At 36.0% G+C, this 72,089-nt stretch overlaps 3 protein-coding genes across 3 annotated transcripts; 1 reads left to right on the forward strand and 2 right to left on the reverse strand.

Annotated features, from left to right (window-relative positions):
- Positions 1–3,706: 3,706 nt before the first annotated feature.
- Positions 3,707–47,583, reverse strand: Cyt-c1 (Cytochrome c1). Its single transcript, XM_081745874.1, has 8 exons — positions 47,440–47,583; positions 29,632–29,679; positions 22,812–22,960; positions 16,548–16,680; positions 13,983–14,147; positions 11,289–11,420; positions 8,272–8,391; positions 3,707–4,674 (listed from the first exon to the last, which is right to left on the reverse strand). The coding sequence occupies exons 1-8, from the start codon at positions 47,512–47,514 to the stop codon at positions 4,567–4,569; spliced, it is 930 nt and encodes a 309-aa protein (XP_081602000.1). The 5' UTR covers positions 47,515–47,583; the 3' UTR covers positions 3,707–4,566.
- Positions 47,584–56,122: 8,539 nt separating this feature from the next.
- LOC145675754 (uncharacterized) lies at positions 56,123–58,192 on the forward strand. Its single transcript, XM_081746407.1, has one exon. The coding sequence runs from the start codon at positions 56,284–56,286 to the stop codon at positions 57,775–57,777; it is 1,494 nt and encodes a 497-aa protein (XP_081602533.1). The 5' UTR covers positions 56,123–56,283; the 3' UTR covers positions 57,778–58,192.
- Positions 58,193–63,070: 4,878 nt separating this feature from the next.
- LOC145675100 (uncharacterized) lies at positions 63,071–64,468 on the reverse strand. The gene has a single exon (XM_081745470.1). It carries the CDS (start codon positions 64,466–64,468, stop codon positions 63,071–63,073), a length of 1,398 nt encoding a protein of 465 aa, XP_081601596.1.
- Positions 64,469–72,089: the final 7,621 nt, after the last annotated feature.

Below are 72,089 nucleotides of genomic sequence, written 5' to 3' on the forward strand. Positions count from 1 at the left end.
CTGACGATAATTTCGGCTTTCTAAAATGAGGTCATGACTTTGAATGTTAATATCTTATTTACATGACTTCCTTTTTGAGTTCTGAATGTTCCACTTCATTCTTACATCTGTTCTGAACAAACTGATATCTTTTTACACACTAACAATATTATATAATACACATGCGACATTAAAAGGAAAAACATAATTAAAAACTCTCAACTTCCCCACTCCACAAATGACAAGCTTGGCAGGTGGTAACACCTATGTGAAAAACAGGCAGGTCGCCCAGCAGAAAACAGTCACAAGGGATGTAAATACAATACAAATTTCAACTTATTTACACTCATCCCTGCTTAGACATGTATTATAGTTACTGTTTAAACATTGGAACATTTACAAAATATATTTAACAAGAGAATTATAGTATAAAAATCTATTTACATTCTCATGTGGAGGGGTACTGTACTTTTCAAAAATATTGGTGCATAGACGAAAGAGGGATGTCATCCATTTTGCAGACGAACATCGCTCGAGTGGGCTCAAGAACCGCCTGTAAATAGTACAATTACGGGATATAAGACGTTCGGACATTGGACATACCGTTCTGAGAAAACATAATTGATATTTCGATGCATCCAAGAACCTTTGTAGTTTGATTAAATTTAATAAACAACTCAGCCAACTCATATTTTCAAATTTTGTATCACTACGCCTATGGCTAGTCTAGGTCCGTCCAGAGAGGTAGCGAAGCAAGACGAAGAAGGTGAGATAAAACGTCATCAGCAAAGAATATCACGAGATATTGTTCCCAGTAAAATAACACTTGAATGTTACTAAAATACAAAAGAAACGTTTTCGTCTTCTTGGCGCTGTATACGTGTATCTAACTTGTAGTTAACCACCTAGGAGTTAAAGTAGTAGTAGAGTCCTATCATAGGTAGCTTTAAAATAATAATATCTCTGGTTCTGAGTGCTATGTTTAGATGGGAACAGTTGTACTCTCCCCTCTGCTGTCCTGGAGTATTTCGCTGGAGGCTAAGAGTTTGGATAGGAGCTGGAAGATGATTTTGAAACTTTCAAAGAAAGAAAAAAAAAAAAATCGGTTGCGTTTGTGAATACTTCCAATATCTTTCCAATGAAACTGATATGTTCGGCGCTTATAATATGAGTAATGTTGGCTTTAATACTCTAATTTACATGAATAACATACTTAACTGACGTAGTATTAATAATATTAGGTTATAAATAATATATAATTTCCATTTTGATATGCAAATTTTTTGATAGCTAATTTCCCTATCAAAATTTAAATTAAGTACACACAGAGTGTATACACTACCCAGGCCAGTTTGATTACGACTATTACCCACTCTTTTTTACTATCATGGTTACTGATTCTTCTGCTACAATTTCAATTTCCGTATATCCTGTTCTTACTCATGTTTATGACCCTCTCCCAAGCACGTAGCCAGGATTTCGTGAAGGGGGGGGGGTTCGTGACATGAAATACTGTGGTCATCAGAACAGGGGCTTGATTATTCTAAACTATTTTACTGAAACATATATTGGTTCGTTCAGCCAGGATTTCGTAACATGCGGGGGGGGGGGGGGACATGAAATTCTGAAGGCCCAGGAGCTCTCGATCAATCTAAACTACTTTACTATCAACATATGTTGGTTTGTTAGGACAATAAAATGAGGATATGTTGGTAAGTGTTTTAATAACAAACTATGAAAAATCTCGAGTAAAATAATAATAATAAAAACTGCTGAAAAAGATTTTACAATATTTACATCCTTCCTCTGTTCATTCAAATATAACAATTTTCCTTTCATTATGACTCCAACTATTATAAAAAGTACATATTCACTATTATAAAAAGTACATACTCAATAATGTCTTGTAAAATATTTTACAATATCTGCGTTCCTTTTCCTGTTTAATCAAATGTTAACAGAACTTTCTTTCCATATAATTTTTTGTTTTTATTATTCCGTCAACTACTGTCTGTTTCAATCAAAGATTAAAGGATCAGTAGAAAATTGTTTTTGAAATAACATGTTTGATACTGCAAGGATGCGATGACGAAAACTTATGATAAAAAATGTCCACGTTGTTACACAACGGTACTATACTTTCGGAAGCTTGAAATCTTCCTGTGAAATCTCCCTGACTAGTAGCAGAAATTCTGAGAGTTCCGTAACTTTTCTAGAAATTTCAAATTCCCTGACTTTTCCAGGATATCTCGCTCACCTCGCCACCATGTATTTCAAGTAATACAAATCTCCTCATAAGAAAGAGTAACCAAAAGCTTTCTGATTTTAAAAAAAAAAAAAAATTAACGCGATCCTTCTTTTTCTCATTTCATTTTTTCACCCTTCCTTATTTTTTCATTTCTGGTCTCGAAGGGGAGGGGTCCGGACCCACCCCTTGGCTACGTGTCTGCCCCTCCCCTCATTTAGTTCATATATTAGTCACGTTATTGATTCAGACCCATGGAATTAGGCCGTTTACTTCACATTCATCGTATTGCAAATATTACGGACATAAAACAAGTTAGTCGCGGTTTGATAAAAGTTTACTTTCGTACAGGTTCCGCTGGGAACTAGTTCCTTACTAATCTATTATTCTAGGAAAATCATCAGAAAGCCTATGTGCCCAATTATCAAGTTTCTCGTAAAAGTGTTATTCGTAATGTGGATCCACCCCTTACTGACGAAGAACTTTTGTCGTGTATCACGAGCTGTATCAAAATAATGCATGTCCGACATATCTTTCGCATTATTTCTTCACCCACTTCTATTTCTCAACTTTCCACTGTAGCAGGCGAGCCGGTTCATTCATTCGCCCCTTCTTCCTCTTCCTCCCTCCCTTCCCCTGAAAACAATTTCTGGCACTATAGTTCTGACCTTTAATACAAACATTCTGCCTGAATATTGTGCCCTTATCAACAAATAAGCAAAATTTCATTTCCTAAGCACAATCCCCAATTTTCTTTGACATTTCTCTCGCTTTTTCATATCATTTCATTTTCTCTGATTTCCAGATTTGTAAGAACCCTGTTGCTAATCGTCCAATGTATGAGATAAAAATTGTGCTTGCAATCTTTCCAGATTTTTCGGAACACTTATATTAAGAATACTCTCTCTCCAAGGGTCACAGAGTCCTAATTGAAACTCAGCCTACCGTTAAATTAATTCACTGCATGAGACAGGGCTTAGTGATTAAATCAATCACCTCGGATTCAGTTGGTTGATTTGCATCCATTTCAGCACTGCAGCTATATGAGAAGCCATACTGACCTACAACTTAGCCTGGGATCCAAACCACATTAGCTCCCATCGGGATTTGAACTCGACTCTCTTCTACAGAAGGCCTCTGATACAGAGTCACTTCAAGAACGTTTGTGGAGACAACATCTTGTCCGCGGGTTTTCCGAGGAATTTCCCGTTTCCCACGACTATCTTCGCTTCACGACTTTTTCATCACTATTAATCATAGCTCTCCTCCAATCGCCGGACACTAATATGAAGATTCCTGCTTACCGTGTGAGGGACGCTTTATGCGTTTTTCGCATGTGCCGTGGTATCAGTCTCATAAATCAGACACTAAATACATATATAAATACAATATCAAGAAAGAAATTCTGATTAGAAACCTTTATTTCTTTGTATACGGAGTTTATACAATGAACCAACAGGGGATAGAAAAGAAAACTACATAAACATTTCAAGAATTTATTCCAACATACGGGCTTACCACGTTTCAGCTCACCTGATTTTACTAATTAGTTTATTCTTCTGTTAACAAGAAAAAAATTTTCATTTAAAAAAGCGATGAACTGTACATGCACCTATTCACAGCTGACATTCCCATCACGTATAGAGTATAACGTAACGTAACAACGACCGGAACAAGTACATCTGTAGTATAAAATGGCAGTACATCAAACAGCCATACATTAGAACAAATTTCAAAATAACTTAAAGGCCATTATTCTACTCAAGGACGAAGTAATTTTATACTACATCAGATATTTGCTTCAGTTTTGACACATGTACACATACAAATATTTGGGATTTTTTTTTGTTTGTTTGTTTGTTTGTTCAGGTCCTGAATATTAAAGTAATACTTAGAAACCAAACGCGTGATTACTTCATGAAAAATATCTAATACAAGTATGTAATTATAAACTACATACTTCATTTTAACCTTTACCTTATAAATTCATATTTCTGAAAGTAATAAGATCATTTCTACATGCATATAACTATGTATGTAGGTGTACATATGTTCACAAGTATTTTACGTGCCGATTGGGTTTAGTTTCTTTTTTTGCTATCATTCTTAATAGCTCTCTCATTTTTCGCGTTATGTGAAAGTTTCTCACAGCTCATCACACTTGATTCTGATTTCTCTTCAAACACACACTCTCGGATGTCAATTGAGAATGTAAACTACAGGTAATGCATTGTCACTTATATACATGTTTTCACATTAAAAACCTTTTTGCTTAGTTAAATGATTTCTTGTCACTGAAACACCACATAACTACGTAATACATTTCTACAAATAATTACTGCTTACTTCGATGGTGGTTTGAATGCTAATTTTCGACTCTTTAGCACAGCCCACTTGTGTTTCTTGTAATAGTATGAAATTGCTATCAAAAATGAGAATATTATTATGCCCTGGAAGAAAGAAAAAAAAAATATTTAGCAAATGTAATTAACGATCTACAAAATCAAACAGGACATATTATTATCCTATTTATTAACCTCAAAAGTCTCGCAATTTAATCTCTCCTTAATACCCCACAACAGTCAGAAAATTGTATACATATCAGAACATAATACTTGTAAAGTAGATTTTCTAAATTACTTGTGTTCTATTACAGATTTTAAGAAATGACTAAGGCAGGTTCAAATACAGAAAGATACCTTTCAAGATTAGCCAAACTTCAATCAATAATATTCTTCTTACAGAACAATCACCTACATCCAGACCTGTTGCTCATAATGGTTTTTCTCTCAAGATAACACAATCAACACGAAATACTCTTGAAGGAAAGCAAAGTTCTCACGTGACCACTTAAAAATATCAAAACTTATCCACTGATAATAACAACCTCTTGATTTATTTACTTCCAAATTAATGGCTTCATATTTGTATTAACATTAAATCCCATGAATGGAAACTGGTATCAATTTTAACAGTAGTAAAAAAAAAAATTCCTTTCAGTATTTTTTAACAGTTCTTTTGCAAAGTTTCTACCTAGTAAAACACAAGTTGGATAACGACTAGCTACTGTCTGATTTTTCATTATCACAGATCCACGTCATGTACAGACATATATAAGGACAGCATTATTATACAATACTAACGTTACGTATTCAAACAGTGATGAGTAGTGTCCAAAACTTCAACAATATTTCAGATATAAATTTCGATTTCCTCATCGGAAAGTTTTAAGTTAAGTTCTAACAACGTAGGTTATTCACATCTTACACTTCGATGGTATTCACTAATTTTAATCTACCACAGTTCTCCATACGGGGAGTAAATATCTATTTCCTGTATTCCATATATGAAAACAATTTAACGTTCTAGAAACCATAGGAAAAATATCGAAAGAAAAGCAAGAATTCAATAAATTGATAGAAGATATATGGAATAAGGAGTGGATAACATCAAATACTCGAAAGGGATCTAACTTAAGAACATACGTATCTACATTAGGCATCAGAAAATAGAGCATATGGAAAAATAAATGATGGAAATTTTGTCAGGACACGGACTATTTACAACAAAGAAATCATGGAAACACGAATAGAGAGAAAAGCACGATTACAGAGAAACCACATACAGATGAGAGGAGATATCAGAGGAAAAAGACAAAAGATAAAGAAGAGATTAAATAATTAAGTGAAAAGTAGGACAATAGCAAATAACAAGACTAAGGTCTATACAGACTTAAGTACACCATTGTTACTAAACTGTGTTCTTAGGTACGAGGTTTAATCTCAAAATCTTACCTTAGATATTGAGTTTTAAGACAATTGGCTCGTTTTAAAGTGAATGAAATGAAGTGCCTCGACCCTGCTGAGGGGAGTAAATCAATTAAAATGATAAAAAGAAAAGAAAGAAAAAAAAAACAGAGAGAAAGGCAATAGCGCCTGCTCTATAGTAAGTCCTGAAGATACAGGCAACAGCAGGGGGAAGTAGAAGCCTAAGAAATGGCATATAAAAATAATACATACATAACGGAAATTAATATGAAATGAAAACTGAATTTCATTCAGTTTAATGATGCCCAGGTTCAGGAACCTGTCGAAAATTCTTTGGAACACGTGTCGTCTTATCCAACCTTCAGCATCAAATTTATTTACGTTTAAACGCAATGTAATCTTGGAAAGTCAAAGCTGTAGTAACAATTCTGAATCTAGTTTGGGGATTCTTTTTTATGTTCCTTAACGTATAAAAAACATAATGTAAGATTTCGTTGTCCTAAATAGATTAAAATTTCCAACTTAGTACATTAAATTGTTTTTTGTTAAATCACCAAACTGGATACAGAATACTTATGGCAACGTTGACTTTTAAGACTATATCGCATTTAAATACAAATAAGCTTCTGGTACTGGAAGTTCGATAAGACACACGTATTTGAACGAACTGGCGACGGGTTTCTGAAGCTTGGTATCTTTAAACTTGAAATATGAAGATTTAATTTCACATTAATTCATAACGTGCACTTTCACGTCATATGATACAAAGGAAATAGATACTTTACATTGTCATAAATTGTCTTGTTACCAAATAAAGAACTGTGATAGATTAAAATTAATAAATGCTAGAGAAGTGCTGTTGGCTATATAAAATATGAACAACCAACATCGCTAGAATTTAGCTTAAAAGATTCCAATTTAGAGCGTTTGAGATTTACGCTTGAAATGTTATTAAATAAATTATTAACTGTTTTTCAAGCCTTTTCTTCTAGACCAGAAATTTGGATGTGTAGTTTATAACGTCATAATTGTTGGGCACAAAAATTTATAAGCTATACTGAGGGTGCTGAAAACAATTATTAGTTCATGTATCATTTTGTAGATACTATATGGGTCACTTTCTACATTTTTAGTATTTTTTATTGCCTCCAAGTTATTCACTAAAATAGGGAAAAGCCTTTACGTCTCACGATACGCCCTTCAGGCTAGAGACGGATGATTAATGAAAGTAATAATTAGGAGAGGGCGAAATCAGAAGCTGGTAGGAGACGGGTGAACCCAAGAAAACCCACAGACCATACAGTATCTCTACAAACATTTACCTCAACTATATTCACTTTAACTTAAGGTTCTTACTTCTGTATAATTCAAATTAGGATTAGGAATTAAATTTCTGGGCATTACCGGCATATGACGTCTGTCGGCGATAACACTACTCGGGAGAGCGGGAAAGGAGGTGGCCTGATCTTAACGTTAGTACCATCCCGGAATTTGCCTAGTGTGAACGTGAAAAACCCAGGAAAACTTCATTCAGAATGGCTGACTGGAAAAAGCTTTTGAACCTTTTCAACCGAGTGTTCCCACGGGAATCGAACACGGGACTGCTCACACCAAAGGGGAGAGTTACCCACTATGGTACACGGGGCCACTGTAACTTCAATGTAGGAATCCACAATAACTTATTATTTCACAACTATATTCAGCCATTTGTATACATTTTTTTTTTTTTTTTTTTTAATCCAGCAACTATATATTAGTAAAACATTTATTGTTCACTCACAATTTATATAATCACTGATAAAGCCCACCCCTGATGACCGGCTCAAATATTGTGTTTAATTTTAAAAGTGTGGTAAAGTACAGGCCTATTATGTTGATCTGATTTAATTCGAAAGAAAAACACTAAATCAATTTCTGTATATGACCACTGACCGTTTCTCCAGTACAAAAAGCATTAAGGATCTAGTGAAATGTAACTGATTTAAATATTATATATATATATATATATATATATATATATATATATATATATATATATATATATATATATATATATATATATATATATATATATATAAAAGAGAAACTTCTCAGGATTAAAACTGAGTTATTCGTTGACAAAATTTATGAAGTTAATTACATAGTTTTGTATTGATAAACTGAATTATCATTCATGAATACTGGTGATTCAAGTAGTTTCCTAAAATTTAAACAATATGGTTATAAAAGAAAATTAAAGCTGTATATTTCACCTCAAATGTTATAATTAATATACAATACCTTCATCATCATCTTTTTACGTTCGTCGTGCTCCGGTTCAGCACACCACTTCAGAAACGTAACAACATCTTTCGCCAATTGGCTGGCAGTAGCAGGAGTTCCATCTGAATACTCAATTACCTATAAAACACAAAGATATGTAAGTATATGGTCACTAAATAAAATTAAGAATATTTACGTGCACTCTAAAGGTAGATAGTTTCCACCCTTTTGTGTATCATAGACACTATTTACCGTATCAACATTTAATTTACGGGGTATTCTCTAATATCTACATTCTGCATATTATCATCAACAGACTTAGCTAAGGTATATGGCAGTAAATATTACTTATAGTTAAGTACATATTTTTAGTACACTTTATTTATTCTTTAATCAATATTTCAACTTTCAATGGTACTGAAGTCTTCGTCTGGGCTAATTGTTTTGAAAAAACTCGTCATTGCTTTCTAGATCACATAGCTTAATGTTTTCCGTCTACGGTTTATCCTAAATCTACAGGATTTAAAAGATAGTAAGAAACACTATTCTCAGTCTTTAAGAAGGTCTACCATATTAGTAGCAGTGGTTTTAAGTAAAGGACGTGAAGAAATTCTCTGTATTGAATCTTGTGGTGAATTAGAACCCTATAAATATTTTATCATCATCGTTTTGTAAAATACTTTATAATATAATCCTATTATTTGTCCAGAGTTCCTTTATCTTAGTTTTATCTGAATTCCTTAGTTCCAATCAAACACGATTTATAAGTAGATCTTTCAGTGAAGAGATCTTTCGTACGATTTTTATCTTATTTATAGTGTACTTAGTTTGCACTAAGTGTTTAAATAATCATGACACAGCTAATTTATTATCCTTGGAATCTCTTAAATGTTTTTTTTTTTTTTTTTATTCTAGTTATGACACGACTCTTCACGCTAGTTATTAATTTCTACACATTTAGGTAAAAATCGCAATGTAAGAAAAACATTAAGCTATGTGATTCAGAAAACAGTTGGAATTTTCTTCTAAAACAATCAACTAAGATGAAGACTTCAAAAGACTGGAAGTTGAAACACTGGTTAAGGTATAAATAAATAAAATACATTAAAGGTATACACAAGGTGGACTATTTGCCTTGACACGCCATTGTAAATTGTTTTAAAATTTAAAAACTTAAATATTACACCATAACAATATCGCCAGAGGGATATTGTTTGATATATTCTATGATACAACCAGGTTAACAGGTTAGGTTAGCCAACCTAACGAAGTTATATTTTCTCAAATTGAACTAAGGTTTTCGCAATTTCAAATCTACATCTTAAAGGGAAACTTACTATATCAGATTTATTATTCAGTGATGCAAACTACACTGAATCTACAGTATCACAGACAGTCAAATTTTGATGACCTCTATGGCAGTAATAACGCAAGTGAGACGCATACACAACAAGAGCTACAACAAAATCCCGGGAACTTTTTGACTGTCCCTCTGCAATTAACTTGACTTAGTAATATTTGAAAAAATACAACTTTAGGTTGGGTTGGCAACACTGTTAATCTAGCGGTGTGAGGAATTTGTCAATGTCCCCCTGTTGATATTTGCATGGTACGAAGTTTCAGTGTTTTGTGTCTTATTAGTTTAAAGCTTACAAGGGCGTACCAAGATAAATGGTCCATCATATATATATATACACATATGTATCATTTGCCGCAACTTGAGAAGCTTCCATGCTCCACGGTCTTACGTTAATCTCTTCGTTTTCACGTACGATTTTTGTTCTGATATCGTCCATTAATTGTCTTCTTCGCCCTCTTTCCTGCAACCATACCCTCTACCACGTGTCCCTTATGACACAGTTCCTTCTTAGCCAATGACCCAACCAGTTTCTCTTCCTCGTCTTAATATATAAAATTGTTCTTTTTTCCCCGCCATTTCTAACATCCTCTCATTCGTTTTCCGCTCGATACAACCAATTCTCTCCATTCTTCTCTACAGCCCCATTTCGAAAGCTTCCAGTCGTTTTTCATCATTTTTGCATAATGTCCATGTTTTTGCCCCATCCAGTAGAACACTCCATACGAAGCATTTTGAGTTTTTCTCAACTCTTTACTTTTCTTCCTCCTACTTCTTCCGCCATTCCTATCCTTGCTTTTATTTCACCCCGTTCGCACTTCATATCATCAATAATATTACCTAGGTATCGAAAACTATTCACCTATTCTATTTTCTCCCATCCTACTTCTCTATTTGACAATGACCGCTTCGTTCCAATTCACCATAGCTTTTGTCTTTCTAGCATTTATTTTCATCCCATATTCCTCACAGTCCTTCAAGTTTTCTAACATCTTACTGATTTTCTTTTCAGATTCCGCAACAATAAATATGCCATCTGTAAACTGTATACACCTAATCATTCTACCGAAATGCCGTTTATTGCTCATAGTTATTGTGTAACCAAACACTTGAATAATAAAAATGGTTAAAAATAAAACTCGTCAAATTTAAATTTTCATTGCACTTGTACTTTTTTGGCACAAGATATAACTACTGGATAAACATATTTCGGCATATCACCTAAATTATTAGGCATTTTACTCTCTGCAGTAGTGTTTGCCCCATCACAATACACAGATATTAGGGAAAATTCTTTTTGTAGTTTGTGATTATCACTGGTACAACATTTCACTGATATTGGAGTAGAGTTTAGTGCCCTTTTTCAGGATCGAGGGTATGAAACATGAGCCTACAGCTTAACATGGGGTCCGAACCACGTGAGATCCCGTCGGGAATCGAACTCGGGCCTCCTGCGCCGACAACACATATGCTAACAATATATCCATAAGGAGGCACACAATGTTCCTAGTGTACATGAACGAATAAGGCTTTGGAAACATAACAAGCGACCATTTAAATCAATCTATATATTGAGTGAATAATACGTTTTTTTTTTTTTTTTTTTTTGTTTTTTTTTTTTTGTTGGTGAAAATATATATATATAAAAAAATATGAACTGTCACCGAACTTGACTTACTTCATTATATAAAATTTTTCCCATGCTTATGGCTCCACCTGGGAAGTACGGATTGTAGTACTGTCCATCTCGTAATACTACACCAGCAGGTGGCTCATCACAATAACCCGTCAATATAGAAAATATGTAATCCTAGAAAGAAAAATAAACATTTAAAAATCTGAATAGATTCTTACCATCAAATTCTGAAACTTTTATCAAATTTGGATATTTCTTTTCCAAAACGTACGCACATTTCTAACAAGTAGCAATATCAAGTATTGAAGTATCTGTTCAATAAATTCATTTCTAGATACAGGTTTCTTGTAAACTATGTACAGTAGACATACTGCTTACTATACTTCGTTAAGCAATATTATACTTTTCTAATTGGGAAGTTTATGATTGAATTACATGTAACAGTCTTCTTAATTTGGCTTATCATACTTAGCAAACGTCATGTTTAATTGACAAAACTGATTTCTATTCTCAACACAATGACTCGACTACAGTTGCTACTACTACCACTAAAATTGCAAGAAACAAGTTATTATGTAAGTGACACATTTAAATCGTGTGGTAAGAATTATTTTGAAAATGAAGTTTATTTTATTTATTTATTTATTTTTAGTTTAACGTCCCATAGTTATGCCCTTTAGGCTAAAGGAGACGGATGAATAATAAAAGTCAATGATTGTTGAATTAAATTTTAGTGCTCTACTATCGTGAATCAAACCATACTACGTCCATTAAAGGCATAAGCGCTTGCTAGTCCAATGGGGAGGATTAAGAACTATTTTGAAGATGGAATCATTTTAGGTACAGTGAAAGAGTGGACCTCAAAGCCTTGGAAATCCACCTCGGAGCAGGGTATCTACTAAAATTCCAAAATGAAATTTCGTGACTTTTTCGTGACCTTTTCTTTCCATTTAGTAATATTCTCAAGAGCGAATTTGGGTGCGAATTGGACCGAATTTTCATGTATGCGATAGAAGTATGCTTTGATTGCGATTTGGTACTGTCTAAAGCTGAACATGTACATTTTTGGTGGTTTTTGACGTTTTATAGAACAAAGTTTTCCAGTCCATACCTATATTTGTACAGAAAAAAAAGCTAAATTTCTTGACTTTCATGACCGTTTACTGATTTCATGACTTTTTCATGACTCGTGACTGCTAGACACCCTGCGGACGAGACAAGGATTCTATTTTCGTGTGCTTTCAAACCTTTAAACTTAAACCTAGGAACTTTCTTTGTTGCGGAAACCACAAGACTTAAAAGCTTCTGTAGGATTTGGTAGGAACATAAGTCTGTAATATCTCAAACTTCCTAACAGTGTGTGTGGATGCCCTAACAAAGGCGATAGTGTAAAAGTTGCTGAAATTAAAAGCTTCCAAAATCACAACACAACTTTCATGAGTTCGTAGACTGACAAGAGAGTTGCTAATTCGAAAATTCGCATTACCAAATAAGAAATATTAGATCGATAAGCCAAAGAAAAAAAAACTTTCAATTACCTGGGCTAAGAAGTAACAGCAAATGGTCTAAAAGAGAAATTAATGGGAGAGAACATCTGCTATAGGAAAGGAATATAGCGATGAAAAACTAAAATGTTTTTATTTTTATAAAAAACTTTATGCTCATTGTCTCCGCTGCGGAAACAGAATGACCAAAAGAAAAGAAAACAGTATCCAAGTAACGAAGATGAAAAGAAAAATAGGTTAAGTATAGGTTATGCTTGTATGAATACATGAAAAGAAAGAAAATGGTAATATACGAAGTTTTTACATAAAAAAGAACAGGAAAAACAGTCATGATGAAGGCCTAGGAATGGATTGCAACCGGTAGGACGACGAAACCAGGTAATAATAATAATAATAATAATAAATACAAAAACGTGCCAATAACGTTAATTCTTAATAGAATACATTCATGCTAATAGGTGTTGCCATCTGTCTATTTGATACCAATAGATGCCACTAGCGTGCGGGCAATTTGTAGATTTAAAACTATTATAATGACTGGATTTCAACTTAAAAATTGTATTGTTTCAATTATTTCAAAATAGGACAATATCTGTACATATATTTAGATTTTCGTATACAGTAATATATAGTGACTATTTAATTGCAACCTAAACTGTATTCCTTGAAAATGAATAATGATAATACTGAACATAAATGTACTTCGCTGATTATTATTAGGCCAAATAAAGAATTAAAGCTTCCAATTAAACAAAATTTTAACCTGTAGTGTACAAAGGTCCGAAGATCTGGCGTAACCACTAATTATTATTATTATTATTATTATTATTATTATTATAACGATTATGTTAAAAATCAATAAGTCAGATGTCACTAGCATGGGAAATACATGTGAGATACAAAGCCTCAAGAGGAAAAAAGGTCTTGAAAAAAGTCAAAAAAAGATGAAAGTGCAATATAAAGGAACTGAGAAAGAAAATAATAAAAGTCCTGACTGAATAAATTGCCAATGACTGATAACATTCCACGGGTGGGATTTTCGTCTGTACTATTTAACCTTATGTTCCTTAAGCACAGAGCTAGCACGTAATAATATACATTCACAACACTCTAAACATACACATATTATATATATATATATATATATATATATATATATATATATATATATATATATATATACATACGTACTATTTTGACAATGATGAAAAAAAAAGTAATTTCAACTTACCTCGGCACCATGCCGAGCAAGTGTTATGTACGTCAAATCTGGTGGATAAGCACCGTTATTGGCAGCTCTGGCAGCTTCCTCATTCGGATACGGTTTTGGAAAGGTATCCGACAATTTTCCAGGTCTCATGAACATATTTCCTTGCTCATCAGGGCCATCTTCTATCTGGAGAGAAGAAAAAAGTTACCCGGAACACATTATTCAAGTTAAATAATATATTCATAGAACAATTATACTACTTTTTTTTTTTCTATTGCTATGAGTTATGAATGTGAAACTTTGAAGTACAGACTTAAATACTTGTATAAATGTTAGGTTAAAATGTTATGTTAATGACTGTCCTCTGCAAGTAATTTAAACCAACATACATTATAAAAAGAAATAAATAATAGCATGCACAGATTTTACTGTCCCATTTATATTGTATATAAATAACCATCCATAAAGTCCTATATGAAATGAACTCTAATTTGACAACTATTTATTTTATTAACACGAAATTTTGTGTGTACTTTAGAAGCTTTAGCTGTTTGTTACGGTCCATCGCCGAACAAGGTATCAAGCCATCCCTGCTGGTCTAGTAACTAGCGTGCGCCTTCTGTGCACAGAGTCCTTGGTTAGCCGGTGGGTTTTGAACGCATTACGGTGATTGGAATTCTGCCTTAAACTGTAGGTTCATGGAGGCTCGGTACTGAAAAGGGACATTAACACCAAACAAGGAACTAAGTTTGGTCAACTTGTAGTTCAAGTTATGGGTCCTCTTGGGCCAATTCATCTCCCCCGAAACTCTCGAATCTCAAGGGCAAAATGTGTTGCTCGATCTTCTTGCATATGAACTTCATTAATGAAGCCTAACTTCTCGAGTTCTGTATCATATGTGTCTGTAAGCTACTGCAACTTAATGTGTTCTTCTCTAAGAAAAATGAATCAAAAATGTGATGCAATGAAACAATCACGCATTGACTTTGGGACTGCCCAGCGTACGCACCTCGAACTCACGTGGATTTTCAACCACTAATTTCGGCAGTTATATCTGATCACTTTTATCAAAACACAAAATGAAGCCTTCACCTGAGAACAGAATTCAAGACAGAAGGTCACAATCACCTTGAAAAGAGTAAGCATTGATTTACAAAATCTCCTTCTCATCACAGTCTTCTTTTGTACAAATTTAACCTGAAGAGCCGCGTCTTCATCTTTTTGCGCCTTGTGTAACATTGATCTTGACATTTCCAGTTCCAAGAATCTTCGTTTAAGTTTCATTTGGCTCCATTTCACGTTTTCCTGCACTTCTGAATCACACCAATCGTTCCTGGCCTTTCAGTACGTGGTTAATTTAAAACACTTCCCGCAGCCTTCAACTTTTTTTCCATCTCTTGATACTTACCTCTGCTGAGCGTGGTTTCCCATAACTTCCTCCGGACTGAAATGCAAGATATTAATTCCGAAAACCGCAGCACATCTTTCTCCTCTTCTTCTTTGGTTTGGTCAGTATATCGTGTAATTTTCACTTCTTAACCCTTATCTTTGTAAGGTTTTCCTCTACTGCTTGGTGTCATCTTCTTCGATCTTCCTCATTATCTTGTGTTGGTATTGCTTTATTAGTTTGGTCAATTTTCTCCATATGCCCTTAACCATCTTATTCGCTGAGACTTGACAAACGTGACAATACCTCACTACCAATTAGTTCTTCTAAATTGTAACGTATTCTACAGGGAGCATCATTATTTCTAACTGGGCCGTATATTTTTCGATTTTTTTTCTTCTCTCAAATGCGAGAAGGTTTTCGTGGTCGTCCTCAGATGGTCTCCGTGTTTCTTCGCCATATGGCACAAGTAAACCAAGCACATACTATACCTTCTTCTGCATGGACGTCATTATGAGTCACGTAATTGCCAATGCAAGTGTCATTGCGTAATTGCCAATGCAAGTGTCATTGCGTAGTGTCCTCAGTCAAAACTTTAAAAGTTACTCCTCCTCACCCAAAATTTTAATATTCATAAACATAAGAGTTAAAACGTTAACAAGTTGTAGTTCCCTGCAGAACCCTATGTACTCTCTGCATTTCTTTAAGATTTCCTACACTAGATCTTAGCAGCATCCTTTAACTAATTACTTTTCTATATCGTTGCTTGAGAACCGGAGGAACGTAACTCCATTTTCATAGGTTTACAGGCGAGAGGACAAAAATATTTTCTTAGAAAGATGTGTTTTTAATAAGATGGTAATTGAGCAACATTATTACAACAGATGATCGACAAGGAGAACAGATAGCGTTACGTTCCATTTACACCAAGTGGGACCTTCAAAATTATGTCCAAACATGAATAAAACAAAAACCACATTTTTCGAGTTACGTTCCTCTGGGTTCTCATGCGACGATATGAACAAAGGTCATTCCGACCAACTCCGGAAACAAAACCGGTTTCACATAAATATTTTAAGAAGTCAACAATTATTAACCATTACTAAATCAACAATTATTAAATTACCTTAAGTGTTAGTTCCACGACGCGGCACGCAGCGGTTGAAGAACATCAATGTAAGATTATTCTTATTACTTACTTGGACTTCCTCGGCTTCGGCTTTCGCTTCTGCTTCTGTATGACTCACGCCCACCAGGTTTCTATAGCACACAAACCTCAGACTGTGGCAAGCTGAACACACTTGTTTGTAAACTTCATAGCCTCGTCGAATACTAAGAAAGAAGAAGTATAATGTATAACGTAAGAATGCGTTTGTCATTCAGGTAAGATAACACTAAAATAGCACAAAACTAAGTTTAGAAATAACTATAAATCCCTTTCTTTTCTAGACGATCGAATTTTGAAAGTACTATTTTATATCTTGATATCATTGTGTAAGAAAATAATAATAATACGCATTTATAAAGGAAGTATACGTTTATGATCATGATAAATGCAAGTAAACAACGAAAGAACTACACAGAAAAAAAAATTGAAATAACACAAAATGACTACCACTTCAGCGTGTTATTTGTGTGCTAATATCACCTTCCGAGCATATCAGAAATAACTCGTTACTGGCTGCGAGTATTTGCATTATGTTTTTATTGTTTGATATGAGCAAAGCTTTACGCATTATATATTTGACATTTATACCAAGTAACAAATAACGTTCTATGTTGTCTGTAAATGGTCACAATAATAGTTTTGTAAACCTGTAAATTGTCTGATAACAGTTACATGAATAACAGTGCTCCCATCTGTTTTTCTTATCTCTTACTCTTGTCTTAGCACGTAAGAACAGAAGATGGCAGAACTGCTACTCTCCAACTGTTGTCAGACAATTCATAAATTTACAAAATTATTATTATGGTCGATTACAGACAACATAGAATGTTATTCGTCACTTGATATAAATACCAAATATACTGCGTAAAGCTTTGCTTATACAAAACAATAAAAACTAATCCAAACTCTCACAGCCAGTAACTATTTATTTCTGATATGCTCGGAAGGTGATAGCCTTGGTGTTGAATTGAAGGGGTAATTTGGATAAGGATGTATCGACCTATTTCCGGTAAAATGAGATATACATACTTTCTGCAAGTTTGAGCATGTCCGTGTGTGTCTAGGTGGTGTCAAGGTAATATCTCTGCTTCATTTCGAACGCCTGTCTCCAAAAATAGTGTGTGAATACGTTGGTTAATTGGATAAGAGCGTTTGTTTTTCTACTCCTGAAAAATTGAAGAATTGCTAGTTACGCCCTTATTCAAATTTACCCCTCAATTGACACACAAATAACATGTTAAAGTGGTAGTAATTTTGTGTTGTTTTAACTTTTTTTTTCTGTGCAGTGAAATAAAGATAGCCGGGATAAGCGGTAAGAGTCCGAGGAAACCCACACAATATTGTTCATCACAACAGCCAACACGGCCTCGGCTCAAACTATAACCCTAAATCCCAGAGGTTGAGCTCTTTTAGTTTCAGTCTATTTTAATGTATTTTTAAGAGATTTCCTATATTTTAGCAATTTAATCTAAACCGATTGTTATTGTTTTTCAAAGTTTAGCGGCCCTTTTCTGCGCTGAGGCGATAACAGGGTGTCTACTGGAATACCAGAAAGTAAATTCATGACTTTTTCATGACTTTTCATGACCTTTTTGTTCAAATTTTCATGACTATGAAATGCATAATATTAATTCTTAATCAATCTTATGCCATTTGAATTTCTTAAATATTTACTCTTATCATTGTAATAGTAAAATATGGAATAAAAAAAAAAGAAAAAACAGGCAGTGTTTTTGACATTGTTTATTTTGAACTTATCACATAATTAAAGATCATAGTGAGTTTAGTAAAAAACATTTCATAAAGCTTTATATGTAAAAAATTATATTAGTTTACATAGTCTGGATACTTTCATATACTTTTAAGCTCTTTCCGAAGTTTTCATAATTTCAGGGGTCGCTGAGATAAATAGTGACATTTTAATCCAATTCAACTTCAAGGTCATACTCCACTCTCTAGGAGTGAGGTTGGGAGGGGGGCGAGATTTTAAAAGTAATCAAAAACGACCCATATTAGTATTAAATTCATAATTTTCGAGGTCTCTGAGTTTAACGATATCAGTTTTCATGATGTTCAAATTCATCGTCACCCCTTGGGGTGGGGGTAGGAGAGAATGCCTTTTTCAGATAAGATAGCTAATTAGTAACTACTGTAATTAGAGCGAATTAAGAACATTAACATATTTTCGCGTGCTTGCACGGAACTATGCGGGTTGCTAGTCTTAAATATCACTTATTGTGAATCTTAAAGAAAGAATCTTAAATTCTGCCGCCTTGTGCTCGAGCACAGAATAGCACTTACCTAAATACGGGCCTGCTCTTACCAGTGAATCACTCTATACTGTATTTGAAATTTTAATTATCCATCTAGCAGAAATTTGTCTGAAATTAAGCACTCAGAGAACTGCCCAAAGACAAAACAAATTATAAAAGAAATTCGTTTTAAAAAAATAGATCATCAAATTTCAAATTTGCAAACTCAAACGAATAATATTATTTGCATAAGTCTAAAGGCCCAAAAATACACAATTTACATTTCTTAGAAGTAAAGAAATAGCAGATCAGAAAGTTGGACAGTAAAAAGTTGTTACTATATTACAGAGACTAGAAGATGAAATGGGGAGCAGCTAAGAAGACAGTAAAGTACCAGTTAGCCAGCACTAACTGGTGGGGAAAATTCTCACAATTACTGACCTGATACAACTGTTTCAGTACATGCAGTATGAGGTATAAAAGTATGAAGTATAAAAATATACTCTGAGATTTCAGATTTTCATGACCAGTTGGATAAATAAAGGACTTTTTTATGGCTTTCATGACCCCTAAGCAAAATATATGACTTTTTCATGACTTTCATGACCAGTAGACACCCTGTATAAGAGACGTGAACCTACAGTTTAAGGTTGAATTTGAATCACCCTAATGCGTTCAAATTTCAATAATCTCCACCGGAAATCGAACCCAGGAACCAAAAGCGTGCGCGCTAGTCACTATACCACCGGGCCAAGACTCTATAAGCCGATTAGTTGGTTATTTGGCGTTTAGCGTCCCGTTCAGTACCGTGGCTATGTGAGACGTAAACCTACAAGGTAAGATCCGATCCATATAAGTTTTCGCTGGGATTGAACCCCGGTCTCCTGCCCTGAACTAGTACAAAGTTTTGCTTTATATAAGTATAAACTTTAGTATTAGAACTTTAATTCAGGACAGATGACAAAGAAGATCCCTATATCACAGACAAACTCTTCGAATGCTTTAGATATGAGCAAATCGGTCATCCGTAGATTATTTGATTTATTAATGTCTCTTTGGTGCCAATGTTTCTAATAAGGGAGTTAGCGCAAGTTGTAATCACAATTACAACGATGTTTTGGTTTGCATGTAAGAGGGTTACATGTACATTACAAATATGCGCACAATATTTGCCATGGACAATTATACTACACTTTACAATCATGCGCATGTTCAGTCACCGAGTCACCCAGAATCCTGGAATGCAATTGTCTAACTTGCTTTTTCAAAAGATATATCAGCCCTCTTCGGTGGGTTTGGCAGATAAGCAGACGACTGGTTTTCATCACTTCGTAACAACTCTTTGTCACTATCAGGTTCTGGATCATCTATACGTTCTTCATACTCAGACAAGTCTTCTTCTGCATATTCATATTCTTTAATATAGTCTATTGTATTTTCCTTATGTATATTACCATTAGTTGCCACCGTTTTATCTATCACATTGATTCTGAATGCAGCTGCATTTCTCGCCTTTACTGTAATTTCTGTGTATCTTCTCTTGTGTTTGTAATGGCTAACAATAATACTCACTATATTTGTAAGATTCATCATCACACGATTGCGTCAACAGTAAGAGTAACGTGACGCACTACGAAACCGTTAACACCACACACGGACGGATTAACAGCCGACGTTGATGTAACACAGAGGGGGGGTCACTCTTATACTGGGTTCCTTGCTCTTATGCGTTCATTTGTCTGGTTCTCCTAGATGTCGCCTCGGACGTTTTGTCAGGTGACCTTCGGTACAGCGCGGCGAATGTCTACCATAGCATACACTGCACATACCTATATTAGCTAGAGAAACACTGCTTACGATGAATACACTTACTAACGTCACGATATTCTGTTCGGTATGGTCCACTGTGAGCGTAATATTGCATTTTCGTAGCTTACAGTGTAACTGACGATGGCACTTAATTTATACATGTTTGGAATCAAAACCCCAAACATATTCATACAAACCAAATCTCCACTGCAATTGCGATCGCAACTTGCGCTAACTCCCCTGTAAGAAAAAAATCAAGATCTTACTGGAACTATGTGTTAATTCACATTTTGTGTAATTGACAAAATCTATTTTATAGCTAGTTATGGGGAAAATACATTTATTTGCACAGTTACCACGCGTTTCCTATGGGGAAGGAACTTAAATTTTTTGACAAAATTACAGATCTCACCAGTTCTTCATATTACCAAGATGAAACTCTGTATATAAACCTCTCATTAAAAGTAAGTCATCTCGTGTCCTACCGTTTTTGATAATTCCAATTCCATAGAGGACATTTTTAAATTTTTTTCACCCTACACAACAATGAAATGGACTTCGTCTATTACATCACGTATAAAATGAACGTTTGAATGAAGTTAGCGTGTGGCTCAGGCCGAGGTTCTATACATCACTTTGATTAAAATGTGTGATATAGGGGAAGTTTACACTTTGTTTATAAATAAATAAATAAATAAAGTCTCATGTGGGGAGTTGAAACTCTGTATATAAATCTTTCATTGAAAGTAGGTAGACACATGTCCCGCGTTTTCGCAAATTCTGCTTCTAGAAGGGGAAGGAGGCAATTTCTAAGACATTTTCAACGTTGCCTGTTACGGTATCACGGAATAACTGCTTCTGACCGTTTGAAATGAATCTCTGAACACAGTCAGCACTTGGTTTTGGCTGAAAAAAACAAACCCTACAGGAAAGAGTTCAAACAAGTCTTATCCTCTCCATGCGACGAACGTGAATTTCAGCTACAGCATATATAATCTTGGTCTTATGGACACCCTAGACTGGATCAATTCCTACTTCCTACAATACCTAACCAGTAAATCCTTAATAATTTAACCTTTTCCTCTTCTGGCCACACCGTTACCTTCCTAGATGTGACAGACTCAAGAAGGGACGCCTGAAGACTGATGTAGATGTAAAGCTCACCAACTGAATGAGATATATTCACTTCAAAAGCTCCCTACCTTACGCTTTCGATAGTCGTAGCCTTGAAAATTCTTATAATCATTCTAATATTTATATATTTTTATTAATACAATAATTATTTGTAAAATTTGAACAAATCAACAAAGCCTCATTCGAATAAAAAATTCGAAGCCTCAATTTTCACCCTCTAGCAAATAGTCTTATACGGGGGAGTCGAGTAGAAAAATCTCCCTTTTAAATCTTATTTAAATCGTAAGCTTAATATCTAGGCTCGGTGAAGTTGAACGCTATGACCTCTAGATCTCTGCACGGATGAAATTTTTAAAAAATAAATAAATAAATAAAAATTCGGATGATGGAGTCAAAATGTTTAAAACCATTGACATTTCAACTTTATTTTTTCTTCACGATTATTGTACACTCATGTCCAAAATGATTGTCGCACGTCTATAACTATCTTCTTGTAAGAATATAAGTTGATAATGATTTTGCAGGGTACTTTTAATACTGATACTATGTGTATAACCGGGAAATGTATATTTGTGGTAAATTTCATAGGAAAAGAATTATAAATACGAAAATTAAAGTAAGTAAAACAACATGTTGCTAAATGGACAAGAAAGTTTTATTTTCGTCTTATTGTTCTTATTCACTGCTCTTTTGACATGAAATTTGCACATATATGTATTTGCCGATTATATACATACTAACATTATAAGAAATACCGGGCGAATTCGTTATCAAATTATATTCCTAGAGCAACATATTTATAGACATGCGACAATAATTTTGGACATGAGTGTACTTTCATTAGTTCTATCATTTCCTTTTATTTATTTATTCAAAATTCTAAGAAAGATATTATTCTAATAATTTTCGTAAAGCCTTGTAAGAATTGGCTGAAGGTAGTAATTAGTACCCAAGAGTAGTAAGTGATAACAGTTATATCAAGAATTAAAAATAAAGGAAAAAGAAAAAAAGAAAATGTCATCGCTGCCTACATTTATGAAACAAGAATACACAAGTCACGTACACGTAGCTATCTCTGATGTACAGAATGATGAACTTACCTTGCATGATCCAAAGCCGAAAAGAAGCCTTGATGATCCCAAGGATACTTAGGAGGATGAAGCTCCAAATCGGACGCTTTTACCGACTGATTTAAAGCTATTGCGATACCCGCAACACCACCAGAAAGAACACCAATTGTCGCCAAGAACTGGAAAAAATAAAGAGTTTTAAAAATAATTTTTGTAGTTACAGCTGCACACTCGCCAGCAAGATAATATAACCCACCTTTACACATGTGTTTTTGGTAAATTCAAAGTGAATATAGGGAACACGATGTCTCAGTAGTAGAACGCTCATATCTGGTGCAAGCGATTCCTGGTTCAATCCTAGGACATGACAGTGAGGTGGACATCAATACCCGTTGATTTTCTCAGGATTTTCCCACATTCTCATTTCACCATTTTTTCATATTAATTCGCCTCCATTAACCATCAGTCTCCTTTAGACTAAATGATATAACCATGAGATGTTAAACTGAACGTAGTTTTAAGCCACTGAATTGTGTTGCTTCTCTCCCCAATCCAGTAACAGTTTTCTTTCCCTAACAGAGAGATATTTGTACATTTGTATAATAACGAGCCATCGGATTTTTATACACTTAAAATTCATGAAATATGAACGCAAATATGCAGTTAAATATGTTAAATATGCATTTAATATCCACTAGCAAAGCAACAAAAGAGCATTTTTAAACATGCAGCAAAGTTGGGACAAAGTTTTGTAGGTGAAATACATGTGCTTGACCTTTCAGGGAGTGACAGTTACAGTTTATATACTCCTATTTTTTTAAAATTTAAATACACAAAAATTATGAGATCCATAATATATATATAGTTTTCGTTTTTAAGGATTTATACATTCCCTAACTAGCCTTACAGTATATCACAAGATGTTTCTCTTAATTTTTTGGCGTCAGTTTGTCACATTTGTAGCCTGTAAAGGACCCATTAACATCAATTGATATTACTGGACAATTATTTTTAGACAGGAGTAGGTTTAGTATCTATAGTTTCTGGCAAGTTGAAATCTCCCATCCCTTCAATTGTTTTGTAGTCGGAATTTCTGGCAGTAACATCTATCAATTTCTTTTCCACAGAGCGCCCAAAGTTACCAGGAACTGACAAACTCGTGCTGAATATCATTAACTAGAGCTGAGCATTCACTGAGGAGCATTCCTCGCGTTTCTTGTTTCTGAATTGTTGTTGACACGATATCACAATGTCTTTATCATTATCAGATTTCTCTTAACGTCTTGACAGTTTTAAACGTCTTTGCTCTGATGATCGGTCGCTAACAATACTGGTCCTTCATAAAGTAGGCATTCTCGCATTCTCTCATGCAAGAAGTCGTTCTGTTACATAGGCATACAAATGCATTGAAAATAAAAATTAAAACTGGATATATTCCATGCTGTAAGCACACGTCTGAAATTAGAACTTCTAGTATATGCCGAATATGCTCTTAAGCACTAATATATGATCTAACCTTTTGAAATATGCAATTATATGCGCTATAATACTTCAAATTAGAGTTGGATTATTGTTAGAAAGTCCTACCAAGTTTTACAAAGATGCATATAAGGAAACAAAATAAGCATTTGCATAAAAATCCGGTAACTAATAATAACATAATATTCAAAGCAGCTAACTAAAATAAAAGATTTGTCTTGAGTTCAATAATTAAATTCTTATATCCCCCAATCTCCGCTCTATGAAAAAAGGTCTCTACAAGCATTTAGGAAATATGACGAAAGATTAGAAATTCATCCTTTCCTTTCTTCTCTCTTGTGTGGGTGCTGTACGCTCTGTATAGTTGGACAACAAAACTTCTAGGAGTGCTCAAGGACTAAAGCACTCGCGAAATCTACGCCCCTGAATGATGTGTTTTGCTTGTATTTAAGAACTATTTCGTACATCTCTCCTAATATTACTTTAACTCCAGTTCATTAATAACTTTACTTGGCATGTTGGATGATTAAAGTATTCCTCTTTTATTTAATGATTTCTTTTCATTTGGTTATTTAATTTCTAGTTTCGAGCATTATCTCAATTTGGATGAATAAAGCACGTGCTATTTATTCTGTTCGAAGTCGAGAAATTATGGTATGATCTTCTGACATGTGCACTTATATAGTTTTACCTCAGTAGTTTCCAAGTAAATGAAATCTTTCAGTTGTACGTCCCATGGTTATGCCGGCTACGCTAAAGGAGACGGTGATGATGAGAAATGAATGAAAATGGTAGAATGAATAAAGTGAGAGGACTGGGAGAACCCCGAGAAAACCCACGAACATGGTGTTTGTCCAAATAGTTTCCGAGGGACTTATTGACTTATCAGTGACATTTCATCAGGGGGTTTAAGCTCAAGTTACAAAAATCTTTTCAGTATTTTGTATTTATATTTTAATATACTAAATATATATTTTTTAAATCATAATATCTTATTAAAGACGGGCTACAACCTGGAAATCTCCATTTGTTTACGTTACTGATTGTTATATTGAGTTTTCATATGTAAATATTTGTGTTCTGCCTACAAGTTAGTTCTAACCGTGCTTAACGTGTGCAAAATGAATTTATAAACACAATTAGGCTCTGTTCCAGAAAATTTTATCCGGGTTGGAAAATGAAAAGGAGAGATGGCTGCAATGGAATATTATTTGATAAAGGGCGTGCAACATCGACCCATTGGCATTGTCTATGAATGCAGAAAACATTAACATTTTCTTTATTATTTGACACAGTGCATTGTCAACCCTAAGTGTCGAAAACGGGTTGTTCCCAAGAGTCAGTAGAAGCGGGAAGTTAACAAAAAGAGTTCGTAGTAAGAGGAGTTAGCAAAAGTTCGTCGTAAAGAGAGCCAGTGCAAGACATCGTAAGAAGTGATAGTGTGAAGAACGTTGTGTTGCCATCGTCGTAAAGAGAGCCAGTGCAAGACATCGTAGGAAGTGATAGTGTGAAGAACGTTGTGTTGCCACATTAATATATAGGATGTAAAGCAAAAGGACAAACAAATACCTTCTGGATATGTAGTGTCCTTTAGGAGTCAAGATACTTCATTGATCAGTATTTCCCCTTTCCCCTTGTCATTATTACATAGTGAAAGTCTCGACTCAGTGCGGAGAGTCAATTTATAGTGCAAGTGATATTTAAACAAGGGCTATGTTTCTAGTGTTCGTATATAGTGTGCGCATATCTACATTTACCATGCAGTGTTAAGAGTTTTATTCTCCATTTCGCTTATTCGATTGCCGCGGTGCAATTTCTTGTTTGAGCTTTTAGCTCCGTCAAGTGAAAATTGTGTGTGTTGTTAATGTATATATATATATATTTTATTCCGTTCCGTACCCACTCAATAAATAGGAATTTACCTAAGTAAATATCATCGTCTTCATTCATGTGTGTGCGGATTCCTGCGAGCAGACAACTTGCCAGTTGCGTATATGTATGCGTGTGCATACGCAAAAGTAAATATAATACAACCTGAGTCTCAAAAGCACCAACGTGGCTCATGTCAAATCACTGGTCATATTTCAATATTATAATCTGCGCCCAGAGTATGAGCCTGGACCAGAATTGTTATCAGCTGTTTTCTTAGCGAGTTCTTCGGGAGCCAGCACCCACGGGAAACGGTAGGTAGCATGATCAAAATAATAAAGAGCAGTTAGGAAAAACTTTTATTCTTCATTTAATGAGTGTGAACCACATCATCAAATTGTTGCACTTTTATTGTTTCCAGTGTGTAAGAAGTCTGCAAAAAGGAACTTTTGTTACATGCATATATGATAACCAGTGGTGGGTAGCAGAAATATTATGAATAAATCATGAATTACTTAAGGTGCTGTTTATGCTTCCACATGGACCTTCAGCAGCGTACAGGTTTCCAAAAGAGCATAAGAGAGGTGAAAATAAGTGTTTTGTTACTATCGACAATGTGCTACGAGTTGTGAGTGCACCAACACCTATCGGAGCATCTGCACGGTTACATGCTGTTAGCGAAGAAGACACCAAGCAAGCAAATGATTGGTTCATGTGAAAATAATAATAATTTTGTTTCCGAAGATCATTATAAGTAAGTGAACTTAAAATTTGTGTTTTTCGTATAGTAATTTCCTTCTCAGATTACTTCGGTTTAAGAAAAAGGAGGAATAGGGGAAGGCTCATTTTACTATTTCTGAGAGCATTTTTTATTAATATAATAAAAAAGGTCAGGAAACAAGTTTTGTTCGTTACTTAATGAATGTGAACCACAAACATCATCAAATTGTTGCACTTTTATTGTTTCCAGTGTTGCTAACTGTGACATCAAAGTTAAGGAAACTTCGCTAACTTCAAAAGGCTGTAGTTAATTCATGAAGCATTGGTAGAGAATGCTATTTGGTGTGTTTATCATTCATGTAACGTTGAACTATCTGACAAAATTTCAGAATTTTAAAAGATGGTGTTTTCGAGAAAATGGCGCCCAAAAATGGCGATTTTTGAAAATTTTACAATTTCTCGAATTTTTTGCGATGAAACGGTTGCACACAGAAGCGATACTTTTTTTTTTTTTTTTTCGGATAGCAGGTAACTAGGTCTTACCAACCGTGAAAACTGAATTTTAAAATTCGAACCGGAAGTGCTCAAAAAAAAAAAAAAAAATCGCAAACTTCGACTTTTCAGATAAACTGACGCTCATTTGTTAATTTATGTACAAAAAGATACGCACGCGCAAACCAAACTATAATAAAATATAGTTTATTTATATCCCTATGCACATACCACAACAAGAATTATAACTACCTGTCTCCATAGCTGAATTGTGGGGCTCCGAAGTTGACCATTTTCCATGTCTTCTACGTCTTCTACAATTCATAAATTGTACTCCCCGTTTTTGACAGCCCATTACTTGGCGGGAAAATGTTTTTCGACAAAACAAAAAAAAATATGGGTCTCTCAAAAACATGTCTAGTTGCTATAAAAAAAAGTTTCAACAATATTTGAGATAGCAATGGTTCAATTTTATTTATTTATTTATTTTTTGTTTTTGCCTGAATTGAAATGGAAAACATCTATATAAATTTTATGAAATAATGAACGATAGCAAAATAATTAGTCTTTTATTTCTGCATTCCCAGCACATACTGGCTATGCCTGGTGCACCCATTCAACATTATTAAGAATGAAGACAAGACAGGTCCCTACAACAGGGTGTCTATTGGAATACCAGAAAGTAAATTCATGACTTTTTCATGACTTTTCATGACCTTTTTGTTCAAATTTTCATGACCATGGCGATAAAAATTTGCCATTAGAAATAATAAACCCCTACCATCAGTGGTGCATCGGAACTATGCGGGTTGTTAGTCTTAAATATCACTTATTGTGAATCTTAAAGAAAGAATCTAAAATTCTGCCGCCTTGTGCTCGAGCACAGAATAGCACTTACCTAAATACGGGCCTGCTCTTACCAGTGAATCACTCTATACTGTATTTGAAGTTTTAATTATCCATCTAGCAGAAATTTGTCTGAAATTAAGCACTCAGAGAACTGCCCAAAGACAAAACAAATTATAAAAGAAATTCGTTTTAAAAAATAGATCATCAAATTTAAAATCTGCAAACTCAAACGAATAATTTGCATAAGTCTAAAGGCCCAAAAATACACAATTTACATTTCTTAGAAGTAAAGAAATAGCAGATCAGAAAGTTGGACAGTAAAAAGTTGTTACTATATTGCAGAGACTAGAAGATGAACTGGGGAGCAGCTAGGAAGACAGTAAAGTACAGTTAGCCAGTACTAACTGGTGGGGGAAATTCTCACAATTACTGACCTGATACAACTGTTTCAGTACATGCAGTATGAGGTATAAAAGTATGAAGTATAAAAATATACTCTGAGATTTCAGATTTTCATGACCAGTTGGATAAATAAAGGACTTTTTTATGGCTTTCATGACCACTAAACAAAATATATGACTTTTTCATGACTTTCATGACCAGTAGACACCCTGTACAAATACACCACTTTACTCAGTATATCAATCTCTGTATGTTTTTTCATTTCTCCGCAACGATTTGAAATGAAGGTTTACGTCCTACGATTATGCCGGCTTGGCTAAAGGAGACGGTGATGAAAATGTATGAAATGGTGGAATGAAGAAAGAGGGAGGAAACGGGAGAAATCCGAGATAATCCACGCACACGGTATTTCTCTACTACGAAGCTCACTTGACGTGAGCTGGGATCGAACCAAAGACCCCATGCACCAGAGATGAAGCTCTACCACTAAGCTACCACTGCCCCGGAACTGTTTGAGATACGGGTGGTTTTAAACTGCGTTATGATCTTTATGCCTACTGAAAACAATTACGTAATTGAATTGGTATTTACATGAGCACTTTTCCGAAACAAAGCCCTTTGAAATAAAACTCATATTTTCAAGTCCCCCTAACTTTGTTCTTATTTATTCGTAATACAATACATTGATATCATAAACATAGTATTCAACACTAATATACCTCAGATATATATTCTCTCGTCCATAGAGTCTTCTAGAAACCTCCAAATTTGTGATACTGTAGCACTTAGTTTATAACATTAAATAATTAATGTGGTATTATAAATTTTCGTTTAACATGCACATTTCAAATACATAATAATAATCTGGCCTACTGACATTTAGAAAATAAAACTTTATATTGGGTTGGCAATCTCAAACAATCTCTCTCTGCCGATACTCGCACCCTACAAAATATCATAGTATTTTATAAGTTTACAAATTACAAGAGCATTTCAAGATAAATGGTCCACCCTGCATATCGGATACATTCTTACTTACTGTCTTGCGACTTCTAGACCATCCATTTGCCGTGGAAAAATTTGCTGCCTGAAAAAGGAAGAAATAAAACGTAATTAAGTATTAAAATACTTTTTATAATATTTTAACGTTTGCATATTAATACAGTAATAAGTAATAAAAGTAATTATGTGAGTTACTTTTATCCTTTCCCATATTTGCAGTTGCGTCTTATATTGCTTTATTTAAGTATAACCGTTTCCTTCAAGTTTCTGAGTTAGTGCGAGTGGACTCACCAATGGTTAAAACATTGATTGTGCTATTTTCTTAGAAAAGGACCAAGGTAAATAACATGCAAAAATCTTCAGAAGCTAACTTTCTTTAATGGTCTGAGAGATGGTGAAACAGGATAGGTTGTTGAAATAATCCTGTTCAAGTAATTCAAGTAATCATCAGAATAGGAATCACACTGTTCATTAGTCTCTGTTAATCTCGTTGTTGTTATAACAGCTGAAAAGAGCGTGCGTGAGAAATATTACATTGTAATAAATATTTCAGAGCTCTCCTGCGGCTATTCCATATCAAACCAATGAAATCAACAACCCTATTACCTCTCACAGTTTCACTATTTTGAAAGTTTGGTCGAGATACGAAATTATAACAAATTTGAGTGTGGACTCGGAGAAAAAGTGTATACTGCAAACAATGTATCATTGCTCCTAACCTAATTTAAAAGTCTTGTTTGAAATTAATAAAATAAGCTCTCTAAAGATATATTGAAGTACTAGCTTCGCAGCAATATATGTTCAAAGTCATCGGATTCGAACTTGAATTTAACTGAAACTGAGATGGTAACTAGAACTAACTAACTCTATGGCCTATGGAACCCGAAGGTTCAATAACCGCATGAACCAAAGCTCTCCACTGACTTCTATCCTTAGCCAACTGGATCCAGTTTCTACTTTGCGATGGTAACTTGAACATAATATAAAATAAGTTTCTTTCCCCTACTAACAACTTAAAGAGTCTTTATATATTGGTAGTCCGCAATACAAGTATTTCACTACTTAATGTGTAGTAGTTTTATTCAGGAAAGGTGCAAGTCGAATTCTGAATGAAAAGTGTGCATAGAAGTGCGACTAAGTGCAGGGTGTCTAGCAAATTTCTCAGCAATTTCCTGACGTTTTCCCGACTTTTCCCGACCATTTCCATATTTTTCACGACCTAAGAAAAAATCGTTAAGTTAACCCTTAACGGTTCACTATATTTTCTGTCTGTTTCCGGCACTGCTTGCAAAACAATATATCCACAGACTACCTTCCGCGTAAAATTTACCAGAGTTGTCACCAGGAAGCAATAGCTTCTCTGGATCGCGGAAAACATGTACACAAATAACCACAAGGAACAATACCTAAAAATAATAGTCTTCAAACGCAATAGGCAAGATCAAAACATGTGTAACCAAATGGTTACGAAAACTCGTTAAGGGTTAAGAAAGGTTAAAATATAATAAAAAAGTGTGCAAAATCTTACCCAATCAAAAACTTGCTCCTTACATGTATACAATGATGTAATCTAATCAGGCAACTTTTTTTTTTCTTTTTCTATAGTAGCGACTTCTGACAACTGATTCACGATTTTCTGTTTTTTTGCTTCAAGTTATTTTAATCTCTGTTGTGCTCTTCTTTTTTCAGCGGCCCTGAGACTTTTTTCTGCCATCACTTTTCTACGATGTTCTTCGGCTTCCTTGCATCGCGCGTATGCATTTCTCATTGCTAGTATCATCTATTTTGGGATACGTAAGGCCTGTACGCCACCAGCTACATTAACAGCATCACACACTACACGCTGCGACACTAAAGAATTCTCTGACAAATTTTATATTATTTTCTCGTTTACGGAAAAACTCCTTTCTAAGGCTGCATTGCCATGGGAAAAAAATTAGACACATCTTTACAATCTTGCAGAGATATACATCATTTGGTGATAAGACACTCATCCAAAAATCATCAAGTCTGTGTTCACTTCTTTTTTAAGACTCCATTTTCTATCGCACATGCATCTGACCTACTAGAGCCTTGTATTCTCTGTCTGCCTTTCTGCATCTAACGCTGAGACAATATACTCTGCACTAAAATTTCGAACGTTGCTCTCATTTGTTCAACAGCTTCTTCCTGTGAATAGCAACGGTGAAGAGATTAAAAAACGTCAGTGCATTTGTAAGGGAATACTTTAGCGGAGACTTCTGCTGCAGTTGGAAACAAAAAGCTGATAGCATTCACGAACTTGTTTACGAAAACACAGTATTTTCTTTTCACTAACCTATGTACATTTCCTTACTGCTGATCTAGTTGCATACCCAAGGTCAATTCCCTTAATACGTACTAAATTAACGTAGATGTTTTCACTTTTCTCCATAACATCAATCTCACCCTGTCCATCGTTGCTTTGGTAACGAAGCGTCGCATCAATAATTTTAATAACTGAGTGAGGATGCCATGTACAAATGGGAGTCATAGAGGTGTCTGACTGATATTCGGTCAAGAAATACCACAGTCCTCAGCTAGGGATTGAAAAAAGGTAATTTTGCAAGGAGCAACTTTTCGTTTAAACTTTCAGCTACTATTCTGAAACTTTTACTTAGTGATTTCTGTGCATGGTCAATCAAGTGTGACTATATGCTCACATTCATGCTGCTTACAATATAGCTTTGTTTTGAAAATAATGATTTTTTATTTCTTTTTATCACTTCTTCTTGTGTGAATTTATTTCCTTGTCCTTATATTTTAATTTTCCATAGTACTTTTCTTGCTATGGACATTATCGCAGGACCGAAATTTCTTGGGATACAACTTGAATTCTTACTTTTTCTTGCGTTCTATACAGGTGCATATCATTCAGAGGAAGCTCGTCTATACAGGATGTTTCAAAACAACACCGAGAACGTTTGGGAGGTGATTCCTGACACTAAGATACGACAAAAAGGATAGACCAACCGTCATTTCGTTGGTGAAGAAATCCGTCATTTCGTAGTTATGTAAACACGAAAAAAGGAAATTTAAAGGTACATAGCTCCAATACCATGTAACCTACCGTAGTCAGGTCAAGAGTTAACTTAGGAACTAATACGTGCGCTATCCAAAAATACATGTTTCAATCTCCTAAGGTACTCACGCAACAATTTTTATATAGGGAGTTTGGCTACGGGCATATAATTTGATACTCACCAACTACCTCTTTAAAAATTGTTGCGGAAGTACCGCAGGATTCTGAAACTTGGATATTTGGATAGGGTACATACTCGTTCCTAAGTGAAGTCTTGACCCAATTACGGTAGGTCTCATAGTTTTGGAGCTATAGACCTTTAAAGTTTATATTTCCATATTTTCGGCAGCCTATAGCTCCAAAAGGAAGCATTTGTGCATCCAGGTTGGTCTATACTTTTTGTCATACCTTGGTGTCAGGAATCACCTCCCAAACGTTGTCGTTGTTGTTTCGGAACACCCTATATTTTATATGGGTCCTAAAACTGTTTAGAATATAAACTTGATAAGAAAACCCTGAAAAAAATATTGCTAAACCGCCATTACAAACACATGTACAATGTACTTCTACACTCGGAGCAAAATAAGGACGACCACCACGTGTTGCGTTGAGACGTCAACTGTGATACCTAGACATGTTTGACAAATAGTTCTGAATATGAGTTACAAAGCGGCAACTTTGTAACGTCTCTTTCTTCAAAAACCTTCCACTTGTAAATAGTCATGATGTTTATGATTGGCCTCTCTCTCCCTTTTCTAGTCTTAATGATCTCGTGACGTAATTCCCTTCTCAGCACAAATTCAGAAAATCCTGTTAACTTCTGAAAGCAGTGAATGACGGTTTCTCATCTTCTATGAAACATCTGATTTCTTCTATTAGTATATGTCGAATAGTCAGCTAAATGGTCCAGCTTCCATTTGGGAAGCTAGAAATTTTCGCCTGTACTCAATTTGGAGCCATTAGTGTAGAATCAGATACTTTTCTCCACACCAAATGGTAGATTATCCAAACGCTGTCAAAAATCCTCGGTTTCGTTTTTAACTCATGATCGAAGAAGTTTTCAGAAATTCCACAAAACTAAAATTTGAAAAATAAAGCACAAGCTTAGTATTCTACACGACTGGACAAATTTCGAAAATAGAGAAAATTTCCACAAATCTTTTGGCTTTTTGCCAAAGTAAATTTTGATCTTCAGGGCGGTCTACATGTCTGAATACACCCGTGGATGTTGGAAATAATTACAGGGATTATACTTAAATCCGGGTTATTGCTATTCAGAGTGGGATCTACTTAACAGGGCATACAATTATCATGGCTGCAACAGGAGGAACATACACTTTAACAAAGAAAAAGCCAAGCTACTCAACAGCTGAAGGGAGCATACCAACTCCAAAAGCGAGCCCAGAAATCGTACAAAAATTAATTATTTGTGCTTTACGGTTGACGGTGACATATGTTCACAGCAAAGTAATGAGGCATGACTGATGTTTGGTAGTAAGACACGAAAACCATTGTACTACAAGGCAACGCCATAATATGTGCTGGTGAGGCGGAAGGGGTGGATCTGACTTAATAAAGCAGTTTGTTGAACAGGAACAATGCCGCTATGGCGTGACTAGTTTAAGTCTATGGCTCGGAGAGCCATTAGGAGAATAGGAGCGGACCTGACACAAAGACACATAGCGGAAGTTCATCATGTCTCCTAATGTCATTTTCCGATGTAGATACGTAGGCTAGGACAAGACCTCCACCCAGAACAACAAGAGGCGACCACTATGTAGTGTTGTTGGCACATGGAATAGATACCAAACTGCCAAGTGAGCTTCTCATGACAACTGGACCCAAGGTATCAAACTCAAACTATTCACAACCGACTGCACAAAGGTGCTCTCTATGCATGAGGCCGTTAGTTTGTGTCCTCTTATCCACAGTAGATCCAAAATACTTCATGAGATCACTCGGAGTAAGATGATGTCCGGTGTTTTATGGAACACTGAGGGCTTTTTATGACAGTCTCTCTAACAAAACGGTCTTACGACGACTGGAGTATACTACTGCGAACTATTAAGGCGTTTAAGAGAAAATAAATAAATAAAACGTAAGGTCGTCATGCAAAGTGCCTGAAATTGTTCTGATCCAACACGATAACAAAGTTTAACAGCAAACAAATAAAATACTGCCTCGCCAAATTTAATACCCTCAAACCTTTCTCTGTTCCCTAGCTTAATAATACCGTAATAATAATGAACTATGTTTTAGTAGTGATGAAGGCTTCCTGAACACTAGAATTCCGGATTTTCTTTTCCAAAATTTATGAAGACTTTGTAAGATCGGTGTAAGAAGTGATTTGTGCTAAGGAGGTATCCTACTGGGAAATTTAGAAAAGGTTTTACACTTGAGCGATTTTTATTAGAAAGTTGTCAATCAGCCCCGTGTAATATATACAGTAAAGAAAAACTGTACGGCAAGAATAAAGAAAAGTTATAAAAAAAATGAATAAAGTAAAATAAAATCATAGTGGGATTCGAACTAGATTCAAAGCATTGAATCCTCACAAAAAAAAAAGAAAAAAAAATTGGCGTTTTCATACAGTTGTATTGATATAACACTTAACTTTCAAAAGCCCTTCTTTTATTTTTTAACAATTTTTGTGGCTGAAAAGCGTGTGTGCCTTCTTCAACTACATCAAAGTTTTCTGCATTTGCTAAGGTACTATTTTGTTCTAGAAGTACAATTATGTTAAGTAACAAAGAAAGAACTGAGAATTTCTAACAGCAAACTGTAAGCCGTGTTTGGAAGTCTCGTTATCTTTTTCATATTACTTCGAATGTGTTGTTGCCAAACTGACAATTTTAAGGAATTCACAAAAATTCAGGAGAAATGCGCAATGCGCAAGAGCTCAGTTTCAAACACGCACATTGTGGCTGTGGAGTCAGTTGGCGCAAATGTACTTAAATTCCTCAGTGTATTAGATGTATCGCGAGGAACAGGTATCCAAGTTAACGGTAAAACACTGGCAAAGAGTAATACTGGAAGGAAGAGAAACCGTTGTGACAGGCGTCGCCGAGCACTGAACTGAATTGTCACCAACGATCGCACAGCGAATGTACGACAAGTGACTGCGAAACTCAATGGCATCTGGAACTGTCTATTGCGACCATGCAAGCTGCAAGTTGCAAACCAAAATGCCAATAACCCTTTAGCGCAGGAATGCAAATAAGCAACAAAATGTTACTCGCCCAAGAAAGAAAGAAAGAAAGAAAAAAAAAAACTACTAGCCCACATCCCACAATAGAAATCATTTACTTACCTTCAGTATGATATTAAATACTCGCCCACACCAATGAACCACTCGCCCCGAGCTTATGACAGACGTCCAAAGAAGCTTAGGTATTCTCGCAACCTTGTATTTGTCATTCGTTATAAGTATGAATAATCTGTCTTGTGCATTGATATAACTTTCCCTTTTTGGCATTGTTTATCACAGTGACTTACAGTAATAATCTCCCTTCCACAGTACAAGAAACAAGTAAAATGCGTCTTTGTCTGTTGAGGTGAAGTGTATAATTTGGTAACTTGGAGTAATATCATCAAAATGACAACCGCTGAATTCTACCGTATAATTGCAACTAAGCAACCTGCATTACGTTATCTTCGTGTTCAATTTTTATCACTCGATGCAATATGTGTCAGGGTTGGCAGGTTTAAACCAGCTGTTAAAGAAAAAAAAAAATGGTTTAAACCAAAACACGAAAAATGTTCGTAAAAGAGTAAGTGTTTGTAAAATCTTGATGAACACACATTTGTGGTTATCACTTTCACTCCCGTATATTATTCGTATTATATTCAGACCTAAATTCCCCATTCATTACTCAAAAAGATTATACTACAAAAGCAACTTTATTTTATATAAGTTTATAAATGTTTGTTTTATGATTTTTTTGTAGTTATTATTGTTATGTAATTGCGATCAAAGAAAAATTCTAAATATTGTTTCGTTTCAATGTTCACTATTGATAAAATACATAGAAATGCCGTACTTTGTGTGTGTGTGTGGGGGGGGGGGGGTCATACAGATTCCGCGAGAGGCATTTAGTGAAATGAGAAATATCTTTGGTATCTATTTATGTATAAATGAGTCTGAGCCAAAGTAGACTCAAATAATTCATCTCTTTAATCACCTTTCTTACTGATATGCAAATTAAGTCGTCGTATTTCTTTAATTTGGACCAATAAAAGTCGTTAACTAACTTGAACTAAATTAGTTCTTCTGTACTCCGTAATACTTTGAAATTTATCCATATGTAATTCTGTATAATGGTTTCACTTGTGCAACTGTTTATCTTTTTTACTTCTGAAATGACGCTTGACAGTTATATTAAGAAGCATGTAAAGATCAGTACAACGTATTTTTATCAGGATTCCTTTGTGAGTGAGTCGGCAAACGTACCGCATTTGTGGCCAATTAGTCCTGGTTCCGTGTTCAAATGGAGGACAGTTTCTCTCGGATGTAACTCGAGAAGCGGTTTTTATTCCGCTTTAAGCTTATGTGACCCCTCCCAGCATAACCCGGTTGTTGCATAATAACATCAAGGCGAAACAAACTTATTTCTGTCCATATATCTTATGAATATATGGAGCAAATTATTTAAACCAAAAAAACCTGGTTTAAACCCAAAAAACCGTTTTTTTTTTTTTTTCAATGAAAACCATGGTTTTTGCCAACCCTGATACGTGTAGTCAAATGATGAAAGTTGGTAGGCGAAAATGCGCAAAGCAATTGGCAGCACAAAGACCACAGAGGTCAGTGGTTTGATCCAAGCTCGCGCTTAATGGGCTTTGTAGTGGCCAAATATCGTATGCATAGGTTTTCTTGAGCTTCTTCTGTTTCCCTCCATTTTCTTCACTCCACTATTGCATTCATTCTCATCATCATCGTCTCCTTTAGCTTATATGGCATAATCGTGAGACGTAAAACTTAAAAAGTTTTTATTTCATGAAGAGCATCAAGAAGAAATGTTAAAGTAAGCAATGCCAAATACGTCCATTATTCATCAACATCCCTATTCAATGTATCGTGTTTGATTTCGACACCTACAGTAGGTCAAGCAGTGGTCAATTTTCCAATGTGACCAATGTATATAAAAAGTAACTGTATAAACTCTAACCTCACAGTACTACCGGCGGGGGATACTTTTGCCAACCATTTTTTTTTTCTTTCTTAAATCACTCTTCCAATCGTTTCTTTAAAATTGTAAGAAAATATGTTAATGCTCAACATGTTTAACTAAAGTGGATAGTTTACGGTGCTGCAAATCGAACGTTAGTATGTCTCATAAATTTACCATATTTAGCTCGTGGTCACAAACTATCCCGTCGGTAGGAGATGTGACTGAGGTTTCGCTTCTAGATGGCAGTATAAGAAATAACTGTATCCCACCTTTTCTGAAATCGACGGTTAATCTTATCCCGTGTATTGTTCACTTCAATCACTGTAGATTTTTTTGTGGAACTTTCACGTTAGTTTGTCTCATAAATTTGCCATTTTAAGATGGTGGACACAAAGTACTCCTCCCTCTCCCGCTGGTAGGAGATGTGACTGACATTTAGAAATGTCACTCCGAGATGATGGTATAATCGATGTCTTATCCCGTCCACTGTATTTTGTGAGTTTCTAATTTGATTCTTTTGCGATATAATCTTAACAGGTGGGACAAAATGACCTCCCTTGGTAGTCCGCATTACAAAAAATACCTAGGTAGTGCGAGGGTTAAAATATACTTATATGTGCAAAATTATGTTTTTCGTCATGCTTGAGAATTAATTTCTCAGGTTTTGATCACGTTTCATGAAATGAAATGAAATCTTTGAGTTTTACGTCCCACGGTTATGCCGGTTAGGCTAAAGGAGACGGTGATAATGAGAGATGAGTGAAATGGTGGAATGAAGAGTGGGAGGAAACGGGAGCACCCCGAGAAAACCCACGAGCACGGTGTTTGTCCACCACAAAGTTCACTTGGCGGGGGCTGGGATCGAACCCGGGACCCACGTTTCATGAGCGGTAGGTCACTAAGCTAACGGTAGGTCACCTGTTGCGGGAATACTTAAGCATATACTTCAAACTGTCTTATTCCTGGCTTGAAACATGGTGGTGGATCTCTGTATGCTGCTGAGTCGCAGTTTCCTAAAATTTCGCGAGTTCCCTGATTACACTCATAGGATATTTTACTTCTCAGTTTAAGGTCCCAACGATTATGTGCCGAGGCTAAGGAAGATGGTGATAATGAAATGGATGATAATGGAGGAATGATGAAAGTGGAAGGAAACAGAAGAATTCCGAAAAAAAACATGAACACGGTGATTATCCACCACAAAATCTACTTGGCGGGACCTGGGATCAAACTAGGGATCCTATGCGCCACAGATGAGCGCTCTACTATTGAGCTACCGCAGCCCAGGATCTATTAGTCAACGATTATGTGAACAGCTGAGTGATTACGTACATACTTGGTCTAGATGATGCTCACGGTGAATGACGCAATACTCCACGATGACAATGTGCCAATTCACAATGCTGATGACGTTAGCATGTGGTTTCATAAACACTGGATGAACTACATCTCTCGTGGCCCGCCCAATACCCAGACCTCAACATTATTGAGAACTTGTGGTCAGTTCTGGACCTCTGCCCGAAACAGACATCCTCCTCCACCTTCGCTGACAGAACCGAGTGCTCTACTGGACGAGGACTGGGAATAGAAGTACGAACCAGAGCTATTCTGTAAACCAACGGTCGTTAGGATTAGGATTAGGAATAAAATTTCTGAAATTTGGTATCTATGACCATTAGCCCGTCCGACGTATCTCAATAATCACACTACCCGGGGAAGGAAGAAAGCTGTCTGAGATGTTTATGTTAGGTATCACTCCGGTATGGGCGTGCCAGCCGGGGGGGATGAGGTGGGCGCGTCCCCCCAGAAATTTTCTAGGAGGGGATTGCCCCCCCCAGAAAATTGTATAGCAGGAATTCTTCCCCAAATATCTCGGCAAAAATGATGAAATACTGGAATTGGAACGTCGATTGTCAATTAATAATTCCTGAAATTGAAAGGAATTACAGTTTCATTGAAGAAAACTCTGTAACAATTATCAGGAAATATAAATGAAGTATAGAAAGTAGCGACACTGCATTAGCCCGATTATTAGCGACACTGTATTACTGTATCGAAAACTACCACAACGCGTGCATACATTCATTTGCGGCAAAAAGAAAATTTTGAAATATCTATATACAGTGAAACCTCTCTAAAGCGGACAGCCGTGGGGAATCAAAAATTGTCCGCTATAGAGAGGTGTCCGTCTTAGAGAGGTTTCGATATTTTCTTACGTAAATTAGTAAATAAGGTGATATGTAATTACAAACTATTGAAGGTAATTTATCAAACCATTCTATGACTGTGGGCATGTCGACATCTGCGGATTCTCCACAAATCGCTTAGAAATTTTGTGTCTAATCCGAAACTTCACTAACCACTCGTTCGAGACCTTGAAATCTGAAACATTCATTTCTGTTGCTACCTCCAAATTCTGTTGCTATTTCTTTTAGCATCGACCCTAACCCAGGAATTTTTTTTCATTCCGCACTCTATAGAAAAATTCACTTGCACATCAACTTTGTTCAAAGCAATGAGACACTATTTTCATTGTCATTTTCACACCACAACTTTATTAACTTGTCTTGGTTTTATATTATCTCAGATGCTTGTGTTTTACCGATACAAAAATTTTCAGCTATCCTTCGCACACCTCAGTATTCTTCGAAAATTCAATCTATTCGATTTTAACATTAGCGCTTCTCGTGGCATTTCGAAAGCTCACAACAACTTACACCTTATTGCTTATTCGATGCAGAATGACTTAAAAAGATTTCCGTCTACAAGTAGAGGCAATAAGACAATATGCGAATACGCGGACAAAAAATACCAAACATGTCTTCTGCTTGATTCCAGCGGAACAGTAGAATGACGTGTCATTCCAAATGGTAGGCAACTGTCAATCACTTTTGATTCTAAAACAGGTTGGGTGGGAGTGGAATGCAAGCAAAGGATATGAGGGTGTTGTTAAACAAAGACGCTTCATCTGAGTTTCTGAACAGCCAGTTAACGAGGAAAAATGTTATTACAATCCTTCCTTGGTGATACATGTATGCATTACTGAAAATGTATTCTTTCTGTACTTTTCAACTTGTTTCTAGAGAAAGTGTCCGTAATGTGGAGGTAAATAATACCTATAAGAGACAGAAAAGACTGTCCGTGTCCATACTAGAGAGTGTCCGCTTTAGAGAGGTTTGTCAACATGGTTTTTTCCTATTACAGTGTTTGGGGATTACAAAATATGTCCGTTATGAGAGGTGTCCGCTTTACAGAGGTGTCCCTTAGTAGAGGTTTCACTGTATTAAAATGCTACGTTTATATGTTTGTGGTCAAGAAAAGTTTATATGTTTGTGGCAAGTTCTTTTAACAATGATATATCGGAAACTACAAGCTCTGGAAAGATGCTTTTTTCACTGATCGATTGCAAATTTTGTGAAGATTGTTGAGTTATAATTGAATATTTTTTAAATGGACGTTATTCCTTTATTACATTTTTTAGGAGTACGGGGAAGTATTGAAAATTTAAAAAGTAAAGCATCATATCTCAACGAATTATACATCCCAACACCGCACATTTGTATACGAGGTTAGTATATCTCTCCGGCATTTGTTTTATGGTCAAATGATAATGATAAACGAAGCATAACTATTTCTCCAGTGTAAGATGAATCTTTATTGTTTGGAGTGTTTGGCCCAATGAACACCATATAGACTATCACTGACATTATAATTAATTGTGTATGTGAGCTAGTATCTTTATAAAAATAGTAGGTTCTAATTGAAAGTACGCAATTCTTAGTGCGTCTTTTCATTTTGAACAGCTACAGCTTTGTGAAAGATTAACAACTTGGTTCCAAGGCAAAAATATTTCGAATTTGACTTAGTACTCATTAAAAGTTTCATGCTCAGTTTCAAATATTTCTGCCTTGAGATTTTATCTTTAGTCTTCCAAGAAAGCGGTAGCGGCAAGAAAAAAAATGCTGCTTTCTAAGTATCTAAAAAGATTCCTTTCCTTCTACACTTATAGCATTACAAAAAGAAAAGAGAAAATGTGGAATGATATTTTTTTTTAATTTAATATACCGACTCTTGCTGTATCGGCTTCGTGTAAAAATACCACCATTATTGTGCCAACCTCGACAATCGATGGAAGACTTACAACACTGTTTAGCTTCGGAAATATAACTCAAAACCTGCCTAAAAAGATCCTTTTCTTCGTGTGCGTCTCTGCGTGGGTGTAAGGTAGATCTCTTTGCGTGTTCTTTCTAATTTATTGTTGAACTTGGTCAACTGGGCTGTGCACGAGTGCACCACTGTTTTTGAAAGGACATGTTTTGCAGCGTGTTTTCTCCAACAGTAACGTTTTTTTTAGACAGCTGTTTTATGTGTTACTGTGAATATAATGTTGATATGAAGTTTTTCATCTCTTGTTTCTGTTTAGTGTTGTTTTATTGTTTGAAATGGATCAATTTGTCATAAGAAAAAAGCAAAGAAGACAGCACGTGGGCCAAAGCAGTGCCATTGTTAAAGAAAAGAAGAGAAAAATTAATTCAAATTATAGTTCAGCTGATGGATAACAACCTAAAACTGACAATGGAAATTCAAATCTTGTATTGGTCACCATCACCATTAGTGTCTATAGAAAAAAAAAAAAAAAAAAAAAAAAAAAAAAAGAAAAGAAAAGAAAAAAAAACTCTCAATCTCCACGTCTAGCAAGTGGTTCAGATTTCCCCCACCCTTCGAACCTTTCAAAGCCCAATTAGACTTTAGTGTTACCTACAAATTTTCCACAACAGTCCCTGAAAGGTCGAACATTGATTTTTTTTTTTTTTTTTTTTTTTTTTTTTTTTTTTTTTTTTTTTTTTTTTTTAAGTTCTTACTAAAACCATGGAAGACGATTTCTCTACTCTAGGATTTTGCAACTTGAAGAAGGCTAAAGAGAAATTAAGTATACACGAAACTTCAGAATGCCATAAACTGGCTATACTGTGCTACACGCAGAGAAAAAAAATCCAATAGAAAACCAATTAAACAGACAAATTTTAGATGAACAACTGAAAGCCAGGAAATTCCTGGAAAAAATATAATCTCAAGTATACGTTATCTTGCAAGACAAGGACTCGCATTTAGAGAACATGACTCCCGGTTCAGGAATTTATTTCAGTTGATGAGCCTTTGCTCTGAAAATTTTCCACAATTGAAGAGTCGGATAAAGGGAAACATGAAGAGATGTAATTTCATGAATGTTAAAATCCAGAACGAAATCTCGAAACCATAAGCCAAGAAATTGCTTTTCATACATGTAACAAAATCAAATCTCAAAACCCTCCTCTGTTCTCTATCGTGTCTGATGGTTCCAGTGATGTGGATGGCGAAAAACAATTAAGTATTTGTGCCAGGTAAGTTGATGATCTCTATTCTCATGAAAGTTTTCTTGTGTTCTACTGTATATCAAAAAACTACTGGTGAGTTTATAGCTTTAGTTATTCTGGATGAGATGGTGAGACTCCAGCTTTCAATTGCTCAACTCAGTGGACAAGTTTATGATGGCTCTGGAAATACGAGTGATGGCTCTGGAATTAGTGTCCCACCTATTATATGTAAACATCAACTTCTTGCTTTGTATGTACATTGTGGAGCTCACAGTACTAATCTTGTGATTAAGGGTGTCTGTAGTGCATCAGAAGTAGTGAGAAACTCTTTGCAGTGGGTACACGAACTATGAGTACTATTTTCGCAATAACTTTCAGTGAGGTCACGATTTTCTGCTCTAATCGAGGCTCATGCTTGTAGTCTCGTCTTAAACATTGTAAACATTAAATCCTTGTGTTCCACTAGGTCCCACTTTGTAGACTTAGTCTAATAACGGGAGTTGTTTAACATTATGAAGAAATTGTCCCTACGTTGCAAAAGATGAAGACTGACGGAATTGTCAACACATCTTCAGGATCAGCAGCTGGGGTTTTGCGGCTTTTTGAAGAAGGATCTACGTTTCTTGGGCTCATATGGCTAGAAATATTATCAGAGGTTGGAGCTTTTTAACAGGACACTTAGAGACCCAATTTCAGTGTCAAAATGGGAAACAATACAAATCATAAATGAAAACATGAACTTGAATAATATGCTTAGTCACTGATCATAAGTTCATTGTACTGTCATGAAACCTACAAATTAATATTATCGCCCTGGAAATCCCATTAATTATAATAAATATTGTCAACAGTACCATAAATAGGATTGTTTGTGTCGCTGGAATAGAACCTGTTATCACCATTGATAGGATTTATCTATCCTAAACTGCAGCACTTTAATTCATGTTGTGTGACATTTTGAAAATTAAGGGGGGGGGGGGGGTGAAACATCAGCATTTCTTTAAATTTGGCTCACAATGTTGAGTGAAGGGTACTGTCCCCCCCAGAAAATTTTAGGTGGGCACGCCTATCACCCCGGCATTTGCCTGGTATGTATAAGAAAAACTGAGGATACGACCGATGTCAGTAAGAGGAGGCTAACAGTTATCCCTAAGTTGGATTTTCTTTAGGTGTTTCCATTATTTACATAAACCTATCTATATTTCAATGCTAAATACCACACTGTGGGGCCGGAGTTAAAATATAGTAAGTGCAGCCACCACTTGCATTATCACTTACGAGCCAGCTCTTCGGAATGCAATCCTATAGAGTAGTTTTCTACAATTTTCACTACTCCCCAGAAGGGTTGGTTGGTTTAAACCAGCTGGTTTTTCAAACAAACAAATAAACAAACAAAAACACAAAAAAAGTTTAAACCAAAACAAGAAAAATGTTCGTAGCAGTGAAAGTGTTCGTAAAATCTTGATGAACACATATTTGTGGGTTATCACTTTTCACTCCCGTATATTATTTCTATTATATTCAGACCTAAATTCCCCATTCATTACTCAGAGATTATACTACAAAAGTAACTTTTTTTTTTTTTAAAAAAAAACAAGTTTATGAATGTTTCTTGTGTTTTTTTATTTATAGTTTGTTATTATGGTTATGCAATTGCAATCAAAGAAAAATTTTAAATATTGTTTCGTTTTATTAATGTTTACTATTGATAAAATACATCGAAATGCCGTAAGATTTTTTTTGGGTGGGGGGTTCATACAAACCCCACGAGAGGCATTTATTGAAATCAGAAGTATCTTTGGTATCTATTATGTATAAATGGGTCAGAGTCAAAGTGGATTCAAGTAATTCGTATCTTTATTCACTTCTCTTACTGATATGCAAATTAAGTCGTCGTATTCCTTTAACTTGGACTAATAAAAGTCGTAGTGAACTAACCTGGACTAAATTAGTTCTTCTGCAGTATTTTGAAACTGTCCATATGTAATTCTGTATAATGGTTTCACTTGTGCAACTGTTTATCTTTTTCTCCTTCTGAAATGACTCTTGACAATTATATTAACAAGTATGTAAAGATCAGTACAACGTATTTTTATTAGGGATGGGCAAAACCGGTTTTTATAAAAACCGAAAACCGGTTTCTATAAAAACCGAAACCCGAAAAACCGACATTTCGGTTTTCTCCAAAACCGGTTCGGTTTTTCACCGAAACTGGTTTCGGTAAAAATTTTCGAAAACACATAAAACTATTTCTGTGGAAATGGATTCGGTTTCCGGAGAACAAGGAAATACCATTCTGGTCAGAAATAGAACAAATTTTGAAAAAAAAAACCGGAATCGGTTTTGAAGAAAACCGAAACCGAACCAAGTAAAAAACCGAACCGGTTTTGGAGAAAACCGATAACCGGTTTTGAAGAAAACCGAAAAACCGGTTTTTGTGCCCACCACTAATTTTTATCAGGAGTCCTTCGTAAGTGAGTTGGGAGACGTATCTCATTTGTGGCCAATTAGTTCCGGTTTCGAGTTCAAATGAAGGACAATTCCTCTCGGATGTAAGCCGAGGAGCGGTTTGGATTCCGCTTTAAGCTTATGTGACCTCTTCCAGCATAACCCGGTTGTTGCATAATAACACCAAGGCGAAACAAATGTATTTCTGTCCATATGTAATATAAATACATAGAGCAAATTATATATATAAAAAAAAGTTTAAACAAAAAAAACAGGTTTAAAAAAACGTTTTTTTTTTCAATAACAATCCTGCTCCCCAGAAGAGAATTAGCCTTCTCAGCTGGTCTAGTGGGTAGCGCGTGCCTTTGGTGCCCTTGGTCCCATGTTCGATTCCTGGTGCGAGAGCACAACAATAATCAACCTCAATCATTTATTTTCATTAATTATCCGCCTTCCTTAGCCTAAAGGTCATAAGCCAAGGACATTGAACTAAAAAGAAATTAAATTCATTTCGAAACAAGACTGTACACAAAAGAAGTTGTAGTAATAGGACTCCTGAACTACAGAAGAACTCGTTATAAATTGTAAACCATGATTAACAGCCAATAGGATATGCAAAGTTTGTCAAGGGGAAAGAGGGGTCAAGATCCCAAGGTTATACAATTTCAGGTGTTTGTATTCTATACATAACTTAATTGTTCTTTTTACATATCTTGCTCAAGGGAAGATGGTTATGCTCCGAAACCTTCCTTCCGTCGCCAGTGTTTCCGGATTTAAAACTAATCGCTGCTGATTGCATGCTCTGAAAGAGGAGCATTCAAAATCTCCAATATATCCATGGGAAACGTGACGTTGGATCTTAATCTCCAAACACAAACATAAAAAACTATTCGAAAGTGGGTTACCGAATACGTATTTTGTGCCAGTAAAGTTACAGATACACCATTTTATGAGCGGTAATTAAGCAAACGCGCTTCTCCCGTGTAATATTATAACATGTTACCGGCTACTGGAAAAGAAAAGTATTACTCAATAGTATTACTGTTCGCATAAGCACTCCGCATCAAATGAAGTGGTACAGAATTTCATTAACTCTAAATTCAAATGTGTTATGAACTCTAATATAAATCTGCATTCTTAATTACAAGAAATATGTTCAACTAAGTTTGAATACAGTAGAAATTATTATGCATTACAGGTTAATATACACCGGTTAGCTAAACATATGTTTATTGAAGTTTCAGGGTAAAGATCATTTTACTACATTAACAACAAGGGAAAGAAAAATTGAGAAGTCGACTAGGAACACATACTAAAGATACAATCCAGTTCAAGAAATTGATGAAACCACTAGAAAAGCCCGACAGAAAAAAAGCTCGATTAATACGATCAAATAAAAGGAGTGTGCATAATTACACGTGATTTTATTTGAATAATAACTGTTAAATAATCTAAACACAAATTCCAAATGCCTCTGCTTCTGTTTAATTATATCTAAGTTACATTACTATATACGTGACCTTAACATACCGTAAACGAAATAACATTTAAAATTAAGGAAACAAATCAATGTTGTAATAAATTATACTTTATGCTTGTTTTACGTTATTTTAAATTCCATCATTTTGCATTATACATAAATATTACTATTACCAACATGTATATATACATATACGAGTGTATATATATCAGCTCATCCCGTGTTTCTGCTAGAAATACCCGCCGACGAAACATGTATTTCACTTGATAAAAGAAATGCAATTAGCTCCCTACTACTTCCAATCACAAAAAGAATGCATTTAAATTTACTTTTGAAGTAACATAAAACGTACCTGACAGAGAAGTGGACTACGGGTCACTTTCAGCATACCACTATGCCCCAACCTCCCTACAGCAGCAGCCATCATTAGAGACACAGAATAGAAAAATTACCAATGATGCCAGATGCGATGCTGTACAAAAGTGGTATTCAATTATAATGCTACCGTGCAAAACGTATTTCACCCACATACTTTAGTTCATTGTGGGACTAATGTGTATTGTATAAATATACATAATCTTCATTTACACAAAATTACAAAAATGCAATTAATTATTCCAAATAAAGAACGAGTTTGGTATATAAGCAGTTATATATTCAATTAATAAAAAACGATTCTAGAGTTTTTACTCTAAACATAGATCTCTGAAAGTGTAATGATGCGCGGAACATAGCTGATCGAGTGACTGATTAATATTATCTCCTTTGATCCGGGAGATCCGAGTTCAATTCCCGATACTGATAGAATTTTATTTGACAGTGAACCACAATAAACCGTAAACCCGCGATTGGTGATGGGAAGGAATGTAAAATTTTACTCAAAGAATCAAACCACTTGCTGAAAGAAGCAAAGTCCCCCCAAATGTTTAATAAACTGTATATTGTTAACCTTATACATATATCTCTCTTAACTAAAACAATAACATGAAAAACAAATAACGGAAGCGTCACTATCATAAAACCAATCATACGACAATCATTGTGGGGGCTGTGGTGGCTCAGTGGTAAAGTGTTCACCTCTGGTGCATGGAGTCATTGGTTCGATCCCATCTCGCGGCAAGTGAACTTTGTGGTGAACAAACACCGTGTGAGTGTGTTTCTCGGGGTCCTCCCGTTTCCCCCACTTAATTCATTCTACCATTTCATTCATTTCTCACAATCATTGTCTCCTTTAGCCTAGCCGGCATAACCGTGTAACATAAAATTTAAAGATTTTATTTCATTTCATTTTTACAATTACAGTGTACAGTACATATACGAACACATTTCATTAATTTCTTCAAAATATTCTCTATTAACATTCTGCCACCATCTACGCCCTAAACTTCAGTATGGCTAGATGTTATTAGTCTTTCTTTTCTGCTAGCGCATTTCACAGCTGGTTACCAAAAACAAATTTTCTCAAGTGAAAGTATCTACTAAAAATGAAAATTGTTAGTAACATTACAGTTTTTTCCATCGGGAGTTGATTTCGCATTACCTGGACACGAAATACTGAGAAATTGGGAAAATTCCCCCACTGATGGAGTGAATAAAGTGACATTATTGTAAGAACCATAAAAATTAAATAAGATAGTTCATATACGAACATGTACTTCATATGAAGTAATTTCTGAATTAGAGATTAGTGGTGTTCCTAAACTTACTGTAGCATATTTAGAGTCAATTTTATGTGTGATTGGTATCGTACTAAGCGTATAGATTAATGTGTAAATTATATTTCCGTACTAAGCAACATTTTAATTATGCAATTCATGACTTATAAGAAAGAAGCAAGCCATGACTTTTCCGCAGGATTGTCCAAACACTTCACGAGAAAAGGAAGTTTCGATTACAGAACAACAATATTCTCTTATTTTTTTCATAATGTATTTCGTGATTTATGTAGAAATGTGGTTTGTATCTTTCGATAAGTCGTACATAACATCGCAAACGTGCTTCTGAATACGGAAATATAATCACTTGTTAACCAAAAGCTTACCGATACACTAATACACGACAAACTATCTCCCAATATGCCCCACATAGTTTAATAATTATGGATGATAAAATATAGGAGCTCTCAAAATTAAAACATTCCTGTGCGATTATTTCTTTTTCAACTCCCGTGTTTTCCACTATCTATTGTTATGAGATTTCGCAATCTGGTGATGACGATGTAATGACATATATGTAAGTGTATATCGAAAACATTCTGGTCACAAGGAACAATTATATTGATTTGCTTTGCTTCTTAGTTTAACTTCCCTTTCAGTAGCGAGACTATATAAGACATGGACCTACAGCTTAACGTGGAATCAAACCACAACAGCTCCCACTCGGATCCAAACCAGGATCTCCCATGCCAAAGGCGCGTATGCTAACCGCTTAGCAGCGAAGGAGCTCACTAGTCACTAGTTATCAGCTTTAATAGTGTTATAATTATAAACTCAAAATTTGTATGTCAGTTTTGAACAAAGCGTTACTATCGAATTTAAAGACCTTATGCAGAGTCGTTCTGACACGTGATTAGAGGCATATTAAACCTCAGTATGTTATTAGAGGTTCGACTAATAACATATCTTTCCTGAAGTAGTCAGACCATTAGCCTCCTGAGGCACAGCATATTGCATGCAATACGTTTTTCGAACGCCCGTCATGGCTACGAATATTTAAGAACATGCCCGAATCTCGGTTATTGTATTCGGGAAGTGTCGAAATTATTGCTGAAAAGGAAGCTGTTCTTAAATATTACACAGAAGGCTCTATTGTCTGCTGAAGGCGGGAAGAAGACAATTGGGGTCAATGTTGCCACACTAGGTACAATTGTACCAAATTCAGCCCTTTTTTTGTCATTCTTTGGCCCATTGGTACCACGCTGGCATTTTCAGCCCCTTTTGTGGAAAAGTTGGTACAATTCTATCCAATTCAGCACTATTTAACAAATACTTGTCACATTTTCAAAAGTGTCAGTATGACTTTTCCTACATCTCACGTTACTCATACTGTGTGTTGGATTCTTAAAAAATGCTGTTGAACATTCATTCTGTGACGCTGTACCACATAATACTACGAACTTAGTGTAAAAAAATTCGTAATTCGAAGTCTATCGGGAAACAAGTGAACCCAGATGGGCGCATGAAGCGGACGAGAAAGAAGCAGTGGACATTGTAGCTCGAAAAAAAAAAAAAGCGGACGAGAAAGAAGCAGTGGACATTGTAGCTCGAAAAAAAAAAACACGTTGAATTAAGTGCTCGATATTCTGAATTCTGGTTACTTTGTAATTGGGGCGCGTTTGGTTTCCTTACGAAACATACTAAAGATGATGACTGTTTTCCGTTTTAATTTGCGGCATTTGTTAGAAAAGTTTCATCTACTTCCACGGTTGTTCAGGGTCCTCCTATTTGAATGTTTAAAAAAAAAAAATTAAAAATAGCACTTTCTTGATTGGAACTCTTGGAAGAGGGGAAGGGGGAGTGTTCTAGAACTTTACCTCTTTCAGTTTCGTGTTTTAGAACTATATATTACACTGGTATAAAATAATGAATTCAGCCCTTTTTGTTTCAATTTGGTACTATTTTTCAGCCCACTTTAGAGCTAGGACTGTGGCAACACTGATTGGGGTTATGGACGCATCTGATCCAGGTAAATTGATTAAATAATTTCTCAGAAAATAAAACATGTTGAAATAAATTTCAAGTCTAATGATTTACATATTTTATGCTTATATTACGAAGGGAAATATACAATTTTCCTTGTGTATTGTATGCAATACATAGCAATTTGAGACCCAAAGTACTGCATACAATTCGACCCATTACCGATCAATAGGAAAGCAGTATGAAAAAATGATTTGTAAATATGTACTATTGGGTCTATTGTTACCTAATATACAAAATTTCATCAAAAGTTCTTGACAAATAAATGCTCGGTTCTCAGGAAGTTAGTATGACGTTAATCATGCGTCGAAACGACTTTGCATAAGGTGGTAAGAGTTTAAAAAATAAAATTGGGAACGCAAATTATGCATTTTGGGATCATCTACCCTCCACACTTTTATTATTATATCAGTACCGCTATGCATTTCTCTTTTAATTTTTGCGTTTAAGTAGACAGATATTTAGTAAGGGCATATGAAAGGAATTTTCATAATGTATATTGAAAATTGTAGCGAAAGCTTAAAAGAAAATGGATTGAGCATATTCTAAGGGAATATTTTATCCTTTTCTTTTATTAGAAATACTAATCATAGTTGGAAGCAGAGGCAGACAGGACCGCCCGGATAACGGAAATTTTCGGATGGGCCCTGCCCTCTTAAAAATCACTTAAGACATTGCTCTAACGGGCCCGCAGTACTAGCGAAAGGGGACACTAGGGAAGGAAGCCCGTAGTCTTGTTTGTTGAAAAATCAATGTCAAATTAAAAAGTCTAAAAAAAATACATGTAAGCTATGAGCTCAATCGATAAGATATAAAGAGCATGGAGCTGATTCTCCCAAGGTAAGGAAACCGTATTAAACATGAAGTTGTTTCTCACGAGTGGTGGAGATAAATAATGGTCCTCTGAGCACAGCGGTGATGTCAGAAAATGGACTCGAAGCCACAGAAATTCGGGCCTCGAAATTTCGAACTTGAGCCTTCTATTCACCAAAGAAAAATGTAGTTCTTGGACGGGAGAGATGACATGGAAAGGTCGTGGTCTCCTGAGCACAGCAGTGAAGTCACAAATCGAGCTCGGGATCTAACGTCCCCAGATATTGGGCCCCGAAAGTATTGGGTAAGGTCCCTTCTATTTACTAATGAAGCATGGAGTTTTTGGACTTGGGTGGTTGCATTGGATAGGGCCGGTTTCCCCCGAGCACATCGGTGATGTCGTAAAACTGGGCCGGGGACCGAAGCCCAAGAAATTGGGTCCCAAAGGATGTTCATGCCATATTCTTCATGCTGTTTGCTCACAACAATAAGTTTTCTTATTATCCTGAACGAATATTATTCAACCGAACATTACAAGACAATAGTGTAATGATGCATGTTAGTAAGGGACAATGTAATATACTTGCTATCGAATAAAAGGGACCTGATCCCAAACATGTGGGGCCCGAATTATTGGGTTTCGGGCCACGGGACCGATTTTCAACATCACCGCTGTGCTCAGGGGACCCGGTTCTTTCCGACGCCACAACTCGAGTTTCCAACTCCATGTCTAACACGGTATCCTTACTGTAGGAGGATTTCATGGAATATTCTCCATATGTAGTCGACACCTATGGTGTACCGAATTAAGTTTTACTGATGTTCAATATTACATTTCTCTTTAGTTTTGGAAGAACACCACTAACATGTTTTGAAATGAAATAAAGTATCTAGTTTAACGTTCCACGATTATGCACCAAGGCTAAGGGAGATGGTAATATGAGAAATGACTGAAATGGTGAAATGAAGGAAGTAGGAGGAAACGGAAAAACGCCGAGAAAAACCACGCACACAGTGTTTGTCCACCAAAAAAGCTCACATGGCGCAAGATGACGCCTGTGTGGCTTGAAAACGAGCAATATCTACAGAAAACGCGAACAACCAATTCAGAAAACGACATACTATAGCTATATGCTACAGGGGCAGATCGACTCACACGGATTGGATAAACTACTGGGAACACATTCACTCCAGCAGCATTTTTACTGAAGCAAAAAAAAAAAAAAACATCTCCTTCTTTTTTACATTCTATAAAAAAATTCAAGTAGTGCCGATACTTGTGGAAGACTCTTGCGCAAGAGTCTTGGTCTAGGTCCTGATCTTGCAGGTATGGTCTTGGTCTTGGTCTTGAATCGGGACTCCTGGTCTTGGTCTTGGTCTTGCATGCAAGACTCTTGCGAAAGCTGCAAGACCAAGACTCTTGCGTTCATCACTACTACTTAAAATAATGGAACTGCGGCTTGTAATTAAAATCACCAAAAACAATTGTTGTAATGTTATAGAAGCAAACTAAACCAACAATCATTATACAAATTTAACACAAATACGTTATTTTAAGCAGTATAACAATCACTATCCATGTGTTTGGTATCTCCGAAACGGTTTAAAATAACAATTGTTGTAAATTACATTATGATCACTTAAGTCTTTTGGAAGCATCTACATAATGAGACGTGATATGTCAGCACGTTTTCGAAGTAAAGTCTTTTTTAGAAAAAGTTAAAGTTAAATTTTTCATTTCTTGTAACTTTGATCCCTCATTCATTTGAAATACATTATACCATTGATCATAGTATTTGACGCTAAGATACAAATAATGCGCATTGCACCGTCTATGAAATTAGAGTTATTAGAGATCTCCAAAATGTTGATGTTGGTGATACTGTATTGTCCTTTGTTACACTGAATAATGTATGTGCTATTATGGTTTTATTTAATATCTAAATTAGAAATAGGTAATACCTTACATAGTGCAATTTGAGAAATACAACTTTATTTTGCATTGACAACACTGCTTGTTTATCTAGTGGTATTGCAGAGTATCTAGAAGAATTTTTCCCTTCAATATTTCACACAACATGGTACACATTTTCAGCAGTTTTAATATATATATATATATATATATATATATATATATATATATATATATATATATATATATATATATATATATATATATATATATAAGCGCGGATCCAAGGGTAGGGCTATAGGGGCTATGTCCCCCTTTATCGCTCAGGAATATACTGAATAAAATGAGGTTTAATCCTGCTTTACACTGGATAAAGAGGCAAAGTGTGGTTTAGCCTATCCCTTGATCATATCCTCGATCCGCGCCTGGTATATATATATATATATATATATATATATATATATATATATATATATATATATATATATATATATATATATATATATAGAGAGAGAGAGAGAGAGAGAGAGAGAGAGAGAGAGAGAGAGAGAGAGAGAAGATCATACACAGCAGCAGTGAATTTTGTTCCGGGAGAGGCTTGAGGAATGGGTAAGAAACATTTGTGTTGTACGTACAATCGAAAAAATGATCACAAATTTATTTCGGAAGGGGCTTGAGCCGACACCTACCCCCTAAATACGCCACTGTACATCAGTCAACCGTTCCCATATTATCTCACACAGCAACGAAACAAATTTTGAGTAAAGATAAAATAGCTGTCAATATTCGAGACGAGACCGAGACTTTCGAGACTGACCAAGGTCTCGTCTCGGTCTTGTCTCGATTTATAGAGGTCTGTCTCGGTCTCGTCTCGGTATATAAATATCCGTCTCGGTCTCGTCTCGAATTATCGACACAAGACCGAGACGATACCGAGACTAGTCTCGGTCTCGGTACCATCCCTAGATTTAAGTCTCAAACAAGATGGTTAAGCTCTTTTTGTGTAATCAAATGAGGTAACTTTGACAGGGACGTAGAAGGCTGAAAGTCTACATCTTCTCTACTGCTTGGAACGTCTGAGATATCTTCTTCCGAATCAATAATGTAATGTTGTAGAGGGGAACCGATCGGATAACTGACTTCAAATTAGGGTACTGAATCTTATGTTTAGATTTAGAGGAAAAACCCTTTACATCAGTCAAACAAAAGTAACAGTCAGTTATATGATCTATTTGTTCACGCCAAATCATAGGAACAGCAAATTTCATAGAAATACGTTTTCCTTGTAGCCAGCTTCTCAAATACCTGGAACACGTAGTGCAACATATGTGTGGGGTCCAAGATTTATCCTGATCTCCAACCCTGCAGCCCCGTGGTGCAGTACCCCAAGTACAGTTCATAAGCCAGTGGTGCCCACCCCCCTTATGTCCATGACGCACCCCCCAATTGTCTATCCGTAGGTGTTCTTCCATGAAAAAAATATTTTCGATTAATTTTTACACCCCCTCAAACATATTTATATAGAGTTTTAACCCCCCAAATATTACAATGACGCAGTTTGCGTCATAGTCCCCCCTTGTGGGCACCCCTGCATAAGCCTTTTTCACTAAAGGTGTAGGGCTACTTTTCTTGAGTTTTGAATGTAATTTTACCACACACATAACTAAATAAAACGGGTTTATTTTTACACGCACGGGACATTGCACTTCACTGTATGTAACTAAACGTATTTTTTAGCACTTTCTTGAAACCCAGATGCGCAACAAACACTACCACAAAAAGATACAACGCGACAAATCCGACCACTTGAAACAAAGCACACTTAGTAACTAACAATACAATCGAACCAAAAAGTACTCAAATGCTAGAACATATGGCAGGAGAGTTAGGCAACACAAATTTTGAACTCGCTTATCACTAGATGTTAATGGGCTACTACCTGAATTGAAGATAAAGAGTGAGGAGACATATGAGAAACTAGTGTTTCCTATTATAACGCAGAAAAAAGACTCTTACGCAGTAGGAGAAAATTGGGGGATAAGAACCCCTCTTTAAACAGCGTATTCCTTCTGTAAAGAAGAAAAAGTGTCCTTTGGATGATGTTTAAATGAGCGTAAGTTGTAAGTATATTACATATGCAATAATTTTTATCTGAAGTACATTTCTGCCTCTCCACTGATCTAGTGGGCAGGATGTGCGTGTTTGATGCACGGGTTTTCGCGTTTGATTCCCGGTTGGAAAACATTGAGCGACACGGATGCTTGAATTCAACCTTTAACTGTAGGCCCACGTCTCATATACCCTCGCTGCTAAAAAGGTATGCTAAATTCTAATAACCAAACCAAAATTTGATCATATTTCATCACATCCCGTAAAAATACGGAATTTCACAGTACAAAATTTCAAACTTTTCAATTTTTCACAAAATTGGTACGTGATACATAAAAAGTAAGATTTGATTTTCTCATGCAAAAATACATAAAAACATTTTTCCATGTAAAGGAGAGATTTACGGAATGAAGCCCTTCCTGTTTGACTATAACGTCATCTATCCAGAATTTGAAATGTCGTCCTCTTTTTTGCTAAGATCTTTAGGCAGTACACTGTGTATGTGCATCGACTTCTTGCATAAGTCGATGGTTTTGGAAACCTGGGTGGGGGGTTAATAGAATGTTTGCAAACGGATGATGATCAAGAAGTGTGCATATTCTGTATTAAAACGAGAAAATTTTTAGTTTAGAAACAACGACAGTGTTTTTGAGTTGTGCAGAAAATGAACTTCAATTATATTAAGGAAACTTTGAGGCGAAGAAATACTGCGCATAACGAAGAAAATAGAAGTGTCTTTTGTTGTGATCTACTAGAAAAAGCAAATGGCGACGTCCAACCAGGAACTCTCGGTTCATGTTTGAGATTATCGGATGGTGCAGAAAGTGACAGTGATAAAACTAAAAGTAAATGTTGTGTTAAAATAGCATCGTGTGAAAAGTCCACGAAACACAAACTTGGTATTTTGAGGAACATAAAAAGGAAACTCCAATGGAATAGGAATGCAAATGATTCAGTTAGATTAAAATGTTCCTCGGAGTCAAATAAAACAATTAGTTTCTACAAGTCAAAATTTAGAAATATAGAAGCAAAATGTGACAGTTTTTTCACTCGTTCAGTAGGTGAAGAGGTCTCAGAAGATGGTTTCCTGCTTCCAAATTGTGCAACAGCAAAGCAAATGAAGGGTTCCAGAGCTGTGTGCCCAATGCCTTCACCAATTCATATATTAAGATGCAGACAACCCAAGTGCTGTTCAACCATCACCAAACTTCATGAACATGATTGTGATAACGATAAGGACTCTCAGGTACAATTATCTTCATCAATGGAGTTAACACTAAATCAAAGCCAAAACACTGCCTCGTGTGTAAGACACAATATTCCCGAAAGGAAGAGTGACATTTCCGTAAACAGGACAAGTGTTTCCTTACCCCAAATTTATCAACAGGTGAATTCTGTAAGTGGTATTGATTCGGATGTACCAGTCATGTTAAAGTGCAAGGACCGTGTTGAAAACAGTATGTCAGATACAAGTGTGTATGAAGATGAGGCGTTAACGTTTACAAGTCGGGACGATTATAAGAACATTAGGGAAACTCATAGTGTTGCCTCAAATAGTGTTTCGGTTTGTGAATGTGCTCCGACAGAAAACAAGGAGGAAGAGAACGAATATTCTATCGTTGATGAAAATCCGTCGTCACCGAACCCAAAGTCAAGAAGTTTAACGTGTGAACTACTTAAACTGTCAAAATATGGATGGTATTGGGGTCCTATATCGAGAGAGGAAGCGGAAGAAAAATTGGCAAACCAACCCGATGGTGCTTTCCTTGTACGCGATTCATCTGCTGACCATTATCTACTTAGTTTAAGTTTCCGAAGTGCTGGGAAAACTTTACATACACGTATTGAACATAGTTATGGGTTATTTAGTTTTTATGCTCATCCTGAGCAGGACTTGGGTTTCCCAAGTATCGTTGATCTGATTAATCACTCCATGGACTTTTCTCAGTCTGGTGTGTTTTGTTATTCTAGACCTAGATCACCAGGCTATCCCTCATTCCCTGTACGTCTTACTAAGCCAGTTTCCCGTTTTAATCAAGTGAGATCTTTGCAATATCTTTGTCGGTTTGTGATAAGACAGACAATACGAGTTGATAATATACAAAAGCTACCATTACCCACCAGATTGAAAGGATATATAGAGGAGGGGCATTATTAACAGATAGGTTCTTGAAAGTGTGAGGGACAGATCCAGTTTAGGTACACATGGTTTTGTAGTACAGCATAGTATGTTCACCATATTTAAGAGGCACTGTAGGTTGTTGCAAGATTATTTTGCAAGTAGTTAAGCCTGATATGTAATACTCAAACCATGTGTACACTAGGTGGAAATTTCATTTACGATTTGTTGTAATTTGTTTGTGTGAGGCTTGTTTTACTTGGCGTGATAAAAGGTAGGTGACTTTGTTAACAGATAAATGTTACAAATGAGATTAGTGTGCCTGTATTGCAGTTTTGTTTTAAAGGAAGGAAAGAAAACAGACTTTTGAGAGTTCCGTTTGTGAATTTTCTTTTACACACTGTAAAGTGTAATGGACATTTAGGAATGTAATTAAAAAGCATTCAAAACAAAATTATGCAAGGATTTTATAGAATTATTACGATAGACACTATTATAAGGAGTTGTAGCTGGAGCAAGTAACATGCACTATACGACTTAAACGTCACATCACAAAATCTGTTGTAGAAGCCTCTGAACATAGTGGTAGTGTTTCAATCGTCTTAATGGTTTGAATGTATTCTGTTATTAAAACTTTATTATTAGATTAGTACAAGTGGGGGATAAATTTACATTAACATCACAGGGTTGCCCGCTGCAGAAAGTAATCAACTTGTGCTACATGGTCAGCACTAGCTAGTTAGCTAGCTTTGCTTTTATTTCGCTTTATGCAGAGAACAAGTGGAAGAGTCCGCGCTGCAGCAGGTGGGTTAGCAACAGTATCTGCGTAACGGAAGATTTGTATGCAAAATTAATACCTGACGACATTTATATAAACTTACCCCAAAGTACGAAGTTGCTATCAACTTTTTATATGAGTAGTCGTTTAATGGAGGCATCCACGTTCTTTATCTATATGAGAATGGTGAATTTAAATACGAAGTCGCTGGTAGAATAAGTCTTTTTAAGATTTTAAATCATATCTGTAAAGAAACAATATCCGTTCGCGTGTGAAACCGTGGCTTGTATGACCAAGGTTGAACTTAATGGTTGATCTGGTGGCTATAACCGAACATGAATATGACTTGTACGACCGGTTTTGTGATGTGACGACTGAAACCCATTACAGCTATATCTAGCGACTGCTACAAACTAAATCCTTCTCATTCAAACGTGTATTTAGCTTCCCTTCCAGTTCTGTCTGTTTCAAATACAGAGATAGTGCTCGACTTAATAAACGGTGCCTTCCATTTCAACTCAGGCAAATATATGGGTTAAGTTTAGAGTTGCCCCTCCGTTTTTCATAAAAATGAGGAAAATTGACAGGAGAAATGAGGTAAGAAATTATGATTTGGAGTTCTTATGTTTAGATGTGTAAATTTGGTAGTGAAGTTATGTTTAATACGAGGAAAGATGTGTGGAAGTTGGTGCTATTTGCAAGACTAGGAAGATTTAATGATTCAGCTGTATGCCCATTTTCTGTCGAGAACAGAACCCAACGAACCCCTGCGGGGCTTCTAACCCGTTCCTCCTCCTCCTCCTCCTCCTACTACTACTACCCCTACTCCTACTGCTGCTACTACTACTTATACTATAGATCTGTATAATAAAACTGCACGTTTTAATCTTTCTACTGCTTTTTTTGTAGGTTTGAAACTGGAGGGGCAACTCTAAACTTAAGCCAAATATATATATATATTTAAATTGTACCATCACCATCTCAGATATTGTTGAAACTTTTTTTATAGCAACTAGACATGTTTTTAAGAGATTATTTTTTTTTTTTTGTTTGTTTGTTTGTCGAAAAAAAATTTCCCGCCAAGTAATGGGCCATCAAAGACGGGGAGTACAACTTATGAATTGTAGAAGACATGGAAAATGGTCGACTTCGGAGCCTCACCATTTGGCTATGGAGACAGGTAGAGTTATATTTCTTGTTGTGGTATGTACATAGGGTTATATATAAACTATATTTTACTATAGTTTGGTTTGCGCATGCGTATCTTTTTGTACATAAATTAACAAATGAACGTTAATTTATCTGAAAAGTCGAAGTTCGCGAATTTTTTTCGAGCACTTCCGGTTCGAATTTTAAAATTCTGTTTCACGGTTGGTAAGTCCTAACTACCCGCTTTCCGAAAAAAAGTTTGTATCGCTTCTGTGTGCAACCGTTTTGTCGCAAAAAATTCGAGAAGTTGTAAAATTTTCAAAAATCGCCATTTTCTCGAAAACATCATCTTTTAAAATTTTGAAATTTTGTCAGATGGTTCAACTTTACATGAATAATAAACACACCAAATACCATTCTCGACCAATGCTTCATGAATTAACTGCAGCCTTTTAAAATTAGCGAAGTTTCGTTAACTTTGAAGTCGTAGTTAGCAACACTGGGAACAATAAAAGTGCAATGATTTGGTGATGTTTGTGGTTCACATTCATTAAATGAAGAATAAAAGGTTTTCTTGACTGTTTTTTTTTTAATTATTTTGATCAAGAAGGCTCTCTGAAATAGTAAAATGAGCCTCCCCCTACTCCTTCGTTTTCTTAAACCGAAATAATCTGAGGTGGAAATTACGATTACGAAACACACAAATTTCAAGTTCTCTTACTTAAAATGGTCTTCGGAAACAAAATTTCACTGATGTTTTTCATTATTTTTTTACATGGACCAAACATTTGCTTGGTTGGTGTCTTCTTCGCTAATAGCATGTAACCGTGCAGGTGCTCCAATAGGTGTTGGCTCACTCACAACTCGTCCAGGAGTGGATCTAGGGGAAAGAAACTTTATTTTATATAAATAAAACCGATCTCAGAGTTTGAAGCTCTTAAAAGTACCTCTAAGTAGCAGTATTACCCCCTTTCCAGAAGTTCGTCCTGGATCCGCCCCTGCATAGCACATTGTCGAGTCACAAATGCTGAAGGTCCATGTAGAATCATAAACAGCACTTCAACTTCACGTAATTCATGATTTATTCATAATATTTCTGCTATGCATCACCGGTTATAATACATATATGTATGTAACAAAAGTTCCTTTTTGCAGATTTCTTAAATCTACACTTTGAATTACAGAAGTTCGATTTTGGGGGAAGTATGAAGTTAGTTCATGGTGACCCGTTACTGCCATAAAAATTACGCCATTTTCCGAAAGCCAAAGATGACTTCGTTGAATACCAGTTACCGGTCGCATACTTTCCCTTTTTTTCTTCCGGAAGTCGTCGAATTCAGTTCCAGGCAACAAAACGAGAGTAATACCCGGACTTTGTACTTGCACTATACTCATGAATTCTTCTGCGGTTTTAGTGGGGGCGCGGTGGCTCAGTGGTAGAGCGTTCACCTCCGGTGCTTGGGGTCCTTGGTTCGATCCCAGCTCGCGCCGTGTGGGCTTTGTGGTGGACAAACACCGTGCTCGTGGGTTTTCTCGGGGTTATCCCGTTTCCTCCCACTTTCTGCATTCCACCATTTCATTCATTTCTCATAATCCCCGTTTTCTTTAGCTTAACCGGCATAACCGTGGGACGTAAAACTTAAAGATTTCATTTCATTTTTTTCTGCGGTTTTAATACGGTGTATCTGTTGCAAAACCACTGCTTTATCGGACCTGTCTGCATCTCGAACATCTAAAAGCGATTTTTAAAGTGGGATGCAGCACCATCAGAAATCACTGACACGGTTTGGGAAAGTGTAGACACTTTTTTTCACGTATTCAAACCTTTTTCTATAAAATATATTCGAGTATTTTTAGAATCTTGTCTATGGCTATGAGTACAAGAGCCGAATCGTTTGTTTTATCGTCGTTTATTACAACAAAACTGTCAGTTGTTTCATATTCCGGTGATAACTCTGAATTTCACTTTGCAGAATAACAGTCAAGTTTTCAGCGAAGTCCACATGAAGTAAACTAGAATTTGTATCTTGAAATTTTATACGGTGCTTTTCGGTAGCAATTAATTCTCTCTGGATTTTCTTGATGTAGTCATGAATTACAATTCTTACATTTAAACCAGCAATGTACGATACGAAAACAGAAAGTGGCACAGTTTTTTAACAAGATTATTGTTTTCCCATATGGCATACGTAACACTTTACTTTTCATCAGGATCAATAATTAAAGACTCCACACTTATTCCTTCCACTCCAGGACATTCACCACATCCTTGAAGAAGACATTTGTCATTTTCTACGGATCATACTACTTAAAGGAAATAGGTCACTCATGACAGCTTCAATATAGGCTGCACCTTTGACTTGTAGCAACGAAGTAGCAGCTAACTTAAAATTTGTACAATACACACACACACATACACACTTCCCTCGCAGGTTGCGGACTGACCCACTTTAACACTCCGATTGACCCATTCTTATGTTGGGATTGTTCTGTTTAAAAAGTCAGTAAATTTCTTTGGAACGCGTAAGAAAACGTTTCGATTTTTTTTTTTTTTTAAACTTTTTGCCCTTTTTCGATCACTAAAGGTCTTCCAGTAAGAGAAAGTCTCTGACAGTTCGCAGCGGCGTTGCCACTACTCACATCTCAATGCTTAAGGACCGAGCGAAAAAGATACCATAAATAAACACATTTACCTAAACAAACAGGCGGTACAAATCATCTAGACTATGAAATTGTTACGACAGAATAAAAAAAATATTTATGTATAATACGCAACTATAATATACCCAAAATGCGAAAACCCAAGGAGATAACGAAAGATAATAGCCATCGCAACACAACCTATGTTATTATAAAAAGAAAAAAGCATTTCAAGATTTTTCATTAATTGTACCTTGTATTTTTTTTTCTTTTTTTTTTTTTTTTAACATTTACATTGGCTGCTAATGCTTATGGGTACGAAAGGTGCGGACAAGAAAGAGAAAATATGTAGGCACGGACTTTTGTCAGTTGAGATTGTTTCATCTTTGCCTAAGGGAAAATCGTTGAAACTCAGTCCCAACGGCGCGTTTCTTCCAGACATGTTTGAGGGCACTGACCCCCGGAGTTCTGAGAGTGCCCCCCGGAGCAAACCAAAATAATATGTTTATAATATAATAATAAATGGAATAGTACCGTGTGAAAATAATATATGTCCCTCCGAATATTAAGAACGCTCCCCGGAACATTTTTTTTCTGAAAGAAACACTGACAACGGCTAGCCCCGACTTTCGAACCCACAACCTCTCCAATGCTAAGCCAACACTCTACCACTGAGCCACGGCTGCTCGATGTAATATATATATTTGTAAAAGCAATTAAAAAGAAAGAAGTTCTTACTGGTATTAAAGACTTACCTTGTTAATTTCATTCAAGCGGACTCACACCACAATCTTCGTATATATCTGATTCCTCCAGGTCCTTGTCTGTCTCGTTTTCACTGCTACTGTCACTGTCTCCCAGGGAAATTACAAGTTGATCAACGGTATCTTCCAGTAACCCCTCTTTCTTCCAGGCTTCACGTATTATTGTCCACGTATGTTGGACGACGTCGTACCAGTTCTTTGCTGTTATGTTGTCAATTGCCTCGCAAGCTAACTTTTCTACGGCAGTCAAAGTAAAGTTTTTGTTTTGATCGGCAACGTAGTTCTTAATTTGAGCCCAAATCAATTCAATTGAATTAAAATGACAGTGGTATGGTGGAAGGCGAATTACTTTGTGTCCACGCGATTTCGCAATTTCGTCTATTTCGTACTTGATAAGACGTGATTTATTTTGTTTGACAATTTCCAAAAGTTCGGCTCGCTTCATATCACTGTTGTATTCTTGTATGTTGTTATTCTTCAACCAATCAAGAATTTCCCCTTTCCTAGAGTTGCTTGTTGGAGCTCTATTTTCTTGTACAGAATGATATGAAGCATTGTCCATAACCAGAACAGAATTTTCTTTTATGTTGGGTAACAGCTTATCTTGGAACCATTCCTTGAATTTCAATGCTGTCATTTCTTCATGATAATCCCCGGTTTTCTTTGAGCGGAACATCATCATGGCATTCGGCACAAATCCATTAACAGTCCCCGCATGAACAACTATAAGGCGCCCCCCTTTCCCAATTGGGGCCTTCATCGTACCATCCGGAGAATCGTCAGTCCAAGCCTCTGGTCTCGTATGCCTAATATTAATCCAAGTTTCGTCTAACCAAACGATATCTTCTAGATTTTCATGTAAAATTTCACGTAAGAAACGACATCTTGAGGCAACAATATCACTTCTCTCCAACAAAACAGTTCGCCCGGAAAACTTTTTCCACCGAAATCCAAGTTTTTTCAATATCAAACTAAGGCTACTTTTACTGCCTTCGAACAATCCAGCATCTTGAAGTGACAATAAGAGTCTGTGTAGGGTGGGATATTCCTTTCTTGAATAATATTCATAAATATGTCGTCGAATCGCGTCATTTTGAAAGGCATCCATAGCGGTCTTTGTACATGGTTTTGGCCGCGTCTTCCCAGGCGTTCGGAGCACTTCAACCGTTGGAACATTGAGATTATTTGGGCACTTTGACTTTGTTATTCTCTTCACTGTTGTTGTGCCAATTTTGAGAGCTGCAGCAACTCTTTCAACTACTTTTGTAAGTGGAATCAAGGGGCCACCATTGTCTCTTTCTTGCTCGAAATATGTCCGCAAATTAAAAATCAACTCACGACATTGACTGTTCAAAGTAGCACCTCTGCCGAATTTGCTTTTCTTGCTATTAGAGGCCATTGGAAAATATGAACGAAGGCAAAACTAACACAAAACACGATAATACACTGAAAATGCAAGTAAATACAAATACGCCAGCAAGTATGAAAGAATAGCAAATCACACACCAAACACTGACAGATAATCACTAACTAGCACAGCCACTTAAAATAAATATTTGAATATTTAACTTAAAAACAACAAAGGATTAACATTATCATTTTTTCTTCTCACTCAACTAGAAGAGTTACATATAAATGACAGTGAGATTGACCGGTCTGAAAACCGGCAACGTTGTAACATCTGTTTGGAATTTTGGGTAGAAACCAGCTTTTTTTTCGAGTGTTGCCAACGACACAGTAAACGTACTAATTCTATGATCAGATATCATATAACTTCGTACTAAGCTGAATAGCAGTACGTTTTATTGTGCTGAAATCTGTCAGTAGCAAATTATAACTGTTTTTCAAATTATCGTTGTGAATTTATTACAATAATAAAAGTTATCTTTAAAAAAAAAGAAAGAAAAAATAGTATATTTTCATAAGTTTCCCCTTTTTCCTGTGCTGAGAGGTCTTGCCAAGAAGAGAGGATGTGAAACGAATAATGCTGCGAAGTGGCCAGTTGAACAACAGCAGAGTTTGAGGGATCGAGGAACGGTCAGCACATGCCGCTTGGTATTGTTTCAAAAGCCCCCTACTGCATTAGGTTTCTTCCACTCTCCTCGTCTTCTCCACTTCTGAAGGAAAGTTTACCGTGACGATATTCGGGTTGAAGAATTCGTGAAGAAAGAAAAGTTCATGACGATTAAAAAAAAAAAAAAAAAAAGATAGAATTCGCTTGCTTAGCGGAGCTGTGAATTTGGAAAGCTTAATGTTCGAGTTGAAGAATTCAAATCATACTCGAACCTGGCCATCTTGACTAATGTTTTCCATAGTTCGACCAGGGAATGAAGGGACGGTACCCTGTCCGCAAGCTACAATAACCAATTGACGGGACGTGTAACTCCACAAAAGAAGGACGAGTGAAAAAGTTTTAAAAATATGAATGCATTAAAAGGAGCCATTTCTTTTTCATTTTCCATTATGCCACCAGTAAACAACGAAAAAGCGCTTTTTAAATTCTACTTTAAAAATTCAACAACGAAGCCAAAGGGCCTGACTAACGATTTTCCAGGGATTCACTCAGTCTCATTAGGAGATGGCAGGATGGTAACTTATTAATAATAAGGCCATGGTACTTCCGTCCTTTTTCTGCCCATGAACCATAGTAGCCATTGATGATAACACAGGCAAACTAATTTTCTTGAGGCCATAGGCACCCATACGGTTTTCCTTCGTAGGATGTAAAGCTTTACATGAATCGCAATAAGGAAGTACTGTATACAGAACTTGAGTTTTTTAATTGTACAAATTGTACAGCATTAAGACTTTATATATAGGCCTGATGGAGGTGTTCCCTGTTCTGTATTTATTTATTTATTTATTTATTTATTTATTTATTTATTTATTTATTTATTTATGTATTTACTAGCTGAAATTCCACAACCAAATAGGTTTATAGAAAGTATTTGAACCCTTTTCTCCTTAGGATACACATTACAATGAAAGTGGAATGATAAATCTGTAATGTCCCCCATTTTCAACTCGTCAGCTTCTCCTGCCAATGGGGAATGAATTTGGACTTAAACGGAGTCGAGAGTACTGTTGATAACGAGACGAGAAGTACTTTTTTGAATTCGAGAATTGAGACTCGTAGGCAACAGTAGTTAAACCGTCTTAGACCCCAAACACTACTTTAGAGCTCTCTCGTGACTAAGCGGTAAATGTATGCGCCTTTGGCGTGCGAGACCCAGATTTGATCCCGGCGGAAGCTCATGTGGTACGGATTCCACAATAAACTCTGGGTACACGTCTCATATGGCTTTGCTGCTGAAAGGGACGCTAAAGTCCAAATTAAATCAAACCAAACACTGCTTTTGTGTTATATGAATAATAGTATTAAAAACTATAAATTGATAAAGTGATTGTACGAACACAATGAAGAGCGTATCAATGTTTAAATATACGCATGTCATTACACATTACACTGCAATATCACATTTATTTTCTCTATTTGTGGCCTCTCGTGACACGGAATGATTCTAATGAAATTAAGAATAAAATCAGGATATATTGTACATAAATTTACAAACCGAGACAAGACGAGAAATGTTTTTCTCGAGAATTGAGACGAGAAAAAAATCTTCGAGAATCAAAGCGAGATTTCTAGAAAACTTATGAGACTAGACAAGAAAACGTTATTTTCTAGTCTCTTCTCGACTCGTTTCGTGATTTGGGGCAGCGGTGGCTCAGTGGTAGAGCGTTCACTTCTGGTGCATGGGGTTCTGGGTGCAAACCCTGCTCCTGCCAAGTGAACTTTGTAGTGGATAAACACCGTGTACGTGGGTTTCCTCGGGGTGCTCCCGTTTCCTTCCACTTTCTTCATTTCATCATTTCATTCATTTCTCATCATCACCGTCTTCTTTAGCCTAGCAGGCATAAACGTAGAAAGTAAAACTCAAAGATTTTATTTCATTTCATTTTTTCGTTTCGTGATCAACACTAATTGGATGTGTCATTAGTCACCTCACAATCAGTTACCCCTACATGTCACCTCCTCTTACCCTCACTTCTGACTCACATGCCAATGGGAAATGAATTTGGACTGACGGGGACGTCCCTATTCATCTCAGCGACCGCGAAAACTATGTATTAGACAACAATATCAGTAGTTTTCTACTATCTTTATATTACCTCTCCATTTTTTCGGAAAAAAGATCCCCGCTGCCCCATTTTAATCAAAGCAAGTATTATTTTAATTTTTGGGCTCAGTAGTTATTGCATGATCTTTTTTTTTTTTTTTTTTTTTGTGTGTGTGTGTGTAAAGTATGAATCCCACTCCTCTTAAAATGTGTAATTTATTCAACTTAATATCATACAAACCGAAGGTTGACAATCATGCTACATATCATTTTAATTCATTCAGTAGTTATTCCATGATATGATTTTTCGTATAAGGTATGATCCCCCTTTCCGCTAGCAGTTTAATTAATTTAACATAATATGAGCTGTGGGGTGCCTAAAGTTGATAATGATGTCAAGAATCATTTTAATTGGTTCAGTAGTTATTGTATGATGCGATCAGAAGAAACTTATATACGCATTTATATGCTAATCAATCTTGGAGTTTTATGTCCCATGGTTATGCCGCCGGCTAGGCTAAAGGAGACTGTGATAATGAGAAATTAATGAAATGATGGAATGAAGAAGTGGGAGGAAACGGGAGAACCCCGAGGAAACCCACGCACACGGTGTTTGTCCACCACAAGGTTCACTTGGCAGGAGCAGGGTTTGAACCCAGAACCCCATGCACCAGAAGTGAACGCTCCAGAAGTGAACGCTCTACCACTGAGCCACCGCTGCCCCAAATCACGAAACGAGTCGAGAAGAGACTAGAAAATAACGTTTTCTTGTCTAGTCTCATAAGTTTTCTAGAAATCTCGCTTTGATTCTCGAAGAATTTTTCTCGTCTCAATTCTCGAGAAAAACATTTCTCGTCTTGTCTCGGGGCTGGGATCGAACCCGGGACTCCAAGCACCAGAGGTGAACGCTCTACCACTGAGCCACCGCGGCCCCTTTTATATGTTAGACTTATTTATTTATTGAGCAGCACATAGAAGTCTGTTAGATTCGAAAGTAAAAAAAAAAAAAAGGAAGGAAAAGAAAAAATCGGAGAATGTAAAAAGAAACAGAAACAAAGGACATATGAAGAAACAATATTATATGTGAAGGGAGTAAAAGAATCTTTTCACCTATAGTAGCAGTTTCTTCAATGGAGTAAAACAGACTGACGCGGTTGGTAACACTACCGCCAAACTAGCGGCTGCAATTTCCCTCCGCACGTGGTAAGAAATGTCAGAGACCATCTCTTACTGGAAGCCCTCTAATGACATCGCACTTAATTGAGACTTTGTCTGCAACATTCCAAATCATCACTGAGGTAATACTTCAGGCTTTTAGTAGACCATCAGAATTTATTGGATGGCCATTTCAGGTAAACTTAATATTTGTGTGTTTCGTAATCGTAATTTCCACCTCAGATTATTTCGATTTAAGAAAACGTAGGAGTACGGGGAGGCTCATTTTACTATTTCAGAGAGTCTTCTTGATCAAAATAATAATAATAATAATAAAAAAAAACAGTCAAGAAAACCTTTTATTCTTCATTTAATGAATGTGAACCACAAACATCATCAAATAATTGCACTTTTATTGTTCCCAGTGTTGCTAACTGTGACAAGGCTGCAGTTAATTCATGAAGCATTGGTCGAGAATGGTATTTGGTGTTGGTATTTGGTGTGTTTATTATTCATGTAAAGTTGAACCATCTGACAAAATTTCAGAATTTTAAAAGATGGTGTTTTCGAGAAAATGGCAATTTTTGAAAATTTTACAATTTCTCGATTTTTTTTTTTTTTTGCAACAAAACGGTTGCACACAGAAGCGATACAATTTTTTTTTTTTCGGAAAGCGGGTAGTTAGGTCTTACCAACCGTGAAAACAGAATTTTAAAATTCGAACCGGAAGTGCTCGAAAAAAAATCGCGAACTTCGACTTTTCAGATAAATTGACGTTCATTTGTAAATTTATGTACAAAAAGATATGCATGTGCAAACCAAACTATAATAAAATATAGTTTATTTATATCCCTATGTACATACCACAACAAGAATTATAACTCTACCTGTCTCCATAGCCGATTGGTGAGGCTCCGAAGTTGAGCATTTTCCATGTCTTCTACAATTCATAAATTGTACTCCCCGTACATTATTTGATGGCCCATTATTTGGCGGGAAAAGTTTTTTCGACAAAACAAAAAAATATGGGTCTCTTAATATCTCTAGTTGCTATAAAAAAGTTTCAACAATATCTGAGATGGTGATGGTACATGCTTTGCCTGAATTGAAATGGAAGGCACCAAACCTCCCTTTTGTAGATTCCGTTCGTGTAGAGCTCCTTCGTGGCTAGGCGGTTAGCGTATGCGCCTTTGGCGTGGGAGACCCGGGTTCGATTCCCGGCGGGAGCTTATGTGGTTCGGATTCCACGTTAAACTCAAAATCAACTCAACTCAACTACACTTAATATATGTTAACTCATGAGCTCTGCTGGATAATGAAGGTACAATGAGAAAAATGCCTGGCACATTGTTACTGTTTTAACAGTAAAACTGTTAATATTATGCCTGTTTATCCAGTGATATAATTGCAAGGACTCCAGTGTTGCCTTGATGTGTTATAAAGTGTCTTGGAAAAAACTTTTATCTCACAAGTCAATATTAATTGCACAGAAATTACATCATCTTCAGCAGAAAAGGAACAAACATTGTCTAGGAAACTCTTGTGTAACTCAATTTGCCTTTAAAAAAAATGAAGCCTTTCCTATTAGGGTAGTGGCTGCCACATACGGCCTTGGTGTACGGAAAACTGGGTACAATTGCCAGTAGGAGAGCCTTGAAGTTCGGTCGCATTACGGTGGTTCGGATTCAACTGACATTGCAGATTCATATCTCGTAATGGCCCGGTTCTTAAAAGGAACACATAACTTCACTTAACCATAGGAACACACATGCAACACATGAATGAAACTTGGATTAGTGGAAAGATTTACAGGCGAAGTAATACCAGTTTTATTGTTAAATGGAAGTATAGGTTGGAAAATAAGTGGCTTACCCGAAGTGTGTCAAGTTTTCTTACTGATTTAAGCCATTTTGGCAATTTAAAGCTTCATTAATCACCCAGTGTAACAGCGCAGATGGGATAAAGAGTAAAAAAGTGTGACTGGGCCGGAGATTGATCTCTTGCTGGTGTAGAACACTACTCAGTGAATAATGAAGGAAACGACTTAGCTTTTCTTTTATTAAGAAAGAAAAAAAAAAAAAAACAACTTCGCGTACCTCGTAGTTTAAGTTATCCTTATATATCACTTGCTTTTGGTCCTGCAAGCTTCATCAAAGGGTCTCACCTTATTAAAATTACTCCAAAACCAGTTCCGATGAACCCAAAGGAATTGAAATATAAGGAAAAGGATAAATTCAAACCTCATTTGCGCAAGGTACGTAACATATTTTGTATTTCCTTAGCACAAGTGCCTAGCTCACACGGAATGAATAATGTTACATGAAAAGGAAAAATAAATATAAAGGCAATGCTCCTATCTATTCTCAGACAGCTGACATGGACGTGATTTACATGGGAAGAATAAGGTTATTGGTCAACTATCATATATATATACGCAACCTGGACAACAGGGAAAACAGTTGGGTTACCTGTCTTTCAGGCAGTATGGTCGCTGTACATACACTATCAATTTGACCCTATAAACTTTCCTGGAATAAACATCATTAAACGGATTCGTACACGATTGGGTCTGAAGATGTATCTGTGTACGAAATTTAATGGCTTTGGTGGTTTTTCTGTACGAAAATCTGATGGCATAAACACATTCTTTTATTATCAAAGATTATATAGGCTGTTCTAAAAATGGCGCCCACGGACAATATGAAGCTAATCTACAGACAAACAATAAAGCAAAAATGCTATGTAACTGAATATCCTCCGAGGATTCCAGCCGCTATGGGAAATCAAAAATTTTAGTATGTGATAACGTTATTTACTTGGAGCCATTAGCATTATTCTTCAATTCCATCAAGCACTTACGTCGATTGTTACTCTAACAAATGGTTTGTCAATATCTGCCGACTTAAATTGCGATCTGGAAAGAGTCGATGTAACTGATGGATTTTTAGATCTATTCTATGATTCTTCATCTGCGACGTTGACAATTCGCGTCTTCAGACGTAGATATAAAAGGTATACAATTATATATTTATCGCTTTATTTTAACTTGTAGAATAGTGCTATGTATTTCATTGGCGCCATCTTTAGAACACCCAATATAAATATAATTTGCTTAAGCACTAGGAAAGTTTTATCGTATTAGTTTGTCCTTTAACTATATCTTGTAAAAGTAGAAGTAAAGTAACTATGGGTCTTATGAATAAAGTGGAGCAAGATGAGCATGCTCCAGTATTTGTGGAGTTTACTCCTTTTGGTATGAATAAAGAGGAGCAAAGAGAGCATGCTCAGGGAGAGGTTACTCAGTGCTGGAGCATGGTCTGAAAACTATCGAGCATGCTCACATTTCATATGAATAAAAAACGAGTTCGTGCTCGCACTTCGGAGTACTGTCTCCAAAAATCTGGAGTCACCTCATTAGCTGACTCAAGCCGTGCAGTGAAGGTGTGTTGTGAAAATGGCTGCATTCATGAATTTACAATGACGTAAAATATACAAGGAGCGCAGAAACACGTGGGAAGTGAACTATAAAACTCTGTATCGCTTTGATCAAGAAAACGTGAAGTGGTTTTCCTAGGTGCAACAAATGAAACTAGAGGCGGGGCACTTACTAACGAACAGAGAATGCGAATTTTTTTTTTTTTTTTTTTAGATATTTGAGTGATCCAGGGTTTCAAAGTGGGGTAGGGGAGGATATAGGTGTGGATCAGAGTACGGTGTCCGTGACATTTGCAAATGTTCTAGACA

The sequence above is a fragment of the Thermobia domestica genome, chromosome 18 (assembly GCF_964235325.1).
Source record: "Thermobia domestica chromosome 18, izTheDome1.hap1.1, whole genome shotgun sequence".
NCBI lineage: Eukaryota > Metazoa > Arthropoda > Insecta > Zygentoma > Lepismatidae > Thermobia > Thermobia domestica.

Coding starts and splice junctions, on each gene's coding strand:
- Cyt-c1 (XM_081745874.1), bottom strand. CDS start 47,514: ATGATGGCTGCTGCTGTAGGGAGGTTGGGGCATAGTGGTATGCTGAAA. Junction 16,681..22,811: donor TCGGCTTTGGATCATGCAAG/GTAAGTTCATCA, acceptor CTTCTTTCTTAG/TATTCGACGAGGCTATGAAG. Junction 4,675..8,271: donor GTAAAAAGATGATGATGAAG/GTATTGTATATT, acceptor TCTTTCTTCCAG/GGCATAATAATATTCTCATT.
- LOC145675100 (XM_081745470.1), bottom strand. CDS start 64,468: ATGGCCTCTAATAGCAAGAAAAGCAAATTCGGCAGAGGTGCTACTTTG.
- LOC145675754 (XM_081746407.1), top strand. CDS start 56,284: ATGAACTTCAATTATATTAAGGAAACTTTGAGGCGAAGAAATACTGCG.